The 71,050-nt window shown below is 43.8% G+C and overlaps 2 protein-coding genes across 7 annotated transcripts; one reads left to right on the top strand and one right to left on the bottom strand.

Moving 5' to 3' along the window:
* Positions 1-24,306: 24,306 nt before the first annotated feature.
* Positions 24,307-45,866, bottom strand: COTL1 (coactosin like F-actin binding protein 1). Its single transcript, XM_030024343.2, has 4 exons — positions 45,653-45,866; positions 45,008-45,090; positions 34,789-34,946; positions 24,307-25,661 (listed from the first exon to the last, which is right to left on the bottom strand). Exons 1-4 carry the CDS (start codon positions 45,727-45,729, stop codon positions 25,551-25,553), a joined length of 429 nt encoding a protein of 142 aa, XP_029880203.1. The 5' UTR covers positions 45,730-45,866; the 3' UTR covers positions 24,307-25,550.
* A 75-nt stretch (positions 45,867-45,941) lies between these two features.
* KLHL36 (kelch like family member 36) lies at positions 45,942-67,030 on the top strand. 6 transcript variants are annotated; one of them, XM_030024340.1, is made up of 6 exons: positions 45,942-46,025; positions 46,244-46,365; positions 51,082-51,163; positions 55,067-56,140; positions 56,968-57,125; positions 63,583-67,030. In XM_030024340.1, the coding sequence occupies exons 1-6, from the start codon at positions 45,957-45,959 to the stop codon at positions 64,136-64,138; spliced, it is 2,061 nt and encodes a 686-aa protein (XP_029880200.1). In that variant the 5' UTR covers positions 45,942-45,956; the 3' UTR covers positions 64,139-67,030. The 6 variants fall into 6 exon arrangements, 5 of the variants coding, with proteins under 5 accessions (XP_029880200.1, XP_029880202.1, XP_029880201.1 ...); XM_030024341.1 differs by lacking the exon at positions 45,942-46,025 and adding an exon at positions 46,101-46,148; XR_003924871.1 differs by lacking the exons at positions 45,942-46,025; positions 46,244-46,365 and adding an exon at positions 50,556-50,809 and having other exon boundaries at positions 63,583-64,863; positions 65,392-67,030.
* The last annotated feature ends 4,020 nt before the right edge of the window (positions 67,031-71,050 follow it).

The following is a 71,050-nucleotide window of genomic DNA, read 5'->3' as shown; positions in this document are numbered from 1 at the left end:
AGATTCACTGAAAGGTCAGTAAGACACGTCACATATGAGCAATGAAAAACAATTCTAATTGAGGCTTCTTTCTTTTTCTGGTTGGTTTGACTGAAGTCTTTCCAAGATGAAAGTCTAAAGAGAAGCTCTGGAAAAGCCAACAGGGAGACCTCTAAGAAGAAAACAAGCTTTTCAAATGTACAAGGAGGTCAATACAGTTCAGGTGACTGAGGATTCATATTACAGGAGCCCTCAAAAGCCTGGCTGCAAAAACTGCTGAGTGAAGGCAAGACCCCTGTTCCAGAGTATATTCCTTCCCCCAAGATTGATTATGTCCAGGAGATAAAAGGACATAAACCAAGTGATGTCATGGTACACCTTTTCACCACCTTCGATATCCCCTCCCCAATTTTAACATCTACCCTGAATCTATTTTCTACTTTATATTATTTTGTCATTAATTGCACAATAATTCTTCAATTACTGTAGACTGGAGAACAGGGAAATCCATCTGTCAGATGCTCTGTGTCCTTATGACTCTTCCTGACCTAAATTTGGAATGGCTCCACCTTGCACCTCCTTTCCATTCCCTTCCATTCCCTCAGGGTGTTGACTCCCAGGCACTAACAGATTAAATTGAAGTACCATGTGCCAGCAGTCTGCCCTGTCTAGCTCCCAGCAATTAATAGTCTCTCAGAAGGGACAGATGAACCGCATGTGAAGCAGCATCTTGAATCATGCTATAATTTGTATGCCATGATATTCAAGTCGTGGAACCAGAGCTGTTTACTTACATATGCAAGGCCAGAAAATGGTGATGTAAAATTGCCTTTCTGCTTCAGGGAAATGAAAGCTTTGGATCCCAGGGGATGTCTTTAGGAATAAACTGAGATCTCGGATTAGATGCTGCCTCTTTTTGTCCTCATCTGGACAACTGGTGGGATTTGTGCAGTGTGTTAAACAGCAGCACATAATTCAGGGTGAGGAGGACCCAGCATCTAGCAGTGTTGGTGAGGCAGGAGGTGGTGTCTGGCTTTTTTTTTAAGTATTTGTACACTGTAACTTTATGATTCTGATGACTTTCCAAATATAGTAATAAGCACTTTTACATCTTCAAAGTGCTTACAGATACTATCTCACTTAATCGCCTAGGGAAGGAAAATAAGAAAATGATCAGTAACAGATAAGTAAATGATTTAATTTTGTAAAAGAGCTCAAAGCTTCAGGGGAATTAAAGACCTGATGTCAGTCTAAATCAAAGCAGTGGAAATGAGATGGAACTTGGATCTATCCAAGGTTTCTAGTAGGCAAAAGTGAATTTCACCACTCTGCGAATATGGTCTAGGTGTGGAGGCCCCTGTCCGGTGAAAGGGCAGAAGAGAGAAAGAACAGAACTATACGAAGAGCTGAGCTGTGATCCTTGGGGATCAGGGCTCATGCTTTCATTGCCAGCAGGACGGTGGGACTGGCAACAGCTGGTGCAGAGAAAACCACTCTGTCGTGGTGTAACCCCACGCACTGCTTGCTCACTCCCCGCTCCCCGCAGTGGGATGGGGGAGAGAATCAGGGGGAAAAAAAAAGTAAAACTCGTGGATTGAGATAAAGACAGTTTAATACAACAGAAAAGGAAGGGAAATAATAATAATAATAATAATAACAACAATAATATTAACAATAATAATAATAATGGCTCCTTTGGGTCAGCTGTCCTGGCTGTGTCCCCTCCCAGCTTCTTGTGTATTCCCAGACTCCACTGGCAGGGCAGTATGAAAAGCTGAAAAATCCTTGACTTAGTATAAACACTGCTTAGCAACAACTAAAACATCAGTGTGTTATCAACATTATTCTCATCCTAAATCCAAAACACAGCACTATACTGGCTACTAAGAAGAAAAATAAATTTATTCCAGCCAAAACCAGGACACGGTCTCCCTCCAGCCCCTTGCAGTGGCCAGTTGAGTCCTTCCACCACAGCAGTGAGCTCATGGCTCTCCTTGGTAACTGCCTATCTTGCCCTGGCCAGAGCCAGGCCTGCTGCAGCCCTTCTGTGACTTGCCAGAGTCACTATGCTGGGAATAAATGTCACATGAACGAATAAATTAGAGCTAGGAGCACACGAATCCCAGAGAAGTGCCCAGTTTACAAATTAACACAGTACATCTTACAAAGATCCTCGCTTATTTTGTTACAGGGAGGCCAGCTGGATGAAAATATTTCTTTTTGGATGGTAGTTATAGAAGAATAGGAGGACTGGGGTCATAGAAAGCTAAAATCTTTGCAAGAGCCAAGTGCTGGTTTGAATGTGCTCCTTTCTTTCAAGATCTTCAGCTATTCCCTGCATGCTTAGAAACACTTTCTGAAGAACCATTTTTGAAGTGGTACAGCACAAGAAAAGCATTCCTCCTTCAGAGAGCACTGAATACTAATTTACTGTTGGCAGGTTGTGGAAAGAAAAAGACTCATCATGGTCCCCTTTCACGAGGATGTTTTTTTCCTGTCCTTTTTGAATTTAATAATGTGTCAAATTAGGGTTAAAGTGCTCTGTTTTCTCAGCTCTACTCTGACTTTGATGCTATACAAGACCTACCCAACATTGCTTTTCTATGGCACTGCTCAGATATAAGAATGTCCCAAAGGCATTCTGTAAAGCTGCTAATTAGGCAATGTTAAGCAGTGACAAGTGAAGGGAGTATGTAAACATGGCAGGCATTATATCCACCCCAATATCCTACATACTGATGTGAACACTGGCACCAGTTAAGGCACGGTTGGTTTTATGTCTGACTGGCCAGAACATCCCAGCTAGGCACTAGACTGGCTTTGAAAGCCCTATTCTGTCACCAGCTCTTGGATAAATTTTTAGTAGGTCAACTCTCAGATGTTAAACACCTGAGCACTGTTTGGGTGAGGAACCTCACTGCTTTAGGTTAGAGTCCATATATGCTGGGTATTTCACTCTTGTTCAAAATTCCTTTAGAGTAAGTTGGATCTTGGGAAAAAAAAAAAAAAAAATTTCCCCCACAGGTCCTCAAGTTTTATGCATCTAGAAATGCTCCCTCTATCCTTGCTGGACATGTCAGGGTCCTTTTAGAAAGAGCCTGATGTCCCACAGGACCATTGCAACTGAGGCAAATAAAAGCCCCCTTTGACATGCATTAGTGCAGAGCACAGGCCCCCTTTTCCACGAAGGAAATCTCTCCAAATCACCTCAAGCCTGTACCTACGTGTTGCCTTGCCAATATAGACACAAGGGAAGTCTAGACTCAGGTGCAAATTGGCAATAATTTCTGAGCCAAGCTAGGTTTTATGTTGTAATGATGGTTCAGTAGACTAAATTAGGTCTTTAATGACATCTTTAAATCATTTTATTGTTTTCAGAGAATTAATTATGAAGACATTCCTGATTTGTGAAGCTTAAATAGGCAAATGCATCTACAGATGTTGTCCATCACTTGGATTATAGGATTATATTTTAATCTTTTACAGCCATGAAAACATGTGGAAATTAGTGCTCAATGGTTCTCTTAGAGCTCGTCATTACAAAACACAGGAAAATCCAAATGTGTAAAATACATGCACCTTGGAAAGGCTTTAAAAGTGTTGTGTCTGTGGGGTGATTAGACCATAAACTATGAACTGATTCACTGTAAAAAACCCAAGTCCACCACACTCCTAGACCTCCATAAATCTCCAGATATTTACAGGAATGGTTTCCGTTTTTACTTATGATCAAATAGCGGTTTAGAGCAGGGCTGGCTGATAGGCAGAGAATTCAGGCATGTCCAGACTTGCCATAAAGACAATAAAAGTGATGTACTGTGAGAAGCAGGGACTTAAATCCCTTTTTATGTGAGATGCTGAAATGACTCTAAAAAGCTGTCATTACCACAGTTTGTCTGACCTAGAGCTGAAGGTATATTCAAAAATGAATAAAATTATTCTGAGCTTTGGAGGAATATCGAATGTGAAGTGGTGTTTGGTTCATATGCTATTCATTTTCCAGATATTGGATAAATGAAAGGTTGAGTGAGGAAAGAGCAATAAGAGAGCCAAGTGCAGGTATCCAACTAGCTCACTATATCCAATGCTTTTGATAACATAATTATAACTGTACTGTTATAATCTTCTATCCTGTACAAACAATGTCAGGAAACACAGATGACAACCTGGTATTCATTATATTGATCTGAATTCATGCATAAATTTTTTCAGATCCTGTAGCTTTTTTGAGGTGGATTGTACACTGAAATTAAAGGCAATGACCCTAAAAATGATTAGACTCTTTGCAAGCATGCACTGCACGCATGGCTATGGAAAAATTATCTTGCAATTTTTGAAATTTTGCAATCTTTTCTTCTCTGGGTGAATTCCTTTAGTGATACCATGTTTTTGGACCTGAGAGGTCAAGCTTGGGAATACTTTCGAGTTCTGAATGGTCCTATACTGGAACAAGTAGCTCTAATCTGCAGAAAGATGTCTCCAGAGATCTTATCAAAGAGGCTATTATCATACTAAAATGGGACCAGAAGGTCTTGTTCTGAATTTCAGCGGGGCCTCTCCCTGGCCTTTGGCATGGCACACGCATTTATATTCATGATCATGTGTAATTAATGTAATTAAGTGCATCCATGATAAATTTATTTACATAATTAATATCCACATATATAATCTGGAAGGAATCAACACAGAGAATTATATCAGCCTAGTGTTTAAAGCTAGTTTTTGAAATTATATGTTCTGCGTGAAGATTTTCTGAGTTGAAAGCAAGGCTCAGCCTAGTCTGTTCAGGCTGTGGCCTTGGTTTTGCCTTGCTCCCAAGGAAAATTACAAGGGAGTCTGTGGTAGCTGCATAGAAATTGTTTTGGTTAAGAACTTCCTTTTCTTGGTATAAATCAGAGCCCAGCTCTGACTTAGTTGCTGCAACTGTAGCAGAAATTCCCTTAAACCAGCAGAGTATAGAGCACAATTCAGTTCTGTTCTCTTCCTTCCCACATCCCTCAGTGTTACCATAGTCCTCCCTGGACCCTTTTGAAGAATACAGCAAAAAATACTCATTCTTTCCTTCAGCCTTTTAATTTCATTTAGTGTGTTTTTTTTTCTTTTTCTCCCAGCGTCTTCCCAGTCTTGTTTTCTCTTTTCCTTCCTCATTTCATCTAAGCTCTGTTTCATGTTGAATAAAGTACCATCCCCAGTAACAGGCAATTTAATTTAAAAAAAGATAACACCTTTTCTTTTTTTTTTCTTTTTGTAGCAGTCTCCTTCAAGTAGGCAAGGGTTTTCTGCATTGTATTCTGTAATTAACTTGTCTTTGAGTCAACCAGTACACTCTACTAATGCAAATCATTTTTTAGCTAAGCTCATTTATTGGTTGAAAGAAAATTCATGTTTTAATCAAAGTAACATTAAAAAGTAACTCAGCTGGTTCAGCGGTTCTGAAAATTTGATGATGAAAAATTTGCTACGGATGTCAATATTCATGAAAGCTCTGATGGGATCAGACTGGGGGTGCTTTCTGTATCCCGCAGTTATATATATGCCATATTATATTTCCTCTTCCAAAATATTTCCATTCTGCAGTAGAATGGATCTTGGGCCTTGCAAAATGTCTAGGAAAAGAATCTGAGGGAGAGACAGGAGAAATGTCTTTTATCCAGCTCAGACTACTTAGTCACTGTCTGGAAGGACACCTATGAGAGGTACAGGAGGTTTAAACACCTTCTCCAAAACAAAGATCATTTTAGTGTTTCCTAGCTAATGCTTGAACCAGGGTAAATGTGGGAGCCATAAACTGCAGTAGTGGGTCAGGAATGCTGCAGAGTGGCTTTGTCAGTGAAAAGGGTGGGTTGGAAAGTGTTTAGGATGCTCAGGATCCCGGTGTGAGTCTGCTCCTGCCCCCTTCCCAGCTGAAGGGTGGGATGAGCTCTCCATCATTCTGAGAGAATGAATATTCCTCTCCTTGAAGACCCAGGCCAGAAATTCAAGCCACACTGAACCTGGTCCATATGTTCCTGCAGAAAGTTCATGTTTCAGTAACCAAGTGGTTTTGTCCCAAAAAAGAATACAGAGTTTTGCTGTTGACTTCAGTATGGCCAAGATTCCACTTAAAAATTGCCTTAAAATCTTTGGCTGCAGCTCATTTGTCTTACAAATCCCTGAGGTCATGATTCAACAATAAAATAAATCCAGCTTAAGGGCTCCTTGTGTCAGATCAGAAAAGTCATGGCAGAATCATATCACACAGAGCACTGATCCAGAGTAAGCAAACTTGCCTATTCAAATGTATTAAAACATAATGACAAGTTTACGTTGGACCAGAAGTCTCACTTCTAGATGAAGCACCTTCTGCAGCTACTGTTACAACATTTTCACTCGATCAGAAATTGTCTGTCCTCTTCAAAGCAGGGGAAAATTAGCGTAAACACTGTGTTCTGCACTCCAGCTACTTCACCAGAAATACGATCATGTGCCGATGTCTGATCCACATCAAATGCGTATTTCTGGCAGATGAGCAGTGCAGAGGTCTGGTATTAATGATCACAGAACCAGGGCCTCAGTCCAGAAGCGTGGGAAGATGCTTGAAAAAAGAAACAGTGCTTTTTCAGAGGCACTCAGAGAAGATCAGAGTAGCCACTTCTCCTGGTGCTTTCATCAGGGAAGTGAGCAAAGCTGCACAGGCAAATCACTGCAAAGAATTCTTCCTTAAGCACAGAAAGACTTAAGAGTCCAATGAGAAAACGCCAAATGAGAAAGCAGCTGTGAAACTTTCCAGCTGTGGCTGGAATGAACAGCTATTCCTCCCCAGTCCATCACGTGAAGATTTCCTAAGCTGGCCCCTGCCAAACTTTCACTGGTAGTAAATGACTGAAGCGGTCAGGCCTGAAATAGTTTAAATACTTTGTCACAGCAAAGAAAAGCTTAGCAAATCAAGGTGATTCATTTAATAAATTCCTTTGGCAAATAGCATCTGATTTTAAGAAAATAAATTATACTTTCATGCAGAGCAAGTAGCAGTTCCAAACCAAGTTCCTATTGAGAAAAAGAATTGATCCCTGATTTCAGATTTGCTTGAGTTTTTCTGGATTTTTTTTTTGTGGCCTAAAGCCATCCATGCATTTGCTTTCAGTATATCATCAAGACACCTTTTCTCTGTGAGACATGTTATTGTGTAATGATGTTTTATGACCCATTTCCATTTGGGCACTTTGACTCAAGGAGTAACTTCATTGTGTGACACAGGTGCCAGGTGAACATTTCACACTAACTGGGGACATTTCTTTGTGGTCCCTTGACCATGCTGCTAAATCCTCCTGGTGATAGAAATAATAACTAAGACATTTGAGGTCACATTCACAATAGCCAGAACAATCCTGTGGTCTCTTCCAGAAAACAAGGAATTGCAGTAAACAAGGGAGAGGCTTCCCAGAAAGAGTCATTTCACAGTGAGCTCAGTCCATCATGAGCCATAGAGAGCTGAAGCAGTTTATTGTAGTACTCCTGCAGGTCATTCCCAATGGAGAGTGAACATGGATGTTTACAGTGTTTACAAATCTGAAGGCTTTGACTGATGTGTTTAGGGACAGAGTCCTTTCTGAACTGTGGTGTTATTCGTCCTTCAGTGCAGCTGTTTTGTCCTTATAGCTGTTAAATATAACGTGCTAATAGGAAAAAAATGGTAATTAATTCATTAGTGATAGTGCTCATTGTTTTCTTGACGAGTTTGTGTACAGAGCACACAACAAGGCCTTACCCACTGCAACAGCCCACACAGAAGAGCTGCAGAGATGGGGCTTTCCTGTATCATAACGCCGATGCTCTGAACCGCCCAGAGTATTTTGTTCTGCTGCGAGGCAAAGTCTCCGGTCAGATAGTTATTTTGCTGACTCTTTTTTTAATAATAAAAAACCCTCTCCAAAAGCAAACAGAATGGCAATCTGTAAGGAAAGATGCTAATTCAATTTCTTGGAGTCCATAAAAATCGCAGAACTCCTGGAATGAATGGGTTCCTGGCACTAAAGCAAAATCAGAGAGGCAGAAAAAAAAAAGAGAATGATACCTGGGCATGTAAAATAATCACAGTCAAGATTTGTTTCTTTTTTAAGCAAGACAAATGGATAGGATTATTATGATAGGAAGGATTACAGAAGCGTTTGGGTGGTTAAGATTCTAGTCAGTAGTGAGGCTTTGTTGTGTTCAGTCTTATATAAATACATAATAAGATGCAGCCCCTAGGCTGGAGAAATTATATTCTGAAAGGCAAGACTCAGTCTGGGGAGGGACAGAGGCACAGAGAAGGGAAGCAACATGCCCCAAGTCAGACAATAGCTTAGTGGCAACAGCAAAAATAGAACCGGAGCCAGCTTCTTCCCACACCGGTGTGACAGGATCTCACTCCCTCCTTGACGGATTGTTGTGAAATAAATCATTGTTCACAGAAATGAGACACATACTGCTCACGCACTTAGCTGCAGATCTATTCCATGTAGAGGTTTTCAGCTATTTGTTGTGCTGTAGGTTTTCTATTAGATGTGTGGTCCCTGAATAGTGAATTTAAGCCTACTAACAAGAAGATTGCTTTTCTTAGTAGTGTTTCGTGGATCCCTTAGAAGCAGTCCCTGGAAACCCAGGTGTCTGCAAATTACAATTTGAAACCCTGTGTTTTATAAGACTCTATACATTCTTGGTCTTCAGTATTTTTTTTATATTTACACTAAATACTAACCCCTGCAGAAATTCTGAGCCACCCCATTTCTTGTCATCTTCTTTTGACTAAACTAAATGGAATAATTGAAATTTTCATGCTGAATGAAAACTGTAAAAGTGAATTAAAGTGAACTTTGAGCAGTTCCTACAACAATTCAGTAACACAGAATCAAAATTGCATCCAAACTAATTCTACTTGCTTTGAAACCCAGGACCCCTAAGACACACATATTACCAACAAATTTGGGGGTCTCTGGATGAGTCTCTGATCAATAGTGGAAACATTTACCACTGTACCCAGGAATCGATATTTTAGAAATCTCCATGGAGATAATTGCCATGGCAATTCAACAATGCCTAGTATGTGAAACATTCATATTAATACCTCTAATTTGTCCAAAATATCCTTTTTCCATTCTTGCCGTGTGCTAGAAAAAGCTATTGCTTATTGGATTAGATTTCCAATTACTAGCAGAATACTCAGTTGTTAACAGATATGCCTTCCTGTTGGAAATAAATGTAAACCAGAATAGGAAAGCTGAACTGATCAAACTGAGGTCTTTTCAAAGTGAAAAATAGAACAATTACCGGATGCAAGTAGATAAAAATTTTCCTATGGCACAAAAATTCCTTGGAACATGCTGTTTTTGCAAAACTAAAACCTTCCCCAGGAATGCATCAATTCAATTTAGCTTTGAAGAAAAAAAAAAGATAAGTTGAATTGTTTAAATTTTTTTTTGTTATTTATTACTTTTTGAAGAAATAACAATAAATGTCACTGTTAAGACACAATTTCTACAGCTCTTTATACATACACAAATGTTGAACAGTTTGGTTGTGTGAAAAAAAAAAAATTTTGCTTTGCTAAAAGCATCACAACTTTTTGTGTTGTTTTTTCCAGTTTGGAAAAAAGCAAATTTAGAATTACAGCCTTATAGAAAAACTGGGGTTGGAAGGGACCTCTGGAGGCCACGTGGTCCAAGCTCCTGCTCAAAGCAGAGCTAATTTCTGAGTTAGATCAGGTCGTGGAGGACCTTGTCCTCAGAAATTTTGAAATTCTGCAAGAACTGAGATTCCACAGCCTCTCTGGATCCATGTTCCAGTGCTTCACCACTCTCTTTGTGAACATTTTTTTCCCCTTAGATTTGATGACAATTTCCTTTTTTGTAACTTGTGACAGTCTCCTCTCAAACCGCAGCGTAGCATCATGCCAGGAAGTTGAGTTGGAAAAGAATAAGCGTGGAGGATTCTTCTGTCCAGGCATCCTGGAATTCAAATTCATGTTTATGCCCATGAGGTCAGTCAGCCGTAACAGCAGGGCTGGGGAATGCAGGATGTTGTGGTGATGAGGAAGCTAATTGTGTTGATCTGCTTTTTGACTGTTTCTGTGAAGTATCATCTGAAAAAGAAACTGGCTAATACTTATCACACCAAAAAGGCAAAAAGGCAGGGTGATGGGCAGCCCAACACTGGCAGTGTCTCACTTGCCAAATCCATGTTTTTTAGTTGCTCTCTCATATTCTCCCTGCCCAGTGCTCCTTCACCATCTTTACCCTCCCTCATCATCGACATCTTTCAGGGAGTCAATCTTTATCCCAGCAGCAGTTCATCAGTGCAGATCACTTTAGAGACACAGAAAATGTCTCTTGGCCTCATTGTAATGTGCAGAAAACTGTAAGCCAAAATGGCTTTCTTGCCCTTCTGCCAAGGCTCTGGATAATTTTTAAGTGGATGATGCAAAATGTTAGGGTTTTTATTTCCTGCAGATGTGTAGCATTCTTTTCCCTGATTTTTTAGCACTGGGTGGAACTGGAAAACTCTTAACAGCCAGGGAAGTGCCTAGTGTCTGAAGATAAAGACACAACTAAGATGGTTTCCTGAGCACATGAGGAAAGGTGACTGCCTAACACAACAAAAGCCAGGGAAGGACCAAGCTCTCAGATTATTTTTCAACTGGTTGAAATGGGAGACCAGAGTACATCATAAAAGGCAAACAAGAGCTTGCAGGATTCTTTGGGGGTTCGATGCAAAATGCAGTTGCTGCAATTGTGCTTGCAAGGAGAATAAAAAACCAAAATCATTTGTTTGGCGTGTCCTGTGACATAACAGAACTTTCATTAAACTTGGTAAACATATCAGCTGCAGGGTTGGGAAATACAGCGGTCAGAAGTGGCTCAATTTACACTGTGCAAACATGAGGCAGTACCTCTGAGGAAGTACCTTGTAAACATTGGTGCGTTTACACTAAGCACCCTGCCTAATCAAAGGTTTTACCTTGCTGGGCACTTTGAGACGGTAGTGATAATTTCATTAAACGGCGAGTGTTTTCTGAAGCCATGGCTGTGTTTAAAAACTTTCATCATTTGAAATACAGTCAAAATGGAGTACAATATATGTCCTATTATCCTGTTATCTTGTGGGTGTACGGGGGAGAAAGAGGAAGATTAATGAATAAGCTGAAAAGACTTTCATTTCCTGTTTTCTGGCAATTTGGGCTGTCGGACAGTACATGAGACCTTGCACATTTTTCACTTTGTTGATTTTCCGGCTTGTGAAGTGACATGCAAAGCCTGAAGATTTCTTGTCTGAGACACAGATTGCTCATCTGACGGGGGAGTGATGTTTCTCCTTGATGTAAGTCACAGCTGAAGAAAGAAGGACAGCAGAACCAAGTCTCAGGAGAGCCCAGGATGCTTGGCTTTCCACAGGCACATATGCACACAAGTGGGATGCTAACATCACTCAAGGGCCAGAAATACCTGACCAGAAACACCTGCTGAGGGAAGGTGTCAAAATGTTTCTTCTTGACTTTTAAGAAAAGAAACTCTGAAGGCTGGAGAGAATGTGCTCAGCAATTATAAAATGAAGATAGCAAACAAATAAACAACTGAACTCCTGAAGTGCCTTACCCAAACAAGGACAGTTCTCCATAGTACAGAATAAAATGCAAACCCATACCAGTATAGACACTGCAAACTGTCTGACACATGCACAGTTCCATTGCTGGTTCAGTTCAAAGCAAGATATCGAGCCAGAAAACACTAACTCAGACAGTTGGAGAAGTCAAGCACAACTACCACTGCCCATGGCTGAGCAAATTTAAACTATCTGATTCTACCAGAGCAAGCCACAGCCCTCAATCTGGGGACTTTTCAGGAACCAGCACTAAACTGAACTCTTGTGTCAGACTGGCAAATTATATTACAGTCAGGCCCACTCAAGAGATAAATATGTTTGGCCGCATGGGGATACACCAGTAGAGAGGATTTTCTGTTAAACTGGAGCAAAGTAGGTTCCTCTGTTACTTACCCTTGCTATTACCATCAAGAGGTGCAGGAAGGAAAACATAATAGCTGTAGCACAGGCCTCAACTCTTGTTGTGGCCCTTTAGCAACCAAAATAAGTTGAAACCACCCTCAGACAGATCTGAGTAGGTGCAAGGACATTACAGGGTCAGTGGCAATGATGTGGAACAGAATAATGAAATTCGGGGGTCTCCAGATGAGTCTCAGTGATTGCCATAATCATATATCACACACCACAGCTGCACCTCTGTCACTTGTGTTTTGGGTAGATAGTCTGGAGTCCTGTATCCTGCAGTAATGAGAAAGGGACTAGGATGATCAAAAAGGGTTTTTCCACATCTAACTTCTCTGATGCTGTTTCTTTTGAAAAGGACTGTAGGGTATTGCATTATTTCCACCTTTGTAGAAAAATTTTATCTTAAAAAGATTCTTATTAAATAGTCTCCTGCTGGGATTGAGTTACAGAGTTGGGTTATCTGAGCACTCCAGAGTGCTCTGAAAATAGAAGAGGGAAAATGCTTCAATGAGGGAGAAAATGCATGCCTGTTCGTAAATGTTAATGTGAAATTTCCTAGAGTGTTGGACACACAGAGAATTGTGGCTATTGAATTAATTTTCTCACTGAAAATATTCTAGTCAACTCCAAATAGTCTCCTCCACTCATCTGTGTTTCCAAAAGTCTTCTGAAGATTTTCTCTTCAAAACCAACCTTCCTTTCATCTTCTCCTTGATCACCTTTGGTGATGCTTTTGGGGTCAGTTATTTTTTCTGAACACATTTCATTCCTTTGTCAGGCTGGCTCACCTGTAACCATTGCTGTGTCTTCCACTGAAAACACGCATCAGTTGTGGAAGCATCTCGAAGTCCGCTCATAAACGAGACCTATGTTGTTTAAAGCATTGTACAGCCATAGAAGAGCAGTCCCTCCACCAAGGAATTTGTGATCTAACCCCCGATGAGCAGTCCCACCCTAATCCTAACGATCTAATTTACCATATATTAGATACAAACACCTAGAGACAGATTTCTGATTATATGTAGCCACAGTCTTCCTTCCGCGTGGTGTGGAAGTTTCCCTTTTAAATCCAGGCAGGCTGCTGTAGATTTATGTCATACTAATGATTGAATCTCTGCCTTGGCGCTTAGAAGATATTCAAGGTGAGCTGGTGGAAGTGTCTGCATACACTGGGCAGCTGCAGTCCCAGGGCAACACTGGTGTACCGTGTTGGTGTTGAAGAGGGTGTGCTTCTAGGAGTTTCGTTTGCTTTTATGATCTGTGGGTGTACAGATGATACTGCCAGCACTCATCTGTATAGTTTTCTCACTGGTTTTGTGTTATGAAGGGAGGGAACAATTGAGTAAATGGCCACTAAGGACATCCCTGCTAATTGCTTAAAGTTAAGCTGGAACTTGGGACAGGAGATGATTCAAGCCTCTGATAAAATTGCGTATCGCTTATTGCTCCTGACAGGACTGATTGTTTCATTTTGATGAACTGTGTTGAGAACTTTGTTTTTCATATGCGTCTTCAACAGTTTGGGGAAATTAACTGATCCCTAACCGTATCAATGTCCAAACAGATTATCGCAAGCACTGAAGTTAGAGAGAAGTGAATTGCTAATTCAGAGGCTCTGATTGTGTCCTCTGAATTCAGCTACCTCTCTCTGCTGATCCATGGGTGAGCTAAAGGAAATAAAAACTAGACAGGAAGGTGATCCAGTGTGTGCCATCATTTGTCCTCTGATGCACTGTGATGTCAAGGTGGGATGGAAGTATAGGAACTCTGTATGTCCTCTCCTTTATCACTGGGTAGCAAGCAAATACAGAAAATATTGCTCTTCTTTAAAGCCTTTCTCATAGGTCTTGCAAAGGTCAGTGACTGAAGAAAACCAAAAACATCTTACCATTTGTACATTCTTAAGTTATCCTGAAAAACTGCTTCATCCGGTAGGATACTTTTCAAGGAACTACATCAAAGAGGAGATTACAGCTACTAGAGAAATCACACCAGTGGAGATGACCCATTGTCAATATTAAGCTGCTCCTTAAGTCAATATGAAGCTGTCACACTGAAAGGGAGGCATAAAAATGCAACCACGCTGCAGTGATGAAGCTGTCAAAGTCAGAGCACTATAATACATTCCTTTTAGTGATTGTTTCTTCCTGAGCTTATCACGTAGAACATCTTGGCTCAGTGATCTTGCTGAGAAACACTATTTAAATTTAATAGATACCCAGCATGGTGCCCAACCTCCAGCCATCTTTTCTGTAGCATTCACTGCTTGAAAACTAGTTTAGGACACCTGGCCCTGTGCTCTAGATTAATCTGATCTTGTTTTTAACCAGCATAGCAGGGAAGCTCCGCAGCATCGCAGATGTATGCTCAATGCTCTGCGCAATTGATTTATTATGGTGAAACCAAATGTACCTTCTGGTGCGAGAGGAGGTAGAGGAAAGATAATGTTACTTGTGAATCAAATTATACTGCTTTTTTTTGTACTTAATTAAGGCTGAAGAGCTTTGGCTTCAGTTTATACAGACACTGTCTGCCTGTCCAAATTTTTTACCCATACACATTAGAGCAGTATCTCTGTATCTGGTCCTATAAAAATTGATGACAAAAAGCCTATTGATTTCAGCTGAGCAGGAGCCAGTAGATGCTGATTTTACCTGGACACTGTTCTTTAACAGATGCAGCTCAGTAATAATTCATGTAGCTGAATCCAATACAAAACTATGAATGCACAACAAAAAAAATCAGTTCTGAGTCTGTTTTTTTCCTTTCCACTTAATCAACAGGAACAGAGAGAAGGACCAGGTGACCTGTAACAAAAGGTCTTTATCATTTCTTCTGTACTTCATTGCTTAAATGAACATTATCTTTCTCTCTGAAAGAATGAGAGGGTAACACGGTACCCTATTACTATTTATAAGACATTTTCTTTGGTGATGCTTTTACCACACCACATTTGTAACTGTTGAAACATAATCTGGATCGGAAAGCCTGCTAAAGTCAGAAAGGTTGTTGTTCTATAGAAGAGAATAGCGAGGTACAATTTCAATTATCAGGTAATAAACAGAGCTTGTATCAGACGACACAAAGATAGGAGACATGGCTGTAACTTACTTGCATGAAGGAATTGCGGAAGTACGTTAGTGAATCACTGCAGCAGCCACAGGGAAGCTGTAAGTGCATGAGGAGGCAGGTAAGAGTTCACCAGTTCTGTCCTGGAAAATACTGGAGGTCCCTGGGAGAGTCTGAGTACTCTCAGGTCTCTCAGGTATTTTCAGGACTCCATGGAGGTTTATCCTGAATCCATCTCATGCACCAATCGATCTCATACACCAGGCTGCTGAAGCAGGAGCTCTCTGGTCCCTTCTTAATGTTCAGTGATTTCTGAACTGGATCTGAACGTAAACTGTGGATGTGCCTTTCTCCCTTCCCTTGAAATAGAGTGGAAGGTCAAATCTGACTGTGGATTCAAATACTGAATCTCAGGCCTATCTGTGATTTATATTGGTCTGTCGTGCTTGTAACATGAAAAGTACTCTGTTTAATGAAAAAGTGGACTCTGTTCCTATTCCAGCTCCCATATCCCTGATTCAATCTAAACCACATTTCCCTCACAAAGAACCTTTCAAAAGCAAAGAATTTAAAAAATCACTGCTATGAATGGTCCAAGAACCTACATTGTAAAGAAGTCCCCAAATGATCTATCGCCATTGCAGATTTGTTTGTTGGCTTGAATTTCTTGGTCCAGCAATGGGTCAATTTTCACACACACACAAAAAGATGTTTTGTTTTCCCAAGTATGTGTGAATCTTATGGAATCCTTTTAGAAGAAAGCATATCTTTAGCTTCAAAGTGTAGCATGCCAGAACCAGTTGCTTTGAAAACATCCTTGCCTCTAACATGTTTTTTATTAGGAAAATGTATTCCCAAACTGAAATTAGTACCAGTTTTCAGGAAGGACTCAAGTGCGTTCCTGCCTTGACATCTGTTGCTATAAATAATGTAGTAAAACATGAATTCAGAAAAATTATTTGTGTATATTTGAGAAGATAACTTGTAACTGGGTAGTAATTCTGACAATCTGCTTGTAAATGCAGAGCTGTACTCAATTCAAATATTAAACCCTGGAACAATAAAGGAACAATATAATTATTGCTGGATCGCACTTGCAGATCAGTTTTATAAGTTGCAACCAAATAAAAGGGAGAAATTGCAGACTAACATAGAAGTGTCACCCGGGAGCAACCTTGGGAACAGTTAAGCTTAGAAAGGAAGTTTACAGTGAAAGCTGTTTTGTTGTTGTGATTTACATTTCCAATAAAGCTAAACCCCAGGAGAATTTTGGCCTGTGTGGGGTGTTTGCAAGCTGGTGAACACAGAATGTGGACTTTCTCCACTAGCCAGATTTTAAAACTCGCCAAAAAAAGTCCTTGCAGAATGAAAAGCTGTAAGCTATACAATAATATTAGGGATAGTTGCATTAATAGAGAAATAATTAATTGGCAGTTGCTCTAACAGGACTCTTCTGACCTTAGTTTAAGATTTTAATCATTATCATTTTGCACAGGATTTGCTATGCAAAATAATTAGTGAGCAACCTCCTCCCCTTTCCTCATATGCTGCATAAGGGATTGGTAAGCAACACTCATTCTTTCTGCAAACAGTGAGATTGACTTGCTGGGAGCAGTTTAAATGCTTGAATGGAAAAGACAGAAACTTGAGCATACATTTCACTGCTTTTACTTCAATTTTTGAGCATTGTCCCCTCCTGCCTTGACTGAAGGGTCCTACTTTATGGTGTCCTTAGCAAGAGTATCATCAGAACCTCTCTACCCAGCTCTACAGGCACTATTGGGGGTTGCTGGTCCACTTTGTGCCTCTGGGTTAAGTGAAGGGTTTGTGTGGTTTTGCTGTTTATCCTGTTCAGAGACTTTCAGTTTCTATTAATCTGCTGAGAGGAAAACTCGGTGATCTGCAAGCAGATTCAGAGGTAGTTGTCTGGGGTGGCAGCATTTGCCAGGAGGGCAGAGCAGGCAGCTGCGAGCTAGTGACCAGTTTCATACCTTGTTTTAATCTGCCCTTACATTTCTATCAGAGCTCCTTCCCAGCACATCACTCAGACTTTTTTAAAAATTTCAGTTCAACATGTGCTAAACCCAAACTTTCTTGGTTTCTTGCCTGGTTTGGATTTAAGAGGTTGAGCTTGTGCTGTTTTAATTTAATTCCACATCAATTCTTTAATTCTTTTCCCACTGGAAGGCTTCAGCTTTTCTGGCTTTGCTGAAAGTAGCATTTGGCATAAGTCATAAACCCTACTTCAGACAACTTAATCTGTTCAAAATGGTGCTGAAAGGAAAAAGATCACTATTGCAAACAAAGGCTTGTGTATCCTTATCTAAGGCTGAGCACCTTACGGCTATGAGAGGCAAGTTTTGTCTTTGGATCCAGCTGTAAGACTTTAAGACATAACTATTTCAGCTGTTTGCTCTGTCCCTCCTCTCAGTGTGGAGTAGAGCTGGCTCATTTATACCTGTGACTGCAAATGCATCTGAGTTCAGTGAAGATGCCATCTGAATCAGTTCTTGTATTATTGCACCTGAGACAGTGAAGACACTTGGAGTTCAGAAGAGAGATGAGATCAAATCTAATCATCTGTGTGTGGCAGATAATTGTATTTCCCCTGTTTGTTGAGCTCAATAATTGGTGTTTCATTCAAGCATCTATTCCAGAAAGAGAGCATTCTTGCTTTGTGTAGTAGAAGAAATGGTGAATCAGTCAGTTGCCTTGACTGCTTGTTCCAGAAGTTAATCACCTTCCCTTATAAAAAGGCATATCTAGTGTGTTGTTTCAATTTGTCTGTCTTCAGCCTTCAGCCACTGATTCTTGTTCTGTCATGCTGTGCTCGGCTACAAGATATCAGTTCAGCCCTCAGCAAAACATCATCTTCTCTCTTCACCCCCCAGCACCAGGTAGTATGGTTCACGTTTATATAGCTTGATGCCCCATCACAGTCGGTTTTGTTAATTAGATAAAATTGTTAGTTGAATCTCCTCTACATCCCAGGTCCATCCATGACTCTTCTTGGAATATGCTGTCCCATTCACTGCAATTAAGTCACCAGCTAGGGCAAAAATGTGCTCAATTTATGACTGACTCCTCCATACACTCGTGTAATAATCCTCAGATAAACTGATCATGAGATTGTACTGCTTAAAGCCAGTGTTTATCTTTCCAAGCACTTAAGGCATTAAGTATCAGTATGAGAGGAAAATGAAATGTTGGCAGATAGTTTTCAGAAACAAACATGAACTGGAATTTTAAGAGGCTTGATGCAAGGAGGGCCGTCTAGCAGATTTATGGTTTCATCTTGACAGGTTCTAGCTTTTAAATAAGGAAGATGAAGATAATAACTTTTGTAGTGTTTCTGATTTACAGCTCTGATGTAAGATATACTGCTCTGTACAGATCATGGTTGAGATTCTCTATCAAATCACTCCATAAATGCATCCATATTAACCCAGTGGCAGTGTGATTCTGGAAGCTTAAGGATTCTCCAGAAGGTTTGCCTAAGTGTGTGAGAAGGAAAATACAGCTAGATGCAAGATGCTTCCTGGAAAACAGCTTAAAAGAGAAAGGAAGTCCTTATTTCTGACTTCAAAAGTTTTTTGTGATTCTGTCTGAAATGTTGTTTGTTAACCCTGTAACTCCACCTGAACTGAAGGTGTTTGGGGAAAAAAAAAAGTCAAAACATTTTCAAACAGTATATTGTATCTGATGACAGCCAACACAAGAATATTGAAAACAGCTGCTTGTCTAGGTAGTACAGTAAATACTGATACATTGATGCGGATACTGAAACCCTTTCATTGCAAAATAGATGAGAGTCACTTTTCATCTAGAAAAAAGTATAGTGCTTCTCTCTCTTCTTACTAGTTATTTTCAAATGCTTTTAATAGTCTACAGATAACAGAATAATTGTCACTTTATAACATGAATATCATTTTACGATAAAGAGTTATGATTCTTTTTCTGAAAAAATGCTAGTAATTTTTGCATAAAACTTTAGGGGGTTTTGCAGGATTTCTGCTCTTAAGAATTGTGACAGCTTTTATTTTTATTTTGGTTTGGAACTTGGCAAAATCGAAACATTGAAATTTTAAGTTAAATACTTTGCCTGCTCTTTGGTATGATAACAGACCCTTTGTTGTTACATTCTAGATAGAAGAAAGCTGAAAATTGAGACTTTGTTGCAGCACGCTTTAAGTCTTTTCTGAGCCCTGTATTCTGTAGTCAGGTTTCCTGTAAGTTTCCTCACATGAAACTTTTCTTGGTGCATAGTAACCTAGAAATCAATGTGAGAAGGCAGCATTCACACCTTTGCATAGGGGTGACCTCACCATAGCTCCTTTGCTCTTAGAGTCTCTGACTCCACTGAGGACACCCCTGAGACCTGTTTGATTTCTGATTTTGGCAAAACACTTCCTCCCATGAAAACCAACGTCAGAATTAACTTCAGTGGGACAAGATTCAACTCTTATTATTTTTAAATCGTGTCACTAATATACTTATTGGAGTCTTGCCCTGGGTGTAATAAAACCTAGTTTAAATTGCCGAAGGGTTCAGCTGCTGCCTTGAACAGCTGCATTGCTGTAATTTGCCAATAGGATGTATTACATCCTGATTACAGTTTCTGTTGAGTGATAAGCCAAAATTACAAGGCAGAAATGTGGCTAATCATGATAAAGGAGATAAGTCCATTCATCTACTGCCCGCATTTAATATTTGCAGAACAGATGCTGTTTGTTCCCCTTCAGCTGCGTTTACATGGAAATGTGCTTTCATTCTGAAGATGTCTTAAGGTTAGTGAAAAACCTTCTTGGACATTTTGATGGGGGAGGGAGGGAGAAAGGTGAAATATCTTGGAAGGTTTCTCTTTGTTTCCCAGGCCAGATAAACTTACCCAAATCAATCAGTCATTGTAAGATGAGCAAAGTGAGCTACTTTAGGCCAGAAACAGATGTCTGTGAAAGCTGAAGAGACCATGTTTTTAGCAGATGGATTGACAGCGTAGGTGCAAATCACACTAGGAAAGACTGTACCACTCCGGGGATTAAGGCCTGAACGGGCTGCGAGTGGTCTTTTATTGCACTCATTGTCTCCAAGCAATATGCAGTTCATCATGCTGCAATTAAACCATCTCTTTCAGTGGTTTGCCTCATCGGGCCATAAAGCCAAGCCTTCCATGAGGACTGGATTAACACATTGCCCTCATTATACACCAGAGAGGTCCCCAAGTGAGAGATTTGGGGGTGGAGGAGGTCTCACTTCATAGCTCAGTAAGAGATACATTCCACTTCCACAGGCCCATGGTTCCAGTCTGGGGAAATTTGCGAGAGAACCCCCAGTTCCCTGCTTTCAGCCCCCACCCAAGCACCACCACAACTGTAAGAGATGCAGTGCCAGGAGTAAGTGGAAACGTGTCCACCGGGGACGAGTCAAGAAAATGAGCTGCTGTCGTCACGCCTGGAACAAAGCTTATAGCTCATGTATTGACGGCGATTAAACAATGTCCCTTTTTGTGCTGTGTCGTGGAGCACTGAGCTGAGCTAGACTCATGCTGTAATGCACGAAATATCTTGCATCTCCCCTTCACCCCTCTCTGCAGCTCCTCCTGCGCCTTGCTGCTAAATAACTGCAACAATTCAAGCTGGAGAGATTAGATCACCTCAGGGGGTCCGTACAGCAGAGCCTACTTAACACCAGCCAGTAATCTGGCATTATGCACTCTTTGGGACAGCAGTCTATAAAAACACACAGCGGTTTCCATGGGCCAGTCCATGCGGCCAGGGTTGCCTGGTTCAGCTGTTTTCTATTCTGCAAAGGCCCACTTACTCCTCAGAGTGAGAATTTGCTGTTCACGTGTTGCAGCCTGCTATGACTCAGAGCTGCCTTGCTGTTTCCCATCCTCAAACCACAACTTCGCTCCTGGGTACCGAGCCTTTTTCTCCCTGATGGCTACCACGGCCTCCTAAACATCTCTTGGGGGGTCACCCATTCACCCCATCCCTTACCACCATCCAACTGCACTGCATAAAAGCCCCCCCAATCTGGGCTTGCTAAAATGAAGTCATCTGCTGTGTCTGACTCTCTGTATTAATCAAGAAGATTTTGGAGGATATTTCGCCCAGCTCTGTCGCTCCCTCCCTGCTAAAAGTGGATGCTGCCTCGTATCTGCTGCACTTGTAATGTGGAGGAATAGAAAATCCTTTGGCGATGCCAAATATAAAGCAGGCGTTGAACCGTTTCAATCTGTTCCTTGCCAGACACAGCCCCCAGCGTGCTGTCGCCGCCGCTCATGCTCTCCCTCGCTTTGTCGGAGCCAGAGCAGAGTCTCCCCAGCCCGCAGCCCCGACATACGGCAAAGCCCCCACTGAGCTGCGGCGCAAGGAACGCTGCAGGCTCCTGTAACGCAGCCCACAAGCCTTTGTGCAACAGCAGGTCTCTAAAGCCTGATGAAAGGGCTGATAAGGCAAAACCAGGCTCAGAATACTAAATGGACACAGAACAGGGCACTCGACTATATAAGAAATACATTAAAAATTAAAAATGTCTCATATGGTCATTAGCATAAATCCCAGGATGGAGCGTTATCAGCATTGCTCTGATAAGGTGAGGAATGCATATATTAAGAGGCTGACTCCCCAGGCTGAGCTGTGGGGCCCTGTAACACATGGGCTGGTATTTCTGCTTCAATTCCATGATAAAAGGCGCTTTCCTAAAGGGTATTGTGCTCCAAGAATGACAGTACGGTCTAGTTTATGCTAAACTAGAAACACTCTTGAGACCTCCTGATGAGAAGTGGTACAGAAAAAATAGGTATTCTTAATTCCTTCTTTGTCTCCACCCCTCTGGATGCAAAATACAGTCTGTAACAGAGTCCCTAATAAATCTGATCAGAGCATCAGCCACTTGCAGACATTCAGCTGCACTAATGTGCTGTGAAGGATGATACTGAGGAGGTCTGGAGTCTTAAAATAGAGACAATTTCCAATTTATGTTGTGTTATTGTGATATGCCAAGCGTGACATCCCAAATGCACCACGAATAATTGGTCTTACACTTTTACTCTTCATGTCCCAGTCTTTCTTCCGCTCAATTTTTGTCAATTGTTTCTTGCATTCTTAATTATTAGCAAGGAAGGATAATGCATGTAAACACTGCGGGGTAAGTACTTTTCCAGCCAAGCAACAGCAGACCCCAGACATAAGTTTTAGCCTGCAGAGCAGATTATGAGTTACACCAGGCACACATAGTCCCTGTGACTAGCTGAGCTGCTTCTATTACAAATGTAAGTGTTTGACATAATACCAATAAAGTCACTCTCTTGAGGAAAATGAAGATGATTCGGTAATGCTGAAGTATAATCAACATTTTAAAAACAAAGCCATTTAATGTCTAATTCAGATTACTCTTACAGGAGTGATGAGTAGAGAGGGAGGGAAGCATTGAATTCCTGAAACACATTTTGCCCCAAACACTCCTAGGCAGCCACCTGGGATGTACATTCATCAGCTTGGGCTGGGGTCGGGGCTGGGTGTGTTTCCAAGACATTCTTTGTGACAAAGATAATCTTGTATTTGACTGAGGGTTCAACAAGCACGGACTTGATTAACTTGGCTGTTGCAGTGTTGTTAGAGGAACAGGACTGTACAAACAAGAACTCCCCTATGGGTTTTTCAGAACTGACCCAACTGTGCTCCAGTAAGGCCAGAGACAGAGCAGCAGCAATGCTTTTGTACATCTCATCCTTTTTTTTTCCCCATGAAGTTCGTCAGAGCATTAGCAAGATGGTATCGCTAGGTAGCCTGCCCAAGAAGATGAAATTGAGACTGGAAACAAAACAAAACCCCACTAATTCTCTGTTATTAGTATCATTCATTAGGCTATCTTTTTCCATAAGGATTTATCCTGATGTCTTATCACAAACGAGTAATTCCTTCTCTTCCTCATTTTTCTCATGTGCATCTAATGTTGCTCATGCAATTGCTGTACTAGTGACTGCAAGTTTGATATTCCTGTGGTCAAAATGGGACCACATGTGCCAGTACACCACAGAGGCGATTCGAAGAGGGAATACGGGATCTTACATGTTCTGTGAACTGGACTGACTAAGGGCAAATGGCATGGTTATCACGTAGGAGTACTTTGGAGTCCCAATTCAAACCATTGCAGAAGTCAGGAAAAAATCCAAGGAAGGAACAAGCCCTTTGTCTCCTCTCCCAGCCCATCCAGCCGCCGCTGGTGAGTCAGCCCCAGACGCAGGGCACCGGCCCCTAAGAGCAGCTGTCAAAGAGGGCATGGAACAGACGTGCCTGGAGAATTTACCTGGAGGAGACAAATATTTGGAAAAGATTTAGAAAGTCTTCAGAAAAATACTCTGTGGGAGGCATAGGCTGACTGAACATAGCAAAGCAACCGAAGGGGCCAGGGTGATGCCTTCACTTCCTCCATCCCTGGGGCCAGCTCACCAAAGGCAGCACAAGTGCTCCACTTCGTCTTGCTGAGATGCCTTCGAGCGGCTGAGAAAGCTGTTTTGCCTCTGTGCTGAGCTCTTTCTTGAGCAGTGCATCAAACCCCACACCACAGCTGGTGCTGATGAATTTCTTGCGATAACTGCTGCCAGGCTTCAAGACCAGACAGAGATTGTTGTCTCAGTACCCCACAAGCTGTCAAATAAAAGTTTATCATGGTCACTGAACCAGTAAGGCAAAGCCTTGGAGCATCACAAGCTCTCTGCAAAGCTCTTTCCCATTAGTTATGCCTCTCCCTACTGTCAGTCCTGTAGAAAATAACCGTTTCCCTTCTTTCAGGGCAAGTTTTAGTAAGTTCAGTCTAGAATTGTAACACCCCATGTAACCTGTGCAGGAAGCTGCAAAACTTCCCTCTGAAAGTGTCGTTCTTGCTCCCAAATCTGTTCCTGACCTCTCCACATTTATTTTATGTGGGTGTGAAAATTCTCTTTGACCTAATTACAATTCCCACTTGCCATTTTGGTGCTGGAAATTTAGATGTAGAGCTGCTGAACTAAAGTATGTCAGATGCACTGTGGTCACCTCTGTCTTTCAGAGCAGAGATGAGCAGGCAAGGGCTGCAGGCACCGAGATCATTTTACATTTAAGCCAGTGTTTAATTCTCCTAATAGCCCCAAGATTGCAAGAGCTCAAAGCCTTACACCCAGGATTAAGAGACCTCCTAAATATAGGCTGCTTGTTGCAGGGAAGGTAAAAGAACAACAGAGTCGCTGAGAACTGTTCTTGAAAAACATTTATTTCTGTAACAGGTTTATAGCGCTGACTCCCAAGCCCCAGTACAACACAGTTTCCCCCTACACATAATTCTGGGGACAATTACCTTTGATGGAAAAACAAAGCCGTACAAAGAAGCCCCCCAAACAAACAGTTTGGTTCCAAACAAACTGTGCCCAGGTTCTCTCTGGGCCTCTGCTGTTGTTTCATCCCAACTGGGACAGAGCTGCCCTGCTCCATCCCTCGGTCACAGCTGCAGGATGTTTCACTGCCTGAAGGCCCCAAATAACTGAAGATATTCTGTTTAACTGAAAAAAAAATAGGGGGGACATGGGCAGAGAAGGCTGCTAGGATTCAGCGGCTGCTATTTTTGCAGACATCATTTAGAAAGGAAATCTATGCATTTCAGTTTCACCTCCTGAGCCCCAGCATTAGGAAAGTCAAATACAAACCCAGAGACCAATGTACACAAAATAGTGAACAAGTGTCCAGACATTTCTAAGCCCCTCAGTTTACTGTGCCATGATACCTCCAAAAAACAACAAAACCCCCACATTCAGATCATGTTGGATCTTATTTTTAAGAGGGAGGGATAGAGATGCAACATAGCATAGCAACTGTCAAGCAATGTTTAAGGCAAATTTATTCCCATTTGTTAAGAGTTGAAGATTTTTTTCGTTTGTTTGCTTTGTTGTGTAAGCTGTTAGATAACGTCTCAGCTGGACATTTAAGCTGAGACAATTTAATCAAAGTTTGAGTGAAGTCAGCTCAAGTTGATCTGAGCCTGGCACAGCAAAAAATATTATTCCCAAGAATATAATTCAGAACAAATTTTTAAAAAAGTAATCGATGTTCAGAACTCCCCCCAAACTTTCTCCCCTCAGAGACCAGGTTGAGCCCAACTAAACACACAGACATGCAGGCATACGAAGGACACAATGGCAAGCCTCTACAAACACAATGCTGAATAGGACCAAAGCAGAGCCAAACCTAAATTCCACAGATGCGAGAACATGGACAGAGTTATGAGTAAAAAAATGAGGAAAAAAGAAAAACAGAACCCCAGAGAGGGATGTTGCATGAGATGGAATGGAAAATAAAAGTCCACTGTATGCAAAGAAAGGGAGTTCTTAGGTGCACACACAGAAAGCTGGGGATTTCAGTTGCCTCATCTCTCAGTTGTGTTAGTTTGTTGTGCCTTTCCCCTCCCTTTGAGATCCAGGTGATGGTGCCAGGAGGTTTGTGCGTTTACTCAGTCTGTGCATCATAGTTAGCCCCCCCTGCTTTCTTCAGCTCGTTCTTGATGTAATCCTCATCCAGCTCTTTGTGGTCACTGATCACAAATTCTTTGGCAAAGTTCTGCAAGAGATAAAGAAAAAGCCTGTTAAAAAAGGGGGATGCTTGTCCAAATACCTGAATAAAGACGGGTTATCCAGCTTCCATGGCTGTATGAGCTGCATACCCTTATCTACTGTGGTAGGGATGATAAATAGAAGCTGTGGATGAGACAGAAGAATAGTGATGGCAAAACCCAAGACTTAACCTGGAAAAATTTTATGTGTCTACTTCTGCAGTCACCAGCTGCAAGACCCAATCCTGCCCTATGCAACAACTCTTCCTAGTGATAAATGCACAGGCTAGGTTAGGTCAAGTTTCCTAAGTAGTACGCAAACTAAAAAGCTCAAAACTGTTGACCTTCTAACTGCCACTGACCCTCAGCATAATCTTGGGCAAGCCACTGATCCCATCAGTGCCCTTTTTAGGATCCCTTCTCCGAAAAAAAGGAGAACAGTGCTATACCACAGTACACTACGGTATCATACTCCATCGGCGTAGGATAGGAGGATGCTTCGATTAAAGATTGAACAACGTGCAGATGGTACCAGGAGCAAATAAGTCTACTTGAGTAGATTTACTGATGACTCAACTATCTAATACACATCATGGCCAAAACCAAGATACTGTACCAGACAGGCTGCTGGTATTGTTAATAGGCTCCACTATGTTCTGTGGTCTAATGATCCGAAGTGACCTTTAAGGACACGCTTTATTAATACACTTGTGTACTGCAGAGCAGCTATCTAGCTGCTTGAATGCTCTTTGCAACTTATGGGAGCTGGGCAAGGCCTCGGCAGCATGCTGCGATGTGAGGTTGTGAACAGAGAAAACCTTTCTCGGAACAGATCACTGTGAATGGGATCCCATGGTGCCTTTAGGGCACTTGCCACAGCAGTGTCACTACAGTCAGGGATTTGTTCCTTTGTGGGGGCCCTCCTGCCTCATAGCAAGGGTGGCATGCATGTGTGTGCACAGATGCTTCAGCAAACATTCGCATTTGCTTCTTGCTTTAGCATTTTCCTTCCCTTCCTAACCACAACTGAGAACACTGCATGTGTCTTTCCCTTCCCCCAACCCACAGAGGTTTTAGACAGCATGAAAAACACAAGCATCCATTGCACTCTGCAGGGCCAGGGACAAACTGACGACAAAAAAAAAAAAAAGAATTAAAATCCCAGCAGCCCTGCTGCAATGTCTCAGGGAAGCTGCAATGCCTGGCTCCCTGGGCAGCGAGTGCCCCAAAAGGTGATGGACAGAGGCTGCCTGGGAGAATGAGGTGATGCTTTGAGAGAAGAAGCAGTCATCTTGTGTGGGTCTCCCCGGTGCTGGAACAGCCCCAGCACAACTGTGGAGGGGGGGCTGTTCTAATTGGTTTCAGACTCTTAAGCCATGGGAGAGCTCTTTATTTGGCAGCGTCTCAAGGGTCTCAGTTTGGGATCAGAGTCGTGTAAAGGAGGGGGTGGAGAAGGATTCAGCTTGAAAGAGCCTCAGCACCTCTTTCATGCGGTGGAAGAAATGGAAGGGAGAGCAAAAACAGCTCCCTCCCCCCCGCCAGTCTCCCAGGCTGCGGCTGATCCTGTTTCATGCTGCAGGAAATCCTCACTACCGAGGAGTTGCTTCGGGGGGGGGGGGGGGAAAAAAAAAAGCTTATAGTGGCTACGAGAAGCCTTGTCTGCTCTGCTTTAGTTCAGCTGCAGCTAGACAAAGTCCTAAGAAATAACAACTGCTTCACAGCACCATTTTGCTCCACGCTTCAGTGGTTGGCTTTCTTGGTGTGAGGACAGACAGACATTGCAGGCACTCATCCATTTCTTAGCAGAGTTCAGGGAAAATGGGAAAGAAATTGTTTATTTAGAGAAAAAAAATCCTTTTTTTGAGGTGGGAAATGAAGAAGCAAACTGCCCGAAACATCAGATTTGGTTATGCTCACAAGTGTCCTACTTCCAGATCTCCTGTGTGAGATCTCTGCAAAGCTCAACTCTTGCTAAGACCAAACAAAGGATTTTCAACTATTTGATGCTCACTGAGGTGTGCTAGCTATGTGATTTTTGAGCTGAGCTGCTTCGATTTCTTTTCTACGTGCTAACAGGGTTAACAAATTTTCCTCAACCCGGGAAGCAGATTATCCAGGACTACCTGACTTCAGTGCTAGTTTTTGCCCTGAGTTTAGTGAGAACTGAGACTGGCCCATAAAATAATTTCTGAGGGACTCCATGAAAAGTATGTGCATTTTATAAATGTGGGGAGGCTTTCCTTCAATGCTCACTCTGCAGAATCCAGCTGATTCTGAAATTAAAACTGCAAGTGCACTCATGCATGATCAGAGGAGAACTCTGGCTCTCAGATCAGGCGACTGGGCACCCATGATCAACAGCAGCACTTCGCAGCTGAGGGCCATCTTACCCAGATTTCGCTCTTTTTTTGCCCCCCACTGAAACTGCTGGAATGTAAAACTACTCCCAACTGATTTAATTGGGTCTGATGTTAGCTAGACCAGGCAATGGTCCTTATTTGGCATGACTGTCACCTGCAATTATAAATAACTGATCATAGCAAACGGGCTCCTGCAAACCACCAGGAAAAATCCTAGCTTCAAGCAGCTAACAGCAATGCCAACAGGCATCCGACTTCAGCCAGATTTCTGCTCTGTCACCAGATTTTCTTTCTGCCCATAAGAGACTGGGGTGGGGAAAGTCCCTGCTTTCTCTTCCCTCACACATACCGATATCTAATGCCTTTCAAGAGAACTGCAGAACTTAGAGCCGCCTAAGGCACAGCGCATAACTCTGATGCTTGGGACCTTGCTTTGCTGACATGGATCTTCATTTTACATCCTCCACTTCCTTTTCTCTTCTCCTCCCCCTATCCTCAAGCTTTTTACAACCGCAGCAAGCCCTGTGAATGAATCCTAGCCTTTGTATTCACCCCAGAGCCACCAGCAGCCTACAGATAACAAAAACAATGATGCCATTTATCTTTATCACTCTCGTGACACAACAGTGACCACAGTCTCTTTGATTTGCCTCTCAAATCATTGAATGCTATGTAAAAAGTAAAGTTAATAAAGTTTACTCATGGTTCTTCAATACACCTATCTAACATGTGCTTCACTTTGTGCCTGAGTAGCAGAGGATCACAATTTTGCAATCCAATCCCCTGTGTCAACCTCCATGCGACACCACAGAGAGAAAGGGCTTCAACCATGCAGCTCAGGTTGCGGAAAGTGAGCCTGCATCTCTCCCTGGGAAGCATGAAATTTGTACAGCAAGCTCAGTCCAGCCTTTCTCTTCCAGACAACTTTATGGGGGGAAAAAAAAGGGTGGAGTAGATTTTCTTCCTCTTCCAGGCGCTGAATGTTTAGCATATGGGGCCATAAAATTTCCCTAAGCTGGCCAAGGGAAAATCTGTCTGGTGCAGATACTGTACCAAAAAGGTCTGCAGAGGCCCTTATAAATCCCAGCATGGGTAGGCCTGAAGCCAGAAGGAAAATCCTTATATCGTCTACAGACACTTGGGTTCTTAGCAGCTAGGGATGGTGCCAGGTAGTTGAGCAGCTTCTTGCTGTTTTTATTTACACTTGGGCTTGCAGCAGCCTCCACTGATGTTCAAAATCATCAGTTCCACTGTGCTTAATGTCACCACTCCCATCCACTAGTCATCTTATTTTCAGTGCAGACACAGTACAGAGGAGATGACATCTCCCATGTTTTTTTTCCAGGACGATATGAGTCCTGGACCCGGGGTCACGAGGAAGAAAGGACACATCCTATGGCTGTATCAGAGGTATGTTCTAGCAGGCCTTCTCTGAGTACCAGGAGAGCTATAAAGTGACAAGCGCCAATAGCAGTACAGTACCACTGCCCTCCGCTCTACTGTGGCTACACCAAACCTGGTCCTGTGATCAGCTGTCAGACTCCAAGCTATCAGCAAAAACCCTCTCTTCAAATTTACTCCTCGCCAATTTTTACATGGACCAATTCCAGCCACTGGGAGAAGCCAGCCCAAATCCCTGGCAAACACATTCTCTCAGCAACGGGAACTACATTTCAGCTGATCTGCAAATTCTTCCTATCTGTGCTGCATCCCACTGGAAAAGTCACAGGGCTGTGTGTCAGATATGGGGTGATGAGAAGCTGCTTATTCTGGCCTGAAAAAGTTACTTATAAAGTTACCACCTTCTCTAGACTACGACTAAGTGTTCTCGTAAATCTATATCCATTTGGTATGGTCATTACAGTAAACCAGAAGAGGAAAAACAGTCAAAAAGAACAATTCTGTTTGCCCTCCCAGCAGGATCTCACTCACCCTCCTGAGAAAGACTCTCTCAAAGCCACCGTGACATAGCTGTTACCATATGAGTTTGATTTTCTGACTGCCTCTAATAAAGCTATTCAACCATCTTCTGTTTAGGCCACTGTACTAACATGAGAAACCTAATGCACATACATGGATTTGTATGTGTTTTATCTGTCCCAAGACCAGGGACAGTAACCCCGTAAGTGGGTCCTCCCTCATGAGGTACCAGCATCAGTGCAGTGAGGAATCCAGAGGGCAAGAGAAAGGTGAACAAAAGAAGATCCGGCCATGAGCTCCAAAGCAGGAACTCAGTAAACTTGTTGACATCACTAAAGCCGGGCAAATTCCTCACCAAAAATAATAATGAATAAAATGCCACGAATATTTGCTCACAGAAACAGAGCTGTTTTACCCTGAATATAATTTAGGCAAATAATAGAGCACATGACTTTGTGGGGGCAGGAGTGCTGAAGAAAACAGAGAAGAGTCAAAATTCATGGGAAATAGGACAAACTGGCAAAGGTTGGGCAGTCCCTTTGCTGAGACAGCCCTGCAGGGGAATACAGTCCCGTCAGGAAAAAGACCTCCATACTGCCTAATGAAGGGTTGAAATCTCCTGGTAGGAAATGCAGTCATGAAGGGCAACAAGTTCACAGAGAGGAAGCAACACTCAGAGGGAAACCGAGTCCTGTTTTCAGTTCTTTGGCATTTACATCAAAACTGGACCACTTTAGCACCAGTTGCCACTCCCAGCCCCACAACCGTTGTGCCTGGGCTTGTCCTTACTCGAAGAAAAGCACCATAACATCATCCCTCTGCCTCTCCTCAAAGTGAACGGGGCCATTCGTTCATTGGAAGGCCTGACGCTCCTGTACTTAAAACCCACAGCTGCCAGGTTTCACCTTGCAGGAATTTTTCTGGCTGAACTGAACCTCATGCTGGCAGCCGTTCCTAGCCATGACCGAGCAGCGTACAATAGCCTTGATTTCTGGGCTTAAGCTGAGCTGACCGACCTGTTTCTCCTGGGCCTCTGGAATAAAAGAGGTCAAAACAACAGCCCTCAGACCACAGAGAGTCTCCTGGATGGATTTGTACTAAGGCTGAATGAGCCACAGCTTGTGCATACAAAGAAGGTAAAAGGCAGAACCATCCTTACTGCCAGGGACATAAAACATGAGTTTAAGACAAGCTCTGGATGATCTCCTTTTTAGCCAAGCAGAAAATATGCCCAAAGCCTTTCCGTTCAGCTGGTATCTACTGGCAGCTGGGTACAACCTTGGCATGACAACGAGTGGTACGCCGTGATCAAACTGCAGCTGTGCGGAGGACACAAATGCTGTGGGGTCTGCTGCGTGTGTGGCTCACGGTAAGCATCTGCCAGTTCACCCACGTGTACAAGGTGAGACATGCTGATGACAAAATAGATGCAGCCTTGTAGTTGAAGTCATCCTGGCTTACTGTTTCATAAAGTTCCCCTGCTGTTAAGTTTAGATCATTCTAGACCTAGGTTTAGGCTGTACCGCAGAAATTAACTCCCAAACATCTTAAGCAACAGCCTGCAAGGCATGGGACGTTGTGTGCTACTAACCCCCACCCCTAGGTCTGTCCTTGGCCTAGACAGAAGCTCACTGGAGAAAAGATGGGATACTGCATCACCTTACTCCATGTCTCCATTTACACAGGAAAGTATCCATACATTAGTGTTTAGTTATACCCTTAAGAAGATATAGATAAATACTTGTTCCCCATCCTGGCCTTACTTCTAACCTGCTCTCAGCTGAATGACTTGGACCAGGTCACAGGCTTGATTTGATCCAAGATTTCCAGCTGAGGTAAAGAGGAAAGGATGGAAAGTAAATGGCTGTGGAAAAAAGCTACTGAGTGTTCCTTAAATGCAAAATGCACTTTTCTACAATCCAAAATAAATACAATAAATGCAAAACCCATTTTCCAACAACTTTAAAGAGGTAATAAGGATAGTCCCAAATAAGCAAGAAGACGTGATTCTCAGCTAGTACAGATCAGGAGAACTATGGCTGTTTGTACCAGATGAGATCCATCCCTGTAATTTTACAGTTATTACAGCTAAAAATCAATTGTCCTTTCTTCGTGAGAGATTTTCTGGCAACCTCCTCCGCTGACTATCAGCATTGCTTCCCAAGCCACCTCCCTATAGAATTCACAGCACCTGCTCCCCCTTCCAAGGGAGGAATACAAAAGCAAGGGCAACGCAGTTCCTCTCCTTGCTTTATAATATTTCATCCTTTTGTTCACAAGCCCATAATCTACTCTTCAACAGTTAATATCCCTCGCGTTTTCCTTATGGCAGGTGCTTCTAGGAGACCGTTAATAATCACCATGTGTGAACACTCTTTATTCTACAGATGCAACATGGTGAGTTTTGCTTGCTAGGTGGTATTCAAGCTGACTGTCTTTCACTTTGAGTGTCTCAGTGGAAGAACAACATTTATTGGCGTTTGTTCAGCTTTGAGCAGAGCTCAACCGTAGCTCATCAATTCATCTACAACATAGCAGAGAATATAAAGCAGGCCTCCCCTCACACTGGAGCTTTGGTCTTAAATAAAGAGCCACAGTTAGCTTCTGCAAATACTACAAGATAGTGAGAGCCCTTCAAGTTTTACTGAGGGCTTCTCAGACTGAAGAGCTGTTGTTCTGGAATCCCAACCAATCGCTTCTATAGATCACAAAATCAAAGCTGTTATGTGCTGTACAAAAAGCCTCCTTGTGCCACACTTCCTCGGAAGGAGAGCCACGTCGCACAGGGTAAGCGCACCTATGGGCCGTGCACACAACTAAAACTGCAGACAGCCAAACTGCATCAATAGCCTAGATTCTCTTCAGGGTTTGTAAAGAAAAAAATTCCCACTTTAGGGTAATACTTATTCCAAATGATGAACCAACACTGAGTCAGATCTGTAGTTTATCATTACAGCAAACAACCAACTGTATTTTTCTATGTATAACTCACATCTCAAATAATGTCTGTAAAAATCAGAAGCAGTGGGGTGACTGGGAATGTACTTGAAGGTCAAAAGAACTCGGAAGGGTGAAATAGCTCTGCAATAAATTCCCTCCACTAAATTCCAGTTGGACTTCCTTGTCCTCTTTTGTTTTGACAGATTATCTGCAAGGTTACATGCATAAAAAGAAAAAAAGAGTTCCGCTTTTATCCTATGCAGAGGGATTCCACAGTTGCACATGTAGAACTATTCAAAATAGTTGTCAAAATAATGTCTTATGGAAAGATCACCATTGACATTACATTCAGAAATGCTGTGGAGTGAGTTATATACATGGTTGCTCAAAAAAAGTGTATTAAGCACAAGTTGTATTGTTTTCATATTTTAGTACAGATTAATTGGAATATGAAAGCTTTTAAGTAACAGCCAAGAATGGTTAATGTTCCACCAGATTATTAACTCATACAGACTACTAATCAAAGATGAAACAAGTGAAATTGCAAATTATATGTAACAGACCTGAGGGACAGATCTTAGAAGAGCATTCAGGAATGCTATTCAACTCAACAGGAATAAATTGTCTAAACATATTTTTTAAAAAATCTTGGGCTTAGGGACTCTTATATGAGTCATTCATTAGTACTCTATAATTTAATCTTCAGCGACAATTACATACTTTCAGCTGCTTCACATGAACAGAGATTTGCTTTCCTATCTCTCAGGTGTCATTATGGAAGTTTCTTTTCAGAAAGGACCCCTCTGCGTAGTTGTCATTTTGAAACATTTAGCACTAGTGCTTATCTTCTGGAAGGATATGAATTTATTATATTCTTCATGCTTCTTATCTAAATATAATCTTCCGTATCATACAAACTACCAATGAATTGAGGGGGACTTCATTCTCACCCTTCATGTTGTCCTATTGGGAGATTTCTTTACACAGGCAAGAACGCAGTTATTGAGGGAGATTATTTCAATGGTCAGCCTGTTCTCCAAGAACTTAAGAAAGACCATTTCTCGGGCATCGGAGAGCTGGCCCTAGGTTTAGCTGAAAGAGCTAATCTTGCTTTAATACTTCAGAAGAAACATGCTAAATGTTAGCATCTTCTCTGTTAAAGGCAGCTTTTCGGCAGCAGTTCTTTGCAGCCTTCCACAATTCACTTCTCTTGCAGCTGTTGCTTGTTTTCATGCGCTTGGACTGAGCTTAGAGCCCAACAGAGCCAGCCTGGCTCAGAGTGCCCTGGGAGGCCTTGACAGTTAAATGATAAGCTCAGTGGGGGCAGATAAATGCAAGTGAAACCCTTCCAAGGTGCGTACTAAGCACATTTCTCTTTTTCCCTCACACGCCCAAGGCCAAACAGAAGACTATTCAAATCTAGTTAGCTATTAAGAGCTGTTAGTTAATTGGTACTGATAGGGACTTCAGACTTGAGTTGATTAGGTCCAGGAATTCATTGTGCAGAGACAAAAGGCCTCAAGAGAAGTTTAAACAAGGGCGTGGGTTTTTATGTTTACCTGCTTAACTTGATACTGCCTTGTTCTCCACCGTTCAATATTATATTATTTCCATATCAAGGAAGGAGATGGGAAACATCTTAATGGTGACAAGGAGGGGAGTGCATATATTCCCTCCTCATGAAATAGTTAAGACACCCTTAAGCTCAAAGGTGCTTCTTTATGCCTGACTGCTCAAAGGGCAGATGTTAAGTCTTCCTAGCAGGAAGATAGGCAATAGGAAACTGTCTTCTTTTTAAAGGATTAACTACTAAGTTAAGGATGATCCAATCCTTCCCCCTCTCTCCCCTCCTGCTGGCGTTTGTAGAGCTGAAAGTGATGAGAACTGGTGGTTAGAAGCAGAAAGAAGAGGTTACCTGTACTACTTCTTTGACCAGAGTCTTGTCGGTCCCAGTTTTGGCTCTCTGCAGGCCACTGACATCCTCTCCAATCCAAGTGATGAGGGCAAACTTGACTCGCTTGCTCATGGCATCGCCGGTGGTAAATCGGACAAAGCCAAACAATCGAACATCATCTGGAGAGACAAAGCAAAAAGGATAAAATGATTAAAAACAGAAACATGCCTGCCTTGCCATTTTCCAGGGTGAGACTATTGCTGTCAGCTTAAAGACCAAGCCAAGCTACTGATCCTGTGTTACAATACCATCGTTTGGGATTACCAGGGCAATACAGGGGCTCTGCTCATATTGCCCTTTGCTTGCAAGGTGCACTTTGCCAGTGTCAGGTCTGCCTCTTCCTGGGGTGCTCTGAGTTACTGGGAGGAAGCTGGCTGTGCTGGCCACCCCATGCCACATTAGTGTGCTCCTAGTGAGTTTGGAAATGGCTAAAATACAGCCAACGGGCAGTTCAAGAGGACAGAGCTAACCCCAGTTACACATTCAGCCAGATCATTCAACTGCAGGTCACTGTTCAAGAAGGGAAGAAAGTGATTTCCCAGCATCTCTTTCTTACAAGATAGCAGGATTTGGGTCACATTTTATAACATATACCCAGAAACTGGCCATTGTGCAAATCTGATCCTTTTCCCTCCTTCCCTTCAGCAACATTTCTGGCTCACTTGTAGTACGAGTTTACAAGAAGGAGGGGAGAAGAAGGAGCAGAAGAAAAATCTGCAATTACTTCCCCAGATGTGTTTTTCTACTCCTTCTGAAGCCCTGTAGAGAAAGGCCTTGGATTTTAGAACTGTTCTGATCTTTGTTTCACAGCTGGTTTCTGCTATATCACGCCAGACTAGAGTTATTTAGTCTGGCCATATGCGTAAAAACCTTGTAAACTCCTTGTCTCGAAGAGTTCGTTCCTTCATTGCAGGGTGACTCATCAACCGAGGCAGTTGGACGCCTTCATGATCACAGGCACTTGGAAAGCATGTGATACCATCCACTCGTATCCCCAGCCTCGGTGGCATACACCATACTGGAGCCTTCAACCAGGATTGTGCAGAAAAGCAGAGCAGATGGACAGTTGTGCAATCGTGGAATATACCTAATCATAGCTACTTCATCTGTCAGAGGTCACTCAAGACCTCCTAATGAAATGAGCTGACTCAAAATAGAAGAACAAACTTGCTGTTTGAAAAGAATCATGCAAATCTTGGTTACGCTTGTTGTGACCAGTTCAACATGCTTTATAGTTATTTGCTGTCTTGGCTACTGCCAGGTGGAAACGCAGGCTCCAGGTGTAGCAATGTTTGCCAACATCCCCATCCTTGGATCCGTTACAGCATGCTCCGTGAACAGTCAGGAGAGCCCCAGGAGCTCCGGGAATAGGGGAGAAGCAGCTCTAAATTGCTCATCCCCAGAAAATAAGCTGCTAGAAGTCAATGCAAAAAAAGTGGGATGTTCTCTGAAAGCTGACAGATCTCAAAGCTTCTTTAACACTTTGTTTTGCCAAAGTGGGAGTAAAGACAACTTCCCCTTGATAAAAGATAAGACTTTTTAAGTCTGAAAAAAATCCACCTGTGCTCTCCTTATTTTGTTCTCTATGTACTTTTTTGCCACTGACAGAGGACTACTGGGGAAAACTGGAAAATGTATGTAGGGATGTGTGTGAGCTGGTACAGTGCTTAAAACAAACTTCTCTCTAGATTTCAAAATTGAAACAAAGAGAAAGAGAGATCTTATTCAAAGGAAAAATCCAGATGGATCTTTGGAAGGAGAGTAAGAGTCATGTGTATCGACAGTGCAGGCAAACAAAACTTCTCTCTCAGATAGCCTATTACTTTCAAGTACAAGAAATGCACGGAGGGACTCCTGTTTCTGACAGTAAATCCTCTTCTCAAGATTGATTAGAACCATAAATGAACCGACAGCCAGGAAATACCCAAGGTGAAGAGAGACAGTAAATCCCCTAACGTTACTATTAACAGTTCTATGAAAAAAACTTGCTTTCCCAGATCTGACAGTAAAGGAGGCCACTCTCCGCTAAGAATTGTACTGTGGTTCCTATGGGAACACAGTGCTGGAAGGCACTTTAATGTCATGAAGTCCTGGCCCCTACTATACTGTAACCGTGTCACAGCCCTTCCCATGGACCCATCGCTTTCCACCTTGAGTATGTAGGTTTTTCATCCCTGCCCCTTCTACCAAAGGCTGTTACAGATCCTGAAGACTGCTTTGGAATATGCCCCTTTATAATAAAAATAATGCAAAAATATAATGAATGTGAAAAAGCAGTGCTTTTTCATAGCGATGTAGAAAGGAAGTTGAAGGAATTTATCCGTCAGCATGAACTTTAATTTGACATGAACCCACAGATCACTGGCAGCAGCAGGATTTGCTTGTCAGCAGAAGAGTTTGAGTGCTTTCCCATCCTGTCTAAAAGCAGCTTGATCAGTGGCACCAAAGGGAGCCAAACCCAGCAATTCCACGTGGGCTTTTATCTATTAGATCACCTGCTACTCAGTGACTATGAGCAACTCTTACTTCATCATGTTAAGTCCCAATAAGTTTAATGAGCAACCGAGGTTAGATGCGGGGCTCTGAGTCACCATCCTGGGCAGAATTTACCTGGGGCTGGTTTACTTGTGGGGGCTTGAAAGGTTACACCCAAGCTGCGTGCTTTCTCCTCCTGTCTCCCAATGGAGGTTGTGTCCCCACAGCAGGCAGAACAGGCTCTTCAGCTGCCATCATTTTCAGTCCAGTGTTTTTAATATAAACTACCAATACGTGATGCTTTAACTCGATGTGCCAGTCTGTGAATCGCAGCAGCTGAGGAGCGTTTCAGCAGCTGCAGATAAAGCCAAGAGGGAATGTGAATTGGAGCCCTTAGCAATTAACATGTCTCTTTTCCTAAAAGGGCAACAGGGACAGACGCAGGGATTTTAAGCACTAGTTCAGCCTGGGTATGAGCCCCTCCAACTGCAGGTCAAAATCCCTGAGCAGAAGTGATTGAATTTCACAATTAGTCTGAAGCATGTTCAGAGTGATAACGGGATCAAAACGCAAGTTCTTTTATACTCCCAGATTTCCTCTTTCACAGTTAATCAGTTCTACCCTGCAGATCACCTTGCTGTGCTGGAATGCATCAATGCCATCAGTGCCAACTCCCCTAGAAATCTCAAGGCATTAATATCCACAACACCCCCCACCCCCCTTTTCACACAAAACCACTTATAGTGGTTTTAGGAATTTGCCAGGTGTGTGGGGGAGTGTAACAAATCAGAGAGACAGTAGATTTCCTCTAAAAGAGGAAATCCTGCCTAGCTCAACATAACCACCTTCCTAGTCACTAAGCCCTGAATTTCAGGGCAGAGAGAAGCAAATAATAGATCTGCATAGAACTGAAATAGCAGCTTTATTTGAGAAGATCTCGAAAGTTACAAACAGCAGAAATTAACAACGTTAATTCCTACTAATATCACTACTCCTTTAACTGTGGTTATACAGCATGACAATAGGGCTATAGAAACACTGAAGAGTACAATGAATGCCTTAATAAGCATCACTTGGTATTTTTCTCCAAACCCCTTACTTATCAGTAGGCAGGATTTTCCAAATATACTGATTAAGCTGCCCTTGGCTGTCAACAAAGCTCAATGCCAAGCTGCAGAGATCTCCTTGATGGTATTCTCCTCTTTTTCATCCACGCAAACCCTTTGGTTCAGCTGTACTAAAAAATTCCCCATTAGATTAAAATGCACTGACTCATCAGTAAAAGATAATAGCTGCAGGAAAGAAATACACCGTCAAAAGCTTCGCGGTTCTTAGCCTTATGGCTCTGAACGGCCAAGCCAGAGAGATGCCAAGATAAGGCCACCGCTCCCAGCTTCACCTGCCTGCTAAATCAAGGTCACATACAGCAAGGCAGCTGATGGACTGATTTGCTTTTGCGTTCTGTCCAACAATGAATTACTGGTAGTGCATGACAGGTTTCATGAGGATTTGTTTGTTTCAAATGAATCCATTTTAGATTAATTTGTCCATTTTCAACCTCTTCAGTCACCCCTGTAGTCACGTGGCTAGAAGTGCAGACAGAAAACCTTCCTTACCTCTTACTACACTGTTTCGCCCCTCTTTAACCCTGTACTGAAGCCCATATATCTCTGATGCAATGCTGCCTTGCACCATGCAGACATGTTCATTAAATCGTCTACGACAAATACAAAATGTTTGACCTCAGGACCGTGACCACAGGGCACGCTGTAGCTGGGGCACCAAACCTTTTCCATGTAACCTGGGGTGGCTGACGTGAGTACAGGGTCCTTGGGACACAAGTGCGTGGGGAGGATGACCCCACGCTGACTTCTCCGGCTTTCTCTGGTCCAGCGAAGCCCCCAGCAGCGTTTCATCAGAATGAGTTGCTGCTACCCCAGTGACAGTGGCCCTGTAGCGGTCTCTCACCTGACCTGGGTATGTACTTGAGGGCAGAGTGGGAGGAAACAGGGGATCCAGCTAGTCTTTGTTTCCCTTCTCTGAAGGAAGGAACGGTTACGTTAGTTGGCCAGAAGTAAGGGCCAGGCAGGCCCCAAAACAAAGGGGCAAAAGATACAACGCTCTTCTTTACCTGCTCTTATGCCTAGCACAGGATGGTAAAATGCTGACCCACAGCCATGCTATTTTAATTAAGCATCACAAACCTAAACTGAATGCAAAGAGTTACTATTTCAGTGCAGAACTCGACCTGATGAGTTACTCCCACAAAAACTAATGAGGACCATTCCCTAGAACAACCTCCTGCACATTGCAAGGGACAGTCTAAGCCACAGCTCCAGCTGGCAGGAGATCGCTGTCAAACACGTGCCACTTCAGCGGACCCTCCCAAGAGCATGACTTTGACAGCGAGCAGGGAGGGCACAGGGGCAGGGAAATGCTGCAAAGACAGTGTGAAGTTCCCATAAGCCACCCATGGCCCCAGGTCTTCCTTTGATAGATATTAAGGGAAAGCAGGCAAGATGAACATTAAAGAGGAGAAACAAAAGCAGTAGGAGACTGATTTACAAAGCCCATTTTAGCAACTTAAGATGCAGCCAAATACAGATAAGCACCTATCTCATTATAGGTCCTCGTGCATTTTTACAAACCTTTCCGACACCCTATGGTGCCAACATAATGTTGGTGATCTCTCAACTCATAGCTCCTAAATTTTATATGCAGGCCAGGCTTTATAGGACAATTGTCATAAGCCCCAAAGAGCCTGCATTTGTCTTAGGAGCTGATTCTATTTCTATTTTCTTCCCAATATTTTATGTCAACCAGAAATGATTTTATAGGGTATTTATTTCAGCCCAAAGATTTTCAGTTCTTCCTCATGCTGAATGCACAGTGTGGTTTTGGTTTGATCTTTTCAGACACATGAATAACTATCCCATTTCATGCTGTCATTGCAATTATTTATCTGGACTGGGGCTTTCCAAATAAAAGGCTCATTATTTCTTTTGTCAGCGATGCATTGAAAAACAACTGTTCGCATGTGGCATGGGGGAAACACAGTTTTCCAACCTCTCCGTTACTTAATGGCAGAATACAAACTTTAAAAAAACTAAAGTAAACCACAGACAGACAATGCGATGCTCTGCTGCTTCGTAATACAGAAACTGAGGCAAGCTGTCCGGTGCAGGCAGGTATTACCGACACACACAAAAGTTTAAGCGGATGTTTTTGACCGGACTTTTAGTTCAGTATCTCAGTTGTATGTCATTCTACTCTTCTCAGCAACAGCATCACCAGCCCAGTTATGAGACTTTGAAATTAAAAACAACAAAAAAAAACCCAAGAGCCTTCACATCCTTCCGTACAATAACCTTCAACTCTTATCTGTGTTTCTGGCTTCAAATCCACCAGCTCAGCTGTTTTTTTTAAAAGTGTACTGATGGCACGTACTACTACACACCAAATTAATGCTACGTCTGAATCCATGCCATCTGCAGAGGCAAGAGCTGTAACTGTGAAGTAAAATGGATCAAAAGCCTTGAATTAAGTCCTTATTTAATGCAGAGGTGATCTGTGCTGTTAAGCCCAACCAAAACAGTCCTTAGCCAGAAGACACTGGGGTTGTCTACGCTGTGTGTTTAATGACCCTGACACAATTAATGTCCTCAACTTTGGTCTCCAGACTCCTTGGGTCAGACAAAGGCCGATACAGTCACGTACGTTGGTCATTACGCAGGACTGCAAGAGGAAATGCCACGAGCGGCCACCTCCTAATCATATGAGGACTTTACCGTGCTGGTGGTTTAAACCAACCTCCTCGACTTTACTTTGGGATAGACTGGCAGAGAGGCGTTCACACATCTGGGGCTGGTCTTTGGAGGACAGAGAAGACTACTGCCTGAGAATCAAGCAGTGCCTACTACCCGCCAGCCAAACCGTATAAGTCTTGTGGCCTGATGCAAACCTCGACAGCAACAGCGTGACAGCAATTGATAGGCAGAAGTCGAGGGTTCAGGCTGTGTTTGCAGCATAATCCTGGGACCCTGAACAAAAGAGCACTGAAGAAGCTTTTCTTACCATGTTTTCTTCCTTTAAGAGTGGCAATTGCTGTCCCCAAACAGTGGGACGGGAAAAGGTTGATAGTTTGATTATGCAGTTCCTTAAACTTTTCTGCTATTACCCAAAGCTTAGTAAAGAGCTTAGGAAGAAAAAGCCTCCACCCCAGGATATGTGACCTGGGGGTCTGATGTGCAACCCGTATCTGAGTGAGAGTAATGAAACCCGCCCAAGGCAGACTGGCTGCAGCGGCAGTTCCTGGCTCAGGGCACGGGCTTCACTGCCCCAGGAGCTCGGCATCTCGGTCTGTCGTGTGTTCCTTCAGCCCACAGAGCGTTGCTGGAGGTTTGCAGAGAGACGGTTTCTAACAGAGTCTTTTTGAACTGCTACTTCCATTAAAAGAAGCAATTTCAGTTTCTTGCTTTTCTCTTTGTCCTCAGCCACTCTCATTCCCCGAGGAGGTGTGCAGAATCAGGAATGGGTTGGGCCATGGTCTGCACGAAAAGGGTTATGTATGGGGGGAAGAAAAAGCGAAAATACAACCCTACTACCCTCCAGCCCTTCCTAACCTCTGTCATTGCACAAGGGCAGGACATCCACCACAGGCAAATGTCTTCCAAACTGGTACAAAAGACCTTCTTGGTCTCAGAGCCACATGAATTAGCACACACTGACACCGCCTGCTCGGTAATTTAATGCCCTGGAGGCAAGCAATATGTACCGCATGCCGAAGGTGCTTTTAATAAGAATGGTTATTAAAGAAAGTGGGAGGGACAGATGTTTGCCACTCAGAATGGCATGAAATAGATGGTGCAGAAAGTAGAACAGAGCAAGCTCTGACAGAGGGGCTTGGTGACACTCTGCATCCTGAGGTTTTCAATTCCAGTTCCGCCTCTCACCTTCAGCCACCAAATTATGCTCAGCTTCTACCAGAGGCAGCTGCAGTACTTTGTGGCTTTCAGGGCAGTGTTTTTCACAAAACAGGAATTCAAAACAAGGAAGGAAGTTTATTCTGATGCCATTTTTTTACTCTTTTAATCACATTTTCCGAAGCTGTTTGCATTGATAGTAGCTCTTCTCCCCTCCAGCAAAATGGAGAAGGAGATGGGACGTAGACCGGGAGGGAAGAGACGTAGCAGTAGGAAGAAATAATATTTAGCAGCAATTCCCATCCCCCCCTACTCTTTTTTACTGACTTTGATTCAGCTCTACTTCATAGTAACATTTGGCACCTTTCTTCCAGATGGGAAAGAAAGTTCTAACTTCACTGCTGGCACGAGCCTTGTTTTCTGACTACGTCTAGTGGTCCAGGTGAAGAGTTGCTGCACAGATGGAGGCACCAAAACTTGCACCTCTTCCTTCCCCAACTGCTGCACCCTAATTCGTGGGTGGAGGAAGATCCTTTCTAGCACTTAGCCAGGAACCCGGTACATGAATTTGCCCAGTTCTTTTAAGTTCTCCAACAACTGTGCTCCAGAGGTAAGTTAGAGAACAACCTCTTGCCCCTGGTCTGCCAAGGAGCAGCCCATACCAGGCACATGCGAACGAAGAGGGAAAGAAGGAGGAGGGAAGGGGAGTGATGGAGCAGCTATAAAGGATTTAGCTCCACATTAAAGGCTAACCATAGGCCACAGTCTACCCCACAGATGCCCTTTATTTAACTCTTCCCCGACTGTGCCCATGCCTAAAATATGCAAAATTTCCTTTTTTGCTCTAAACATGCTTCAGTATTGGGGCCAGCTTGACACTTTGCTGGTATAAAACAAGGTTTCCTTGAACTCTGTCTGTTATAATACCCTGTTTATAAATAAGCGTTTGGCACATGCAAATGATGGCAAGAAAACAAACCTGGCCATATTCCAAAGTGCAATATGTGCTTCCATTAGTTGTTATATGCATCCTACCCAGCCCAATCGGTGCCTGCTCTCTGCCAAAGCCCCTCTGCCTGCTGAGCCACTGGATAAAAGTATTCTCTTTGCTACAGAAAGGAAGCTAGGAACTGTTCTTGAGAGGGTGCCACTCCAGGCAAAACATTAAAAATCCGTTCAGACAAAATAAGACACGGACTCCTTAAAAACAGGGAGAGAAAATAAATGGGGAATGTTCCTCTGCAAGCCTCAGATGTCTGGAGATGCTGGAGATGCTCAGTTACCTTGGCCACAAGAGGAGACAGAGAACGTGGCACTCAGATACTGAAGCTGTTGACCTCCCAAGAAAACTACTAACCCTTTAGGCATGAACTTCAGAAGTGCTGAGCCCTGGGTTTCCCTGTATGCCAGGTAATTGCTTTTTTCCTTATGTTGCCCATTAAGAAGAGTTGAGTGGGAAGGAGTTCTTGCAGTACGGGGTATCAGCTCTTCTGACATCAACTATAAGAGGATCCTTTTCGGATTTGAGAATTTTCCCTGCAAAGTTCTCAAGAACAGCTGGAAACGAGTCACTGTGTTAATCCTAGTAAGACCCCACTGCAAATGTTGTAGCAGAGCAGTCTAAACCGTCTTGATTTAGTGGCTGCTTTCCAAGGACTAAAATGTATTTTTCTCCTATGATATTCATTGACTGATGAGACCAGTCCTGCTCTCATTTAAATGACTGGAAGTTCTCCCCTCCATCTCAGGGGAGACCATTTGGACAGGCACTGGCGTTTCAATAGCTGTGGGACTCTGACTACAGTGCCTCCGGGACTCGCCCCACCTTGAGAAGGGAGAGACTGCTCGATACACAGCTCCTTCGCAATACAGATACATAATTCTAAAGATACAGGTTAACCATAATACTTGATTGTAGAGTAACTAGATCAGTGAGGACGACTTTGCTATAGTCCAGTATTGGTTACAAATGCTTCCATAGCTCGTCACTTGGAGACATTGTTAAATAGCAGCCAAGGTAGGAGGAAAAGCTATACAATTCCCCTGTAGAAGTTATTTTGAGAAAAATCAAAGCCCGCTTTTGTAAAACACGTCAAAAGTTAAGATCAGATGAAGTTAAATATTTCTCAACTTATTTTCATTTTCCCCAGGTTTCATGTCTCCTGTTAATGTTCTACAACCGACAGTTCAACTATCAACTGCCACGTTTAAACCTAGAGCCGCAACTGTTGCGGTTGTGCAACGCCTCATATACGATTGTTTTCAGTGCTGTATTGTTTGAGCCGATCTTCAGCATAAGCTCTCTCTTCTCAGGTTTCATGTTCTTAAAAAATCCGAGCAAGCCTTCTAACTGGAGTTACTGTAGCGCTATGAACACAATTTACCGAAGAATTTTATTGCAAAATGATCTGTATGACTGCATCTTTTTAGCCACAAAAATTGAGTCTTTTTTGCTTTGAAACTGCAGTGCTAAACAAGGAGACCGTTGCTAATCAAGCGTTTTATCTTGTTTATAACCGAGAAGCAATGAAAAATTGTGCAAAGGGGGGAAAAAAAGCCCAAAGGACCTTAAGTCTAAGGGTGAGACAAAGGACCAGCTGGACTACGGACTTCAGTGAGTTGCACTCTGTGGCGGCTGGAAAACCGATCATGCAGGACAGGGCAGACACGGGGAAGCAGCAGCACTAATTCCAGTTTACCCAAGTTTTCTCCCATCCTTTCCCCCCTTGCACCGGGCAGCAAGAAACCCGGTAAGGTGCCAAAGCAATCAAGACAGAGCTTACCTGTGCATTTCCTTTTAAAGGTTTCATAGTCTACCCCTTGGTCTCCAGGGACGATTGTAGAGCCATTGTATTTAAAAGTCACCCTTTGGGAAGGGGAAAAGAGAAGGGGAATAAGGCATTTAAAAGTCAGCCTTTGGGAAGGGGAAAAGAGAAGGGGAATAAGGCATTTAAAAGTCAGCCTTTGGGAAGGGGAAAAGAGAAGGGGAATAAGGCATTTAAAAGTCAGCCTTTGGGAAGGGGAAAAGAGAAGGGGAATAAGGCATTTAAAAGTCAGCCTTTGGGAAGGGGAAAAGAGAAGGGGAATAAGGCATTTAAAAGTCAGCCTTTGGGAAGGGGAAAAGAGAAGGGGAATAAGGCATTTAAAAGTCACCCTTTGGGATGGGGGAAAGGGAAGAGGAATAATGCATTTAACAGCCTTTGAGATGGGGAAAGGGAAGGGGAATAATGCATTTAACAGTCAGCCTTTAGGAAGGGAAAAGAGGAGATGGGGAGGAACATACTGTCAAAAAACCCCATTCTTTAGGAAGAGGGGGAAGAGGAGAAGGGGAATCAGGTCTATAGAAGTCACCCTTTGGGGAGTGGGGAGAGAAGAAGGGGAATCACAGAGCACCGGTGCCTGTCCGGGAGCTGCCGGGGGCCACCTACCAGTTCACCTCGGTGGCATCGTCCCTGACGAGGTTGTACGCCTCCCTGCACGCCTCCTTGTCGATTTTGGTGGCCATGGAGCCGGCCGGCCGGGCGGCCGAGCCGGGGGAGGCGAAGGGGGGGCAGCGCGGAGCGGCGCGGAGCTGGGAGGAAGAAGAGGAAGAGGAGGAGAAGGAGGAGGAGGAGGAGGAGGAGGATGGAGGAGGAGGAGGAGGAGGAGGGGGGGAACCGCCGCTCCTGCCTCTCCCGCACCGCACCGCGCAGTGCCGAGCCCCGCCGCCGCCCGCCCACCGCCGGCTGCCCAATGGCTCCGCGGCCGGCGCTGGGCCTGCCCCCGTCCGCCCCCCCCGGCCCCGGCGAAGGGGGGTTCGGGGTGATGCAATAGCCCGGGGAGGGGGGGGGGACAACACGACGAAGGAGGGTGGGGGGGGGCTCCCGGGGTGTGTGTGGGGGGGGGGTACCTGTCTTGAGGATGCAAAGCCGGGGCGCTGCCCGGGTAAGGGGGGGGGGGGGGGCGGCGGCGAGGGGTTCGTCCCCGAGCGGAGGGTCCGCCGCAGTGATGGGGTTTTCGGGTTTTCGATGTTTTTCCAGCCGCTGACGGACGGACGGGAGGAGGAAGGAGGGAAGAAACGATGCGCAAAATGGAGCGGCGGGGCCGGGAGCCGGGCAGGGCGCACGGGAGGTAGCCGAGCTGGAAGGAGGACTGAGAGCAGGTAGGCGAGGGGAAGGCGAGGGGAAGGCGAGGGGAAGGCGAGGGGAAGGCGAGGGGAAGGCGAGGGGAAGGCGAGGGGAAGGCGAGGGGAAGGCGAGGGGAAGGCGAGGGGAAGGCTCCGGACCGGGAGTGCCGGGACACAGGGGCAGAAGCCGGGTAAAGCTTTGTGAGACTGCCGGCGGGTGGGAGTGGGAGACCGTTCCCCTCTCCGTGGGGACCTCTAAGGGGGTCCGTGAGGGTGACTTTGGAGTCGGGAGGGCTCGCTGCTGCTTCAGGTGTGGGTATGTGTGTCGGTGTGGGTTGTAGCCCCTTTCAGATGGAGCGATCTCCCCCTGCCGGGCTGCTCTTCCAGCACCGCCAATTAAAACTACACCATCTAACCCGAGTCAAAACGCTACCGAGAGATGCAGGGGTTTAGGCAAAAAAAAAGGATTAAGGGTTGGCTGTAAGATTGCACTTCAGTCCTACGCCCGCAGAAATAGAGGCAGGTCCTTTGCTTTGCAGGACTCGGCTTGAAATAAGTGTCAGCACATGTTGTTGTGCCCAAGGACCGGAGTTTTAAAAAGCAGTCCTTGTACGTGTTAGTGGGTTTCTACCCTAAACCTGGGGGGGGGGCTGGATATTGCAAATTTAATAAAAACTACATTCCATGAGAAAAAGTATCACACTTTGTTTCTTTCAAAGTTTGCAGTGGGATGTTCATTATTTATTTTCATGTCAATATGTTGTAAATGAACAGTAAGAAACCTCATTACCACACACAGTTACTCGGTGTTTTCAGACCTCTCAAGGAACAATAGCACCAGAGCATGTGCTAATTGTAAGATACATCATTTACTGCCATAGAATAGGAAGCCCTAATCCTGCATGCAGCTTCTTCCAGAGGGAGTCCTGAATGACATGAGGTTCCCTGTAGCATCAGGGCCCAAAACACGAGCGTATTGCTGCAGTGCATCTCTGTGATGTAGATGAGGTCATAGGGAAGAGAGAAATATTTCTGAAGTCAGTACAAGTGTAGGACATGGCATCTGGCTGAATCACACTCAGTATCTGTAGACTGCAGGCTCCAGATGATAATATAATTACACATTAATAGTTCTGAATTTCTATTGATTTTCTTTTGGAACTGTCTTTAGGAACACTTTTTCTTTTTAAAAGCCTTTTTGCTGACCATTATCTGCTCATAAACGTGGGGTGTTTTTTTTTTTTCATATTCTGCATTTATCATCCTTTGGCACTACCTCACTGCTGTTTATACCTGTCACAACTGCTGGTTGTCCTTGTCTCTTCAAGCTTGTTCCTCAGCTCCTGTTGTTTCCTAGGGCAGAGGTGGGTGACTGAAATGTCATTTCCCTTAGAAGGAGAAAAACTCAACCTTGTTTCGGTCTCTGTGACCCAGAGGCTGGAGTGTTTGAATTACATTCATTAGGAACGTCATGTCTCTACACTTTAAAGTGCCAGATTCAAACCTCAGAAATGCTGCCTTCTTCATGGGATCAAACCTCTTCTCTTTGCTTCTCTTCCTTGTCTTTGACGTACTTTCATGGATTTTTTTCTTTTAACGCATGGAAGAATAAATATTGTGCTCAGTTTCATCAGGCTGTAAATGGAGGGGGGAAAATACCTACTTGTCTGACTTCAGTGAGCTCTGATTTGCTTTTCATATGGGAGTTTGGAGACCTCCATCTTCTGCACATGGGTCTTTTCCTCCTGTGCAGGAAGATGTCACTGGCCTGGCAGGAACATCTGTCCATCTCACAGGAGTCCTCAGAGAGGAAGCACAGACAACAGGGAAAGTGAAAGGACTTAAAAGAGGACTTAGGGACTTCCTCACAAAAAGGTCTCCAGCAAGCATGAAGTCTTGGATAACTGGACTGACCTTCAGCTGTCTAGACTGTACTAATGAAGTTCAAGAAGGGCCTCAGAATGGGTAGAGGGCGCTGATCAAACAGGATGGCTCTGCAGAGCTATGGGCCCACAGGAGGCTTAGCTGTTCTCCTAAAATATATCGCTAGTGCCTTGCTCCTGTGGCTCTTTGCCATCACACCTTTTTGCTTTTTTTCTGATCTTTCTATGTGGCTGTCCCCAGTCCTGCTTCTCCGTCTCTGTCTTTTCAGTGCAGGAGCAGAGGAAATAATGGAGAGAATAATACTCTCTTTCAGGAAAAGGCTGCTATGAACTTAGAGGTCATAGTTACTGTTAGGGCTGTCACCAAAGTAGGTTTTTCACTCAGCCCAGGAATGGCGGGTCTTTATCCTGGGTCTCCGTGGTCACAACGGCTACAGAAGAGACCAAAGCTAGCAAAAAATGCTTCTTATCTTCAGACTCGATAATCAGTTAGATTAGTAGAGATCCATCATCTCTGGGGTGGCTGAAGAAGAGCAGCCCTGCGGAGAAGGACTTGGGGGTACTGGTGGACAAAAAGCTGGACGTGAGCTGGCAATGTGTGCTCGCAGCCCAGAAAGCCAACCGTATCCTGGGCTGTATCAAAAGAAGCGTGACCAGCAGGTCGAGGGAGGAGATTCTCCCCCTCTACTCTGCTCCGTGAGACCCCACCTGGAGTACTGCATCCATTTCTGGGACCCTCAACGTAAGAAGGACATGGACCTGTTGGAGCGGGTCCAGAGGAGGGCCGTGAAAATGATCAGAGGGCTGGAGCACCTCTCCTACGAAGACAGACTGAGAGAGTTGGGGTTGTTCAGCCTGGAGAAGAGAAGGCTCCGGGGAGACCTTATTGCAGCCTTCCAGTACTTAAGGGGGCTGATGAGAAAGATAGGGACAAACTTTTTAGCAAGGCCTGTTGCGATAGGACAAGGGGTAATGGTTTTAAACTAAAAGAGGGGAGATTCAGACTAGATACAAGGAAGAAATTTTTTACGATGAGGGTGGTGAACCACAGGTTGGTAGTAGATGCCCCATCCCTGGAAACATTCAGGGTCAGGTTGGACGGAGCTCTGAGCAACCCGATCCGGTTGAAGATGTCCCTGCTCGTGGCAGGGGGGTTGGACTAGATGACCTTTCAAGGTCCCTTCCAACCCAAACCATTCTGTGATTCTATGAAGAGCAGCCGCAGCCGGCCGGATGCTTACTGCCGCGGCGCCGGAGCGGTTACCTGCAGCGGAGGGCTGGACGAAGGCTGGGGTAGGTGAAGGTGCTAAGAGCCCTGGCACACCGCCCTTGTTTGAAACGCTGCTGCTCCGCGCTGTACACGTCGTCCGACGCCAGCGACCACTGCCCCGTCACCACGTGGGACACGCGTCCGAGCTGGGCTGTCCCGGGTGAGAGCAGACCGAGCTTGGGCACAACCTTCCCGGCTTCTGCTGTCCTGACAATAAACTCGGGAAGATACGCGGGATCTCTGGATTAACAAAGGGTTTTCTTTACTTGTGTTTTTAGTGAAGACCACTGCACTGAAATGGGACTGGGGTGGGGGCCGCGGACAAAGTCTTTGCGTCTTACTTCATCCCTGAAGGAGGTGTGCTGTCTGTCAGCCCCGCTGTTCGCCAAGGTTTTTTGTTAACTTTTAAGCCTCCCGGGCCCTCATCGATGAGAAAAAGCCCCACAGCGGCACGCATCGCTGAAGAGCTGCCAGCTGCGGGCTAGGCATTTCTGTAGCCGGATAAGATTCACGGCCGGCCGAGGAGGACGAGACGGCGACCGGCCTTCTCACCGTTCCGTAACGCCCACCCATACCGCAGAGAGACGTCCAGCCTGCGCGCCGGTTTGCAGAACAACCCCGCCGACTGCCCCACGGCCGTAGCGATAGCCTCGGCGGCGGCACCGCCGTGGAACGCCAGCCGGGCCGGGCCCTCCTCACCTCACCGCCTCCGCGGCGGGACACTCCCGGCGGGCCCGCGGCGGAGGGCCCCGGCCGCCATTTGCTGTCGACGGGGTCGCCGGAGCCTCCTCGGCCCTGCCCGGCGCCGCTTCCCGCCCCGCCTCGGTCCCTCCCCGCTCCATCCAGCCGGCATTTCCTGAGCCGGCCATGGCGGCGGCGGCGGGGCTGCCCGCCCCCCGCGGGGCCTCCGCGCTGCGCTAAACCCGCGGCTCCCTCCGCGGAGGGGGGGACGACGACACGTTGGGCGGCTGCCCGGCCTGTGGCGAGGCCCCTTCCCCCGCTTCGCCGCCCCCCCCTTTTTTTTTTTCTTCCTCCCCCCCCCCCCCCCTTTATCCCGGCTAAATAAACGCTGTGGGGAAAAAAAAACCAAAAAACCCTCAGCCGATGCAGCTCCCGGAGGACCGGCCGGGATGAGCCGCCGCGGCGGGTCTCCGCGGGGCGCGGGAGTTGCGCGGTGCGGCCGGCTCGGTCGGAGCGGGGCCGGGACCGAGGGGCTGCCCCGCCGCCCCGGCTCCCGCCTGCCCCCCCCCGGGCCGCGGGGCTCCGCGGCGGGCTCTTGCCGGCGCTGGCGAGGGAACGATTTCACCGCCGGCAGCGAGAAGGAGCGGTAAGTAAATAACTTCACCCTCCGTGAGGTCCGCGCCAGCCCTCGGTCGTACGCCCGACTTTGTTGACGCGAGCAGGCGTTAACAACACGAGGAAACAACATCGCGGAGCGAAAAATAATAATTTTTTTTTTTTTTTTTTTTAAACCCGAACGTGGTCGAGCTGCAGATTAGCATGTGCAGGTCGTCTCCGCTGCGATATTTATTCAGCGCAGTGTGGGTTTTTAGCACAGGGTCGGTATGCCGCTAACATCTTTCTTTGCTTTTGTCCTAGAAGTACTGCGGATCAGCCTGTCATGGAGGGAACCAGGCAAACCAGGATTTGTCGTCCACACAAGATAAGTGAATCCTCAAAGGTTTGTACGTTTCGTGTTGCCTACCAAAAAAAGCAAGTTGCAGAAATAACGAGGAGGGGGGTAAAGGCTCTCCGTTAGGATGGACTGGTTTGGAGGAATGTGAATATTCTGGGCTTTTAAGAAGAGGTGTGAAAACGGTGGTCTACCTGCCCACATATTTTTGATAGAAGTTGCTACCTAGTGACTAAAAAAAAAAAAAAAAAAAAAGCAGCATCAGCAGCGAATGGGCATCTGCTCGTCGTGACTCATAACTTAAAAAAGAAACCCACATCACTGCAGCACAGTATTTTCTCTACACCAAAAATTCAGTCATTGAATGCGATGTGTCTATCTTGGGAATTTTTCGTACTGATCCATCTCATAAAATCCAGGCTAGTTACAGAAGCAAAGCTGGGATTACTTTTTAGATTTAGTCTCTGTTTTGTACAAGATGGGAGACTTGATCCTGCAAGTAGTTATTCCAGTGAACTCGAGATGTTTTCTTGGGTTTGTGAGGTTAATTTTCTTTGTATAGAATCTCTGTCTGCACAAATACATTGATTTTAGCTGGGAATCGACGCGAGTCCATCTTAGGTAGTTCTTTATGCAGGTCATCAGGGTGATGACCTAAGATTTATAAGATGTTAATATCAGCTGTAATTATGATGTTCACTTTGTTCCATACCGGTGAAAGCTGCTTTTCTGTTCTAGTGCGAGCACTAGGTTACAGATGCTGCAGAGCAAGTACCTCGTACTACCAACAACAGCTGGAAGAGAAGAACTTTTCAGTGCCTGAATCTGTCTTATCCAAGTTGAATGAGACAGATCTCATTTTCTTTTGCATCACTGACGAGGAGTGGTACTGCGTTAACAATCTGAAAGAAATTAGATCTTTGCTGAATCCGAAAGAAGTTAAAATACTGCTCTAATACAATTGATAAAAGATAAATAGGACTAATTTTTAAATGCATCCCTGCCAATATAATCTTTCCCTGAGTGCTGATCCCGTCTACCATTTGAAGGGTTTAGTCTGAATGTAATAATAATACATCACATTAAAAATTAATTAACTTGACAGCATTGTTTTATTTTCTTGCTTAGACAGCAGCTGTCACTATCTGTTAAACTTAGAATTACTAGATAATGCTAAAGCTGTTCTACAGAATATAAATAGCTTGAGAAAGATGTTCGTGTTTAGTATAAAATTAATCTTGGTTTTGAAATGTGCAGCTATCAGCTTCCGTTATTTGCTCACTGAACGAATGAACTTGCTAAGTGGCTGAAATATGTTAATATATTCTGAGTCCATCCAGTGCCATGCGTAATGATTTTATGCTTGATTTCTGAAGTAGCAGCAGTTCTACATGGCAACAAGAATTTTAGGAGTACAAGTTGTCAGGCGTGTTTGCGGTCAGGATCATGCTGCTGACTCGACAGCCAGCTAAGTAAATAGGGATCTCTGGCAAATCTTATATTCTGGTGTAATCTTGTTATGCACGATGGTGGTATTAGAGAATATTAGAGAGAAATGATCAGCCAATTTACAGAGATGAGAGGGAATATGTTTTTGAGTTTAATCCAATAACTGTCCCCCACGAGTCAGATTCAGAAAAGGGTGCTGTAAGATGTTAGTTATTGTCTGTTCATACACTGTCCTTTATCATAGTTGCCACAAATGTGTGGTTTGTCCTTTGCCGTATTTGTTATTCTTCCCGCTTCCTCCGTCCCCTGGTCTCTGCTTGGGCTCCTGTATGATATCAGCATTTCTCAACCTCAGAAAAATGAAGATAAAAAACTTTACAGTCCTTAAACCCCGTATTTTTTTCTGTTACAGATCTCTGGCAGTTTTATTCCTCAGTGGAAGGTACTTTGTTGTCTATGCCATAGATCCCTTTTTAACTTCAGAGTTATGAGGAGGCAATGAGTATAAGGCAAATTAAAGAGTTTTGGCCCAGAAAACTTACAATTATTGAAGCCTCTTCACTTAGGTTGGTTTAACTCTGTACACTTGCATGTACAAAGTTACTCCAACAGAAGGCTTTTTGGCAGCGTAGCCTCCATTGTTTGGGAAAGAGCGTAAGCGAAACTAAAGAGAAACCACTGGGATATCGCGCTAAGAGCAACACATTTGGTTATTAATTTGGGTCTCATCTTTGGCGGACTGCCTGTTGCTATACTACTGACTGCTAAAAGGCAGACGTGGGAGGTCGGGCTCCCAAGGTTGGCATTAGCTCGGGATGATTGGCTGCCATCACGTCTGGACAGTGGTGAGCTGCGTGCGTTAATCCTGGTTATCTCATCGTATAAAAGTACATTTACCAAATTCTGTACGCAGGATGCATATCTAGAGTGAGGGTTGTGCGCAGGGGAAAAAATTTGGCTCGAGGACTTGGACCTGTCCCATCCAGGTGGGTAGAGAGGTTGTCTCACCATGATTTAACCAACCCATTAATGGCTTAGGCCAGACAGCAATAATCATGTGCTTTCTGTTTGGGAAACCAGGAAAGCCACAGATAGTTAGGATTTCTAGGAGAAGCAACAGTTTGGTGAAGGAAAGGTTGAATGCCTGAGAGGCGTGAAGAGACCTCGGGCTATCTGTGTGACTGTTTTCGAAGTAGATACGGACTGAGACACCTTTTCAGGGCGTCACTTCTGGGAATGCAGTCTGGGGATGTAGAACCGGGCAGGACCCAGGGTCCTACAGCCAGAACTGTTCAGAGCTAACTTAGGTACGATACAAAGATGTGCTTCCTTTCCACCTCCTTTCATTGCTCTTACATGTTCTTACAGGCTCTGCAACTCTGCCTGTTTTGGATTTGGTAATTAAAGTTAAGTATTTGCATTTAACTTAACCTGGCTTTTATTAAGAGACATCACAAGGTAGCTGACTGTACCATCGAGCATTCCATTCCTCCAGAAAGATGGTCCTAAAAGCTGCATCGCTTGACATACTGGGGTGACCAGCCCCTTCAATACGTGTTCTGCAGGACATTCAAGGGGTAACAAAACGTTTCCATTTTGGTTCTTCTTAGACTGGTAACGTGAGCCTGTGAGAAAGAGGCAAACACTGGTTGCCTCAAAAGCTCTGTGGCACGTCCGGAGCTGGTAGGAAGAATGTCTGGACCAGAGGGATCCCAGAAGGGCACTTAACGGACATGTTCTGAGGGCATTTTCCCCTTTCTTTAGAAGAAAAATACTTAGTCATATTCATTAAAACAAAAACTACCTCGGCTTCTGGAAGCAAGTAGAAGTCTTCTGGGAATAAGTTGTCTGCATGTGTGGCTTTGCACATAAATAAACAGCTATTATTTTTGAATGCAGTGTGTGTGCCTGGAATAATATGGAAAGAAAGAGAGGGATTTTACCCTAACGAGCTTAGAGTTCTGAAAAGATTTAAGAGGGGGTAGCTGTCAAGTAAGCACTAACCCAAACAATACATGGGCTGAATGAAAATTTGGCATACTGCTGCATGTGTGTCTCCCACTCCAAATATTTAGTGAGTAGCTTAGTTGAGAAGAACTCTGTAAGGAGTCATTTGGGGGACAAGTAAGAAAGGAAATGTCAGCAAGATGTCTCGAAGACAATGAGTGGAAGAGTTTCAGAAAATTGTGCCTGTATAAATCATCAGGGAGGAGGTTTGGATGCAGCATTGTGGAGGAGGTAGGAGTAAATTATAAAAAAAAAAAGGGGGGGAGTAGGAAGCAGTAAAAGTCTGCATAGGCCTTTCAAAGTGAAGGCAAGGAGCTTGGGCTCGTACTACATTGCTTGCCAACTGTTTCAAGTCAGAATTTATTACAAACGTGCAACACGAGTAAGTTTGCTCTCTCTCGTGTATGACTACATCTAATGGGAAAACACTTTGTGCACACTGAAATTTATCTTGGTGAAGATGACATCTGCCTGATACTGTTTTTTTTATTCCAGGTGTACAGATGGGATGACCACTCTAGTCTAGTTCTTCAGAGCCTGAACGAGCAGAGGCACCGTGGCCTCTTCTGTGACATTGTCCTCGTGGTGGATGAACAGAGAGTCCCTGCCCATCGGAACCTCCTCGCTGTTTGCAGTGACTACTTCAACTCTATGTTCACCATTGGTATGCGAGAAGCCCACCAAAAGGAGGTTGAACTTTTTGGAGCCTCTTACATCGGTCTGAAGGCTGTGGTGGATTTCCTTTATGGCAGCGAGCTGTCTTTAGATGGAGGCAATATCGACTACGTGCTCGAAACAGCTCACCTGCTGCAGATCTGGAAGGTGGTTGACTTCTGTTGCGAGTATCTGGAGAATGAAGTCAGCGAGGAGAACTATTTGTACCTGCAGGAGCTAGCCTCTATTTACAACCTGAAGCGCCTTGACTCCTACATTGATTCTTTCATCTTGCAGAACTTCGGCACCCTGTCTTTCACCCCGGACTTCCTGCAGAACATTTCCTTGCAGAAGTTGTGCCAATACCTGGACAGCAGCAACGTGCAGCAGGAGTGTGAGCACGACTTGCTGCAGGCTGCCTTGCAGTGGCTTACCCAGTACCCGGAAAGGGAGAATGAGGCTTACCAGGTTCTGGATAACATTCATTTTCCCTTGATACCTAAAAGTGATCTCCTCCATCGAGTCAAGCCTGCTGTCTGCTCTCTTCTTCCCAAAGAAGCAAACTGTGAGGGGTTTATAGAGGAGGCGGTGAACTACCATAATAACGTCACGGCTCAGCCAGTGCTGCAGAACAAACGCACAGCCCTGCGGACCTGCGAGGAAAGGCTCCTCTTTGTGGGTGGGGAGGTTTCCGAACGGTGCCTGGAACTGAGTGATGATACCTGCTTCTTGGACATCAGAAAGGGGCAGTGGGTGGCAGAAACCCCTCTCCCAGCCAGACGCAGTCACCACTGTGTTGCAGTCTTGGGAGGCTTCATCTTCATAGCCGGAGGCAGCTTTTCAAGAGACAATGGAGGGGATGCAGCTTCAAATCTCCTATATAGGTATGATCCCCGCTGTAACCAGTGGATAAAGGTGAGACTTAAGCTGTATTATTTCTCTGTTTAAAGTCCTTAATGTTTAGAGTGTTTTCTTCTTTTTGGTGGAAGGACGGGGCTCATTAGAATAGCCAACATAGCAACACTTGCAAATGGAAGTTCAAGTTAGTTAAGTTGAAAAAGCAGCTACTTGAATCCTTTGTGAGAATGCTTACGTTACACATACAGCAAAAGAGTTTGGGGCAGATTCTTAACTTCACTTGGGATTTGGGCATCTCATCTGTGAAGTTCCTGGTCAGCAGCCACCTGCAACTCTTCAGATTACTTTTGGGAATAATGCTAAGAATGGACTTAAAGAGGTGTTCATCTTTCTCAAGCAGTAGCACATACAACTAAATCAAAAATGGGTCTAATGCAAAAAGCAAATGTTTCTGACGCTTGTCAAATGTCTCTGTGCTAAATGTCTCTTACAACAAGCTATTCACTTCCAGTCCTGCTGTAAAACCCTGCGGCCAGTGCAGGTTCCTATAAGAACCAGTCATCCCGTGTGGTTCGGTTGTGGTTTTGAGTGATTCCAATATATGTTTCTTGCAGAGTTTTGGAAGGACGCCCATGTAACACGAACATTTGTAGAGTAACCTGTCTCTTAGATGCTTCCTGTTGTCCCCTTTTTTGAAAATGAATGCTCTGTAACATGCTACTGCAGAAAAACAAAAGTATTTTATGAATATAATGGCCAAACCCAGTAGCTCTCCTTTCCAAATAAATGGGAAGAAGCAACTATCCTAGCCTCATGAATATACCTTAAGTCAGCTTGCTTACCAGATGTTTGAAGATGTCAGCATGTTATTTTTTTTTTGACAGGTTGCCTCCATGAGACAACGCCGTGTAGATTTCTACCTGGGAGCTATTACCGACATGCTGGTAGCTGTTGGTGGCAGGAATGAAAACGGGGCACTTTCTTCAGTTGAGACCTACAGTCCTCAGAAGGATTCGTGGTCCTATATAGCAGGCTTGCCCAGGTAATGGACTTGTTCAGAAAGTTATCTTGTGTTTGAAGAATGCTAGTAAAGGGAGCTTGTGTGACTTTAGGTGATGAATGGGTATCCCTAGAAGGGAGGCAAGGGAATATATAACCGACATGGTATCAGCAAGTAACAAACCATATCAGCATTTGGTATTTGAGCAACCAGCTCTTCCAGGCAGCGTGCCTCATGTCAGCTTGATTGGTTTTAATTTTTGTCCCAAGGTACGTCTGAAGGATGGGAGGGAGAGCTCTTGTAATTTTGCTCTACTATTCTTAAAGTATTTCTCCTGAGGTCACTTGGAGTTGAACCTTTTCAGAGGCACTGTTTAGATCTTGATCAAAGGCTTTTATAATTTGTTTAGCCTTACTTTGTCACCTTGGTGTGATTGTTTTCCTTGTAAGGTGTTTCTCTCTGTTTGGCTGCTCAGGCTGGCTGTTGCAGATAAACCACTTTATTTAGGTAACCCTGGCAAATGTGACCTCTCTTTCTCTCAGTCTGAATTAAAACAGCTGCTGTACTTCTGAGAGGCTTTAGTACTGCAGCTCTTCTTGTAACAGCAGCACAGGACATTGCTAGTATTTTGAATTAACATTTGAGTGGTGACTTCGTAAGAATGGTACGAAAGCATTTCATTTGCAGACAGCTATTCAGATTTAGTATTATTTCACATTCATGGAAATTACAGGAGTATTGGCTATACGGATGGTATTTTCGTGACATCTGAAACCTGCACCTTCAGCAGCAGTACTTGCTTTCTTAGTGGCATCACGAACAGGATACTTGCAATTTGATTTTAGAGTTCAGGCCTTTTTTCCCTTATTCCCTTAGCTGCAGAGCTGCAGAGCCATAGGCAGCCAGTGAAGGCACAGAAGCCTGTTGCCCAATTCTATTTTGGGCAGGTGCTGCAATGCGAGTCTGATCCAGGCTAACAGCTGGGCTCGAGTGCTCTTCAGAAGCAGGATGCTTTTTTCCGTTTTATTTCTGCTCACATAGGCAGATCTAGGAGTTGAGGCTGAACACCACAATCTTTCCTGGGAAGCTGTGTATAAGAGTATCTTCAGTTCCTAAGCCCTTCTGTTAATTGGCGTGACCTGTGAGATCCCAGTAACATCTCACAGAAATTATAGCACAGCTGTTTTTCTTTTTTTTTAAAACATTTTTCAAAGAAATGTAGGTGTGACCTAACTGCCTTGTATGTTGTTAGAAAAACACTCACCTTAGAACTGGTATGGATATTTTTTTTCCCAGCATATAAGTGGTCCTGGGGAAGCTTGCAGACTGCAAGCTGTCTGAAAAGGGGCAGTTTTTCTGCATGTTCTTACTGCTACGTGTGTGTTGGCTTTGGGAATTTTGCAGCTGCAGCATTTAAAAGTGAACTTTGACGTGGGGGTGTTAATTTTGTATTAGAATGTCTAGCTGATCCGCTTGGACGAGGCAGAAGTCCCCCTTATGGGATAGACCCCACTTACACTGACTTAGCTGGTTGCTAAACTGCAGGGTTAGGCTGTAGTAGAGGCACTATTTTAAGTTATTGTTGCATCCCCCAAAAATAGTTCTGCATCCTCTCTTCCTGCCTGCTCTGTCCTCGTCCCGTGCTAACTGTCCCTTGTGCCACCTCAGGTGATTGTGCAGCTGCATAGCCAACCAGATGGTTTCCCAGTTTTCCATGTAGCTGCTCTCTTGTGTGTCAACATGTCTTTAGTTATATCTTAATGGACACTTATTGCCTTCAGATTTTCTGTCATTTCAGCCCTCTTTCTCCTTTTGGGGAGCTCTTGCGTTGGGCAGTATATTGTTTGCACCAACCGTTTTCCTGCACAGAAGGAATAAAGCTAAAAGAACTTTATACAGGTTTCAAAAGGCAAAAATCAGCGCGGAGGTAGACAACAGAAAGAAACCTTCTGAATGCAGGGACAAACGAATGCTGCTTGAGCTTGGAGATGTGGCTCTGGCAGGTGTGGGTGGCTGCTGGAAGGGATCTGGGCAGAACTTTCCTGATGTACTTCAGATGGATTTGCTGACAGCAAAGGAAGGATGAGAGAGAATTCTGTAATCTGTTCAAGACTAGAAGAAAGCATGCTAGCTACAGTTCCTTCTGTGTACTCCTGTCTTCCCTTCAACATACTCTCGATCTGATCTGTTTTCCTCCCCACCACATGCTTTTGTTCCTCAAACTGATTTTAGTTACTCTTTTTACCCAAATAACATCTTCCCCAGCCCTATACCAGCAGCAAGTCTTTTCTCCTCATGCAGAGGAAATCAGAAGCTCCAATCCTCTGCTTCCTGATTGCCTGATCAGGCAACATGTCCCAACATAGCTGCCTCGTTTCCTGCTTTTTTCTGTCTTCTTCCCTCTGAAGAGAACACATGCAGGTTTCTTGTCCTCTTGGGTGCACGGCCACCAGAAGCAGGCTCCCTGCCCGCAGCTCTGGTGGTGTTTCTGACTGCTCTAAGCCAGCAGCTGCCTGGAAGACTATTCCCTGGAGTGATAGGCACATGTCGAGGTCATTCTGGGGTGTAGGCTTGCGTAGTTCCATTTGAGCCGTGTGGGGTTGGGCTCTCAGATGTTATATTTGTTAAAGCTTCTACTCTGAACATGCAGAAAATGGTTTTACGTTTTTTTCTTCCCAAGGGTTATAGCTTGCCATGCATGTGGAGATTTTCAGGCGAAAGGCAATGGTTGCATCCTTGAATACACATGCCTCCTGTCCTCTGCCAAATCCTGTGTCCATGTTGCTGTACACAGGCACAGTCGTGCTGCTCTAAGGCAGAGCTTTGCAAGTTCTGTTTTATCTGTTCTTCCCCCCCACCCTTCCCACCCCAACATGGTCAAAACAACACGTTGTTTTCCCTAACCACTTACTTGGAAGGAGCTGAGCTGTTTTGACTGAAATAATGCTGTCTTACTGAAGAAGAAAACACAGCCTCTTGAGGCAGATGCTTGACGTGGAAAACTTCAGCCAAGCTATCTAAAGGGTGGACCCGGTCCAAGTCTGCTACAAGTGAATTTTGCCTGACACTCAGTCAGGTCCTTGGTTGTGGGATACCTTTCCCATTCTTCAGAGAGGTCCTGTATTTTTTTCACCATTTTCCCAGGCTCTTTGGGAGCAGTTGCTGCCATAGTTTCTAGCCCGGAAGGGAGCAGCAGTGGCTGACAAGCTTGGCAGAGCAGAAGTTGGTGCAGTGTGTTCTCATCTTGAATAGACCATGAAAAAGTCTGCTGCAGACATCAGTGAAATTAATTGAGTGGCCTTAGGTTAAAGTTTGGCAGAACAACTGAAAGCAGTTGTATGAGGAAATGTGTCGGAACAGGTTGACGAATGATGGTATCTGCTCTGCTAGTTGTGTCATGATCTCGCAGGGTTGCAACAGGTGGACACCGAGATTCAGAGAAACCACAGCTCGCCTGGACTTTGGTTGGAGTAGGGGATTCCCAAAGCTTTATTGAGTTAGGCCAAGTGTTCTTCTGTTTAAGAAAACAAATGGTAGATTTTCTAGCATTTACCGAATGCTGTTACTGTGTCAGAAACTGTCATTTTTGCAGCACTGTATCTAGGCAAGTTATTCAAAATCGGCAACTGGCTCTAGAAGATGTTCTGAATCGAAACTTCTTTCTCCTTAATGCCTCTGTCTTTATCTGGCCACTCTTACAGATAACACTGCCAAAACGCTCGATGCTTTCTGTTGGAGAATGTCTGGACCCACTCTATTGAAGTGTCCTGTTCTGTTGCATGTTTAGAAGTGCCTCCATATAAGCCATACGGCTTGCAGAAAGGATTCTTATTGATTGCTTTCAATTTGTGCATTGTATTTCATGCAGTTTTCTATTAATGTAGAGCCGGGTATGTGCAATTTTGGATGAGCTTTTCAGAAGTCAGGCAAAGTGAAACACCTCTAGTGTATTTCAACAGGTAATCTCCCTATATTGGTAAAACAACAAATCGATGGTCGATTTGATGCTTCAGATATGATTGCCTCTTTCAGATTACTCCTGTAGCTATTGCTGTTCGCTAGACATAGTCATTGATTGATGCAAAAAGAAAAGCATCAGTGCTTTTTCTGTAGCTGTCTATGCTAGATTGCATGCATGCGCTTGAGAGAAAATGTCTATTGCTTGCTTACGTGTACAGAATTCCACTTTTCAGTTAGTGTAGGAAAACATTTAACCTACTTCTCCAAAGGTCACTCAAGTTTTTCTTAACTTACGGTCATTTTTTTTTTTTTTTTTCCCAAATGCTGAATGTAATGTGATTGCTATCAGCAGTACAATAACCCTGGGCTTTGTGTTGGATTCAATGTCCTTGTACTCTTCTCCTTCTGACTCCTCAAAACTGCCTGTTACCTGACACTACCTCCACTGTGGAGTGCACTGCATGTCCTCCAGGTAGCTTGTTGGTTAGATGTGGGTTTAAAATCTAGTGCAGTTTGAGAAAAGAAATGAATTCAAGCTGTCCATCCCACTTCCCAGATAGGTAGTCTACTTTTTAAGACCCATTCCTGTGTATATAGGGAAGCAAAGACTCTAGCAACCAGACTGGGTGCCACTGGAGACACGTGTTCCCAGTTCTTGTCTGTAAGAGACCACAAACACGGTAGAGCAGCATCTATGTACTCGACACCTGCCATAGCATTTCTGGCCAGTGCGAAAGCTGGAGTGCACGTGCTCAGGGTATTTCATGTCAAACAGAAGCACTGAGCATGAGTTATGTGCTTCCATGGTTAGGCTTCCATGTGAGCTGTGGAATTTTTGAGTTGCCTTTTTGGATAAAGTCTCATAACTATACCTTAGTCCTCTCTTTTTCCTTTCTTTCTTTTTCCTGAGTGGCTAAGAAACAGTACAATTCTGAAGTCATCTCTGCAAGGTCTCCAGGGATGGTGCTCCAGCCTCTGTAGTTGAAAGGTCCGTCCTGGTCACTCAGCATTCTTAGGCCAAGTGTGTCAAGGATTTTTCTGTTTCTTGTAGCAGGAGCCTGTTAAAATATCTGATTCAGACACTGGTCAGGGATCAGAAGCTTCAGTAGGCATCTAGGATAATAAACGTCTTTTAGCTTTTCTCAGAAGTGTTGTGCTTTCAGGGTAAATGTGGGTTTTCTTTTCTATTCCACCTTTTCCCTTGGCACAAAAGTGCTTGGCACTTAGGCGTGTGGAAGAAGTTATGATACCGTTTCTGTAGCTGAGAGAAACTATTACCATGCGAAATAAAAACAGCTTAAGGTTCTATCCACATTGAGTTTCGAGCGTGTTCAGGCATGGTTCAAAAGCATTCCAGGCTAAAGTAATGGTAACGTAGGTTTGTCTGCCATAGAAGTTGAGTTGTCTTGAGTCCTTGACTACAAAGGATGGTAGTAGAGGCTTCTGAGTGCAGCATGATGAGTATATTGCTCTGCATCCCTATGGGTATTAAATTGTTTGGGCTCTTTGTATCGATGTGTGAGCCAGTTTGCTGTGGCTTGTGCTGCAGCTACTTCTTTTGACACCCCCCACACCTGAAAAAAGAAAAAAAGGCATGTGCAGGAAGGGTATGTTCAAAGAAGCTGAGGCTGTCCCTCGCCTTAGCATTCCACTTCTAAGAGCTCAAAGGGGTTTGGTCGGGAATATCCTAGTGTGAAGTTAAGAACAGTCTCATTAGGTTTGTAGTGGCTTTATTATAGCTGATCAAAGGGGTTTTCTCTCTGCCCTGCCCTGTGGAAACCACGTGCGTGATGTTGGTTCTACCATCTCATTTTGTCTTACTTCAAACACGGACTCTGATCTATGATTGACTGAGGTCTGTTGCCTTGTCTTGGGGTGACCAAAGAAGTTATCACCTGTATAGCAGAAGTGGTAGAGCAGATGGATAGCTCATGAAAAGGACACTACATGTATCATGACTGCAAATAAACTGGGCTGTGAACGCTAGCGGGTAAGAAACGTGATTCATGATCCTGAAGCTGTGGAAGGGGAAGGCAGCAGTAGTTTTCTTGTTGGTTTTTCTTGGTTAATTGCTACTGGTAAGTCTGAGAGGTATCATGATTATTTCCTCTTTCTGTCATAGAAACCCTTGCTGAGATGTGGATTTTTTCCTCTCTGGCCCTCTCAGACTGATCCAACCCAAGCACTGGAGCAGGAAAATGGGAGTGAAGGCCATGCCAACTAGAGCAGGATGGGTTACTTCTGTTGTATGACACACTGTAGAGGATGCCTTAAAAAGTGATTGTCATACCTTAGCGCTCTGTAGCGACCAGGTATGAAAAGGATGCCTTAAAAAGTGATTGTCGTACCTTAGCACTCTGCAGCGCAGGGTGAAGCGGTATGAATAAGAATAGTTACTGGGTAACTGACAGGATTAGGGATTCTTCTGTCTTTAGTTACTGTTTATTTTCTTCTTCAGTACCAGTCCTTGTTGAATGCTTGTGTATCTTGATAAAATCGGTGAGCACCAAGTCAGATCATTTTTGTTTGCCTGTCCTAGGTTTACCTACGGCCATGCTGGAACAGTCTACAAGGAATTTGTGTACATTTCAGGAGGCCATGATTACCAAATTGGCCCCTATAGAAAAAACCTGCTGTGTTACGATTACCGCACGGATGTCTGGGAGGAGAAGAGGCCAATGATCACTGCCCGAGGGTGGCACAGCATGTGCACCTTACAGGACAATATCTACTCCATCGGTGGCAGTGATGACAACATAGAAACCATGGCTCGTTTTGACATTCTGAGTGTGGAGTCGTACAGCCCTCAATGTAACCAGTGGACCAGAGTTGCTCCTCTGCTGCAAGCAAACAGTGAGTCAGGGGTGGCAGTTTGGGAAGGCAAGATTTATATCCTCGGAGGCTACAGCTGGGAAGAAACAGTCTTCTCCAAAACAGTCCAGGTTTATGATAAGGAGAAAAATAAGTGGTACAAAGGAACTGACCTACCCAAAGCAATTGCTGGTGTGTCTGCATGTGTCTGTGCATTGAAACCCAAAACAGAGGACAAAAAGAAAAAGACGAAAACAAAAAAACATCAAGATCGAGGAAGATGACTACTTCTGGAAAACCACCCTTTGATGGTGGACTCCAAAAGAACCTTGTATTTAATCATTTCTATCTAACCTTGATTCTTTCTTTTTCTTTTTAAATGGGGGGGGAGGGGAAGCATATTCTGAAGCCTCAGAAATGTACAGTTGAATGTGTTTTTTGGATTAAGCTCATGTTTAAGATAAAAACAACGAAAGAAACCAAAAAACCAACGCCTCCTACTATATAAGGGGAGATATGGCAAGAGAGGTTATGCTGCTCTCCTGAATGTTAAGGCTTAGTCTTTTACTTCTGTGGTTCATGGCATTTCCACGTATATCATATTATATCAACATTTTTAAAATAAGGTTGAATCTGTGGCCGAGATGATAATGTCAAGGGGGAGGAGGCAGAGTAGTCAGTGTCTGGTTTGAAGTTACAGAGCAGTTCAAAGGAGTTCAGAAGCAACTGCTAAGAAAAAATGAAATGGATCTTCGATGTTGTAAATTTTGAATTTTTATAACGTTAAATTTCATTTACAATACATTCTTGAGTTGTTAGTATCAGATTTCTGGAACGTGAGAGTTCAAAGAGAATATTGCTTTTGGTGAATGCAGGTCAGATCAGCTTGAAGAGTGAATAACTCCACTGTACTCTTAAGATTAAGAAGACCTTATTGTGTGGCTAAAGAGTCGATGGGATTGACCTGGGCTTGGATCGATAGCATTGGGAACTTTGAAATCTGGGAAAGGTGAGATGTCTTTTGCATCCCTTGTTGTGGCACTTTTCATATCCAAACGCAATAGCAAGTTTTTCCTGGGCTTTAAAACATGCCCTGGAAGGAGGGGAAAAAAAAAATAATCTGTCAAAGAACTTGAAAGAAGATTTGAGGATTTGGGTGGAAACTGTACAATTTGCCTTGGGCTTCAAAGCGGATGGAACTGACAGAGCTCACTGTGAGTTTGGGGTTTGCTGAGTAGGGTAACAGCGGGGAGAAGTGGCGGGAGGATCCTTCAGGTGAACTTGGAGCAAGAAGATATCCCTCCCCAGCTCTACCAGGCTGTAGAAGCTGGGATCCACTTCATTTAACTCAAGCCTCACAGTGGTCACTGCTAATAGCCAGTGTGAGCAGGGGCCCGTACGAGACTTGTCTACTGTCAAAAAGCTTATTAGCTGAGGATGATTAATTGGGTTTCGGTAATCTGGAAGAACAGCAACTTGTTTTTTTACCTGAGCTAATAGCTCCCACTTTCCTCCTCTTACCTTTTTTGTTTTCAAGTTCACAATGTCTTTTCATCAGAGTAGCCTTTTCTGATGGATTTGGCTGGGACTCAAAGCCACGGCTCATCAGGTATGCAACCGAACACTTTCCCCAGCGAGACAGGCTCAAAAGGAAGAAACCCAAAATATACCCAGGACTGTGTTTGGGACCCAGACAGTGGGACTGAACTGAAAATTGTCTGTTAGATCCTCTGTGTCACAGTATCCTCCGCATACCAAGTAAAGAGATTTCTGACCCAAGTGTTAGTCCACCCTCTACAAACACAGCTGATTCTGCTGCAGATATTAAAATTCCCCGACTGTCTGGCCAGCTTTCAGGCATTCACCCTGGGGCATTTTACAAATGCACCTCTGATTTGCAAGAAGTCGATCACCAGCAATCTGATACAACCACTTCAGTTATTGTAATAATGCCAGGCCACAGGTTAATATTCCTCCTTCCCAAAAGAAGAAATTTTTAGAAAGTTTTTAAAAACAACTTTTATACTTTTTTATAACACGTTTTGCTAACTCAGTCTCTTGTTTGCCATATATTATATTATTTAGTATAGAAGCTACTGCTCTGTAATTGTGACCCCGTTGTTGCCGTCGGGAGCTCATCATTTGACGGATCTTTTAGTCTTTGTGTAGTTGGTCGGGATGCGACGCAGCTGTTAGAGCAGCATTTACATTCTCAGCATTGTCAGGCAGTCAGCTATAATTGTGACTATTGTACGGCCTCTTCCCCGATAGTCCAGCTCGCCAGACATGCTAATAAACACGCTTTATTTTCAGCTATTGGTGATCTGCTGAGTGGATTTCAAGGGCTTTGGTTTAAAGTTCTGCTGGGGAACCGTCGATTGTTGCTGTTATTTCTTCCTCAATCCTTCTTTCACATCTCCCTTATGCACCATAACCATGTATTTCACGTTTGCCTTTTTTTTTTTCCCATCTGGTGTACATATAGTTGGGATCCTGCTACCCGCCTTTTTTTTTTTTTTTTTTTGTAACTTTTTACCTCAATAATTGGAAAACACTAAGAAAACATTTTTGCACTTAATTTCATTTGAAGCTCTTGTAAATTAAAGAACTCTTAGATATATTGGAAGAACATGTTTGTATTGAAAGAGGTACCTCTGAATAAATTTCTGGAGTGCAAGAAAGCTACAGGTTTCTTCTTCAGTGCTAAGAAAGAATTTAAGAAAACTAGTTGAAATTGATTTTGTGAAACTCCTTGAGGGTTTTTTTTGGTTTGCCTTTTTTTTTTTTAAAGCCCCAGGAGTTAGTTGTTCATTTGCATTAATGGATTTGTTTTAAAGCCTTTGTACGCTGCATGAGGTAATGGTTATTCTTTTTTATCCTAAAAATAAATTTTAAAAAACCCAACAAACACAAAAACAAACCAAACATTTTGGTTATGACAAACTCATTAATGAGTTCTTTGGGTTTTTTTTTTTTATATCTGAAATCCTTGCTATGTTGACTGACAACTACTTAACTTTTTGGGACATTTTCATGTGTAAGTATAGAACAAAAATTTCAAGGACTTGCTTTGTTTCTGTTAATGGGTTGCTTGTTACTATATCCCCCCTTTTAATGTGTTTATGTATTACATTAATGTCTGGAAACAATAAATCCAGTTTAGAATATTGTATTCATCACTGTGTGACTTGTGTATTGATTTAATTGAGGTTCTTCTTTTTGACAAATTGGAAAGAAGTAGTTTTGTAATTATTTTTAGGTGGCATTGATAATGGTAGAAACATTTTAATAGGCAGAAGCTAAATGTAACAATATGAAGTGGAAATATAACTTACTTATCTAATCCACCTTTTCTGCATCGTGCTTCAAACCAGATGGTCAGAAATTACTTGTCACATTTTTTTGCAGCTGTGACAAAAGACCCATTGCAGTTTATGTTGTGGCTCCAAAGGTAGTGTTGAGTGGGGAGTTGATAAACACAGTTACGACTTCATAACATTAAACTTAATTGCATAGGCAAAATATAACCGACGTACTCATCAAGGTCAGCTTTATTTTTCCCGGTCCATTTATTGTCCCTTCAAAACCAGAGGCTATAGGTGAGTATGGGACATCTCTCGGGTTACTAGAGGTCGCTGGGGTATTGTACCTGTTGTTGCCATAAGCATTTTTTCCGTTATTAAAGGAAGAAATTATTACCATTTGCACCTACGAGACCCAGAGCAGTAAGCATTGCGAAAAGCACAGTCTGGCAGAGTGCCCCTTGATTTTGGATGTTGTGTACCCAGACGTGGCTTATCATCACTCGGGAAGTGTTAGTAGATAGCACACGATGCTTGAAAATAACTTAAGCTCCCCAGTGCTGAACTGCTTTGTGAAATTGTGCTGGAATTCTGCGAAAATAAAAGGGAGAATAATGTATGACGTGAGTGGATTTCTACTTTGATTTTCAAGGTCTGAACAGCCCTCTCGGCGAGTAATTAAGTTCGGTAGAGAAAAGGCGTATCCTCCTGGTCTGTGCTCTTAGGGAATCAGCCTGGCTCCTGCACCTGTACATACCACTGCCTTCGTCTGTGAGCTTTGTAAAACATTGTACTGCTTGTCAGGAAGCATAGCTCTTTCTTCCTGCCCCGGGGAAAAATAACTACTGCTCTACCTCATTTTTAAAAAGGCTCCTCTTGCCAAATTCTGAGGAAAGCTCGTTTTACCTGACACAAAACAGCTACCAAAAACCTCAGGTTTTCTCTTCCCACACTTCCATGCCTGTATCTTGGCATCAGCATGTCAAGGAGCTGCTGCCTGTAACACTGACGTTAGATAACATAAATCCCTCGAGATACCCTGAGGAAAAATTACACTGTGGTGCGAGATGTAGTTGTTTTGAAGGCTTGAGAAACAAGCTGGAAATATTTTTGTTCTCAAGTTGAAACCTTAAATTGAGAAAAATGGGCCTGGGTGTCTGTCTTTCTCCGTAAGAGATCAGACTGCTTTCTTCCAAATGCTGGTGATTTTCTATGTGCTGTTTAGGATTCAGTATTCTTATATGACAGCAATAAAGTGTCTCATGTCTAGGGAATTGAAAGAAATAGTTTAACCTTTAGTACTCTTTCTGAGAAGCAATTTAACTCACAGAAAAAAAGTCCAGATTCTAATTGTGATTGTTGCCTTGCCAATACGTCTTAACGAAGCTTTGACCAGTAAGAAGTTTCTATGGAAAAAAAAAAGCTAGCGTGACAAGCTTTATATATTTATTTCAGTTTCTTGTCATATTTCGGTTCTCATGAATGTAATAATGAGTGAGAAGCTAATTACGCCTTCATGAACTTACGGCTTTGAGTTGTCTGACGGACCAGGTCAGGGCAGATGCATCCTCAGTCCAGACAGAGATGTACTGTCACTGCGCTGTGTGAGTCAGAGCAGAGACGAGCTCCAGCTTCCTTCCCCCTTCTGAGAACTCCGCTGCTAAATGAGACACACAGCCCAGCAGCGGGCTTGTTGATACCACACACATTTTTTAGCATCACATAGGCTCTTTCTGGAGCTCAGAGTAGCTTTGGGAAAAAAATGTATCTTTGCTTTTATCATGATGGGTTCGGTGACAGAACATGAAAGGAAGGTGAGATAAAGACTTGCAAGTTCTTTTGAGACTGTAGCCCTAAAATAGACGATTGCGTGAGAAGAGAGAAAGCTCATATTTAAGATAAGGATGAATAAGTCACAAATAATTCAGCCAAAAGCTCTGCATAAATAATTGAAACACAGAATGAATTGAATCAAGCATCCACATGATCTACTAAAGGCTTGTCCAGACTTCAAATTTGTTTCAGTTTAACTTGAACTAGTCCATGCCTAAGTTCCTTACATTGTGAAATTAAATGTATTTTTTACAAATTTTCAGCAAATTTAGGAATATGGAGTTTGAAGTCAGGTTTGCATTAATGCATTTTTGGAATGAAACACCTCCCATTGGTGTCCTGTGCTGCTCTGCTCACTGCTGCTACCTGCGTAACCATTCCTGCGCTGCTGCTGTCTCAACTTCCCTTCGTAAACACCGGGATGCCTGTTGCTGACCTGTGCAATTTAGGCCACAGAAAGTTCAAAACTTATTCTGCCAGCTTGTTTCAGTACTCGGGGTACTCTGAAGTATGAGGCTTTTGGAAAACCTCAGGAGTGACTATCCACCACAAGCAGCTGTCCAAAAAAGAGGTTCGACAAGAAGGACCTAAGCAAGTTCTATAAAGGACAGAGAAGCACTTTACCGGGGCTGTAAAAATGTTTTATTATAACCACGAGCAGCAAAAGGGACCTGCTTCAGCAGTGACTTCTGTTCCTCTTCATAGGCACCACATCATATAACAGCTTTAGTGCCCCCATGACCACTGTGAAAACAGCTCGATTTACCTCTGGCAAAGTTCACGGCGTCTCTGCGGACCTTGCGCTGGAGGAGCACTGTCGCAGCTGCCTCCGACAGACTATGCCAATGACACCTCTGTGGACGTTGACCTCGAGTAGGCTGGTTTTCTATTGGAAACTTAAAATACCACGAGCCAACTGACCTACGAGCAGAAGTCCCTCCCTGAGATCCAACCAGGGAAGATGACTGCTGCTTGTAAATCCTTCATGGTAGGCAACGGTGCAGACGGAGTGAAAAGAGCTCCCTCCCCAGCACTATTTTTGTGCCATTACAGGCACGAGGCTGGTACCACCATGGTCCCTTAGAGTCCGGGTGCTTTAAATAATGTTTCTGGTTTTTCTCTGCACAGCAGCCACCTTAGCTTTCTGTGTCTTGGCCCCCCCCAGAACACAGTATAGTGCTGACTGTTTTTTTTCTTCCCAGTTGAATCTCATTACCAGAATGACTGGCAAAGTAGCAAAGCCCTTACTGTACCTAGAAACTATTGGGACAAAAGTTCTGCATCTCTGAAGAAAAAGTCTTCAGAGCTCCTAAAGCTCTTAGCACTGGGAGGAAGCTTTACATGGACAGCAGTAAACCTCCCGCAGCGATCAGCCAATTCTTGCAACACTACAGGAAGACATTCCCTTCTGCCCCTGAAAGTGGATGTGTGGGTCCTGGTTGCTTCAGAAAAGTCATACGTATAAATCCTTCACCTCCTGGGCACTGCCATGAGTATGATCCAGTGAAATCATGAGGAGTATGGTATGGAAGGGTGAGCCATTCCCATGCACTTTGCATTTACAGTAGGATAAGAACAATTGCAGCAGTTACCGGGAGGCAGCTAACTTGGGAGTAGTTTATTCAGCTAACCAGCTAATGTCAGACAGTCCTTTATTTCCCTAGCCATGGACCTCATTTGTTGTTGAACAATTCACAAAATAATTAAGTGAGTACCATGTTGTTAGGACCATTACTTTACCCCATGAATCTTAAGAACATGGATACACAGAAAGAATACAGCACCATTTTTTTGAAGTTGGAAAAGCAACATGTTGTTTGGGAGGTATAATTTGCGGCCACTGGCATAAAGGATGGAAGAAAATAAAACCGATTTGTGCAATGCAGTAAGCGGTAATGCACTAACAGACCACTAAAAATGGCAAAAATGAATGACAAAACAGAACTGAGGTGGAAACTTTCCAGCAGGTAAGTTTCTTCAAACCATGCTATTACAATAATACTTACAAAACTTACATTATTACAAAATATTGTGGTAAAATGTTAACAGACTTCACAATGA

The sequence above is a fragment of the Aquila chrysaetos genome, chromosome 9, assembly GCF_900496995.4.
Source record: "Aquila chrysaetos chrysaetos chromosome 9, bAquChr1.4, whole genome shotgun sequence".
Lineage (NCBI taxonomy): Eukaryota > Metazoa > Chordata > Aves > Accipitriformes > Accipitridae > Aquila > Aquila chrysaetos.
The sequence above is the reverse complement of the archived record's forward strand: the minus strand, read 5'-3'. Positions and strand labels throughout refer to the sequence as shown.

Excerpts from the sequence above, each read along its gene's own strand:
- COTL1 (XM_030024343.2), bottom strand. The coding sequence starts at position 45,729 with ATGGCCACCAAAATCGACAAGGAGGCGTGCAGGGAGGCGTACAACCTC. Across the intron at positions 45,091-45,652 it reads GATGCCACCGAGGTGAACTG|GGTGACTTTTAAATACAATG; the intron begins GTAGGTGGCCCC and ends CCCTTCCCAAAG. Across the intron at positions 25,662-34,788 it reads TGGTCAAAGAAGTAGTACAG|AACTTTGCCAAAGAATTTGT; the intron begins GTAACCTCTTCT and ends TATCTCTTGCAG.
- KLHL36 (XM_030024339.1), top strand. The coding sequence starts at position 50,613 with ATGAGCCGCCGCGGCGGGTCTCCGCGGGGCGCGGGAGTTGCGCGGTGC. Across the intron at positions 51,164-55,066 it reads AGATAAGTGAATCCTCAAAG|GTGTACAGATGGGATGACCA; the intron begins GTTTGTACGTTT and ends TTTTTATTCCAG. Across the intron at positions 57,126-63,582 it reads TATATAGCAGGCTTGCCCAG|GTTTACCTACGGCCATGCTG; the intron begins GTAATGGACTTG and ends TGCCTGTCCTAG.